Raw genomic sequence first — 72,089 nt, 5'->3', positions numbered from 1 at the left:
GTGTTATTTTGATCATATATGCCATGCCTTGTATAACCATAAGGCATTCTAACTTGTTGGCTTGGGGTGTTCAAGTCACTAGTATGCATTACTAGGACTATTATCATGATTTGGCATCATTTTAAATGTTATTTCGGTCCATATAGTATGCTCATATACTTGCACTTATCACTCCTTTAATACTTTAAAGAGTTGATGTTTTATGCCTCATGAATGGGTGATTGTGTATGCCATCATGTTTAGGTCTTTAGGATGCCATCTAAGTGGGTTTTTGGTCTTGTCTTACCATGCCATAACTCTGTTTTTCATTGCTTAAGTCATGCCATGTTTGGTTTTGATAGGTGTAGTGTAACACCCCTTTTATAGCCTTACATGCCTCATGCTTTTGGCCATCTATTCTAGCTTATTTTGGCTTTGGTCCTTGCATGTTTTAGGCTCATTTTGGCATGATCTAGGACTGTTTTGGATTATACTTGCCATTTGCTTCATGTTTTGCATAGCCTTGGTTTGAGTCCCTTGGCTAGTTTCAAGCTTTAAGCTTTTTTGCATGACTTGCTTGCTTTGTTTGGTTGGTTTGGCACTTTTCCTAACATGATTTCAGAGCTTGTAGTATTGTCATACTTGCATGCTTTCCCCCCTTTTAAGTGTTCTTGAAAGTTGCTCTCCTATGCTTAGGTGATAGGCCAATTGGCATGCATGTTTGTATGTACCTTTGTCTTCATTTCCATGGCATTTTGGCCACTGATTTGGGCATGATTAAGAGTTGTCCACTTTAGTTTAAGTCCATCTTTGCATGTTGTTGCATGCTTGTCTTGCATGTTGTTGCATGCTTGCTTCATTTTGCATGTTTGTTGCATACCATGCATGTTCACATGTTTAGGTTGTATGGTTATTGCATCTTAGTTGCATTGCATGATATTATTGCATGTTGTCACATGCTTGTTTAGGTTGCATTGCATTTGGCATGCTTGTCACCTTAGCCTTGCTCGCTTGCTTAGGTTGCATTGCATTGTGTCTGCATCCCTTGCCTCTTGATCAAACATGATAGAGGTTGGGGCCCCTTGTGTGTTTTTGTACATTTCATTCCATATTGAATTGCGCACTTGGCCTCTTTGGCCATCATGCATTGAAATGCGTGATTGGTGGCCCGAGGGCCGAGGACTATACTTCCTCGAGCTCATGACATGATAGGGAGGGTGGTGGTGCAAACATTGTCTTACAAATGTATTGTCATGCTCTGTCTGTTCTCTGTTGCAGCAAAAACAACATTCAGCAGGAAGAGATAGCCGATCGACCACATTCAGTGCCGATCGACAAAAAACATTTGGCCGAGAGCCTTATATTTGGTCGATGACCTTCCTATCTTGGTCGATGGCATCATTTTTTGGCCGATGGCCTCTCAGCATGCCCACAAGGTGGTTCAGAAGTGTCACAGAAGTTGGCACAGTTTTCAGAGGTACAGAGCAGTGAAAACAGAGACAACATGAAGCATGGCGATGGATTTCTGAGCGAAGTCGTCCGAGCATGCATTCATCCCTCGTCTCGAGGCCATTTCAGTATTTTAATAACTTAGAATAGTTATTTATTTCAATTTGGTTGTGTAATTAATTAATTAGCTTGTTAGTTAGTTAATTAGATGATTTGTATTATTCTTTCGGACCCTCTGTCGAGAGGGCACAATTGTGTAATAAGCGTGCGTGTGTGTGATGCATGTCTTCCAACCCCCATTTCTTTCCCCCTTTTACTTAACCGCTTACGATGGTTAGTTCTAGGGCATGTTTCGATTAGCATACCTTATGCTTGCATGTTTGCATCCATTCATCTGTATTGCATGCACCGGGCTCGGTGCATCATACAAACTGCATTGTACTTCAATTCCAACTTGAATACATGTGTCGAATTGTCGCATTTCATATGCCATCTTAGATTAGTCGAGCCTATTCTAATTACATCTTGCATGTGTTGCATTAGCTGTTGTTGACATAAACTAGGAGCATGCATTGATTACTAACTAGTTTCTTGTTTTGGCTCGGAGTACACTGTAAGTGTTTATGCTTTAGCATCTTGCATGTATGTGAATGTTAACATGACAGCATGCTTGCCATGAGGCTAATTGCTTATGTGACATAACTACCTGAATGCCTGTGGGTGAAGGTTGGATTGCTTGAATTGGAACAATTCATTGAAATCGACATTTTAGCCTACTTGTGAGTGGCAAACTTCAAACCGTTTTCAAACAAACAAATATGCGATGCTTTGTTCCAAATTAGGCGATCTAGTCTATACTTGTTTGCTGTACGCATCACGTAGTAAGATTAGATTAATAAATCGGAATAAGAACGCATGTGTTTTCAAAAACAAGATATCATGTTTAGTACAGGCCGATCTTTGATCGGCCAAGCGGGGGTGCTCATAGATGACCTTCCCCAATCGTACCCAAGTTTCTGAGCCGAGGTAACTTTGGTGATAGCGGACACGTGGCCTTAGGCACGAGTCAGGGTTTCCTAAATTTCTCCAAAAAATAAAATATTTAGGCGGCAACTCTGTATCTGGCAAAGCAGTCCATGTTTGGCACTTCTTTCTTAAAAATCAGTTTTCCAAAACGATTTGCCGAATTTGGACTCTTTGGTGATTTATCGGTCTCGCATTGCACTTTGCGGGACTAGATTCAGAACCATGACATTTGAGTCCGAACTGTAGTAGCAAAGCCTAAGGGCGCGTCTACAACTAGGTATTGGGTACTTTCGTAATTCCCATGTGCTTCCGTATAATCCTAATTCTATACTTATAAATAGATGAGGGGGGCCTCTCTTAGATTAAGATAAAGTTGGATTTTTCTTATCATAGTGAAAACTGCAACAACCATGGACGTAGCCCTATTCTGGAGTGAACCGTGTAAATCCTTGTGTTCTTGTTTGTGTGATTTGTTTAATTCGTTAATTTCTTTCTTGTTTGTTATTTCGTGTCTCACCGATCTTGTTTAGGAAGGGTTAATTCCTAAAAATTGGTATCAGAGTATGGGTTCGAGTGGGAGCGATGGCTACAGATGAAAATGTTAGAATCGATATATTCAATGGCACATATTTTGGTTTTTGGAAGATGTAGATTGAAGACTATCTGTACCAGAAAAAACTGTATGAGCCCCTTTCAGGAACGGAACCAGAAAAGATGAGGATGATGAGTGGACTCTTCTTGATCGCCAAGCGCTAGGTGTTATTCGGCTAACGTTGTCTCGTAACGTTACGTTTAACATAGTGAAGGAGAAAACTACAGCGGGTCGCATGGTGGCACTCTTAAACATGTACGAAAAACTCTCTACATCAAATAAAGTTTACTTGATGCGTAGATTGTTTAATCTGAGGATAATATAAGGTGCTTCGGTGGCTGAGCATCTGAATGAATTCAATATTATGGTAACATAATTGAGTTCTGTATCTATTGAATTTGATGGTGAGATTAGGGCTTTGATTCTTCTATCTAGTTTGCCAGAAAGTTGGAATGATACTGTAACGACAGTAAGTAATTCTTCAGGAAAAGAAAATTTGAATTACAATGATATTCGAGATTTAATTCTGAGTGAAGAAATTCGCAGGAGGGAATTAGGGGAAACATCAGGTTCTGCCCTGAATACAGAAGCCAAAGGAAGATCAGTAAGAAAAAACCAGAATCGTAACAGATCAAAATCCAAACACAGAAGCATGTCAAGAACTAGAGAGGGACAGAGTTACTGGAACTGTGCAAAGAAGGGGCATCTAAAAGGAGATTGCCCGACATTGAATAAGAACAAAGGTGATCAAAATCAGAAGACTGCTAATGCTACAACAGAGAAGATTTATGATGCTTTGATCTTGAGTATTGACAGCCCTCTTGAATCTTGGATTTTAGATTCTGGGGCATCATTCCATTCTATTTCACAGAGGGAAATCATGGACAATTACATTGATGGTGATTTCAAGAAGGTTTATTTGGCAAATGATGAACCTTTGAAGATTGTAAGTAAAGGGGATGTAACAATCAGGTTGCTAAACGGATCTATTTGGAAGATACAAAATGTCAGACATGTGCCTGGTTTGAAAAGAAACTTGATTTCTGTTGGACAGCTTGATGATGAAGGTCATGTTGTAACCTTCATGGATGGTTTGTGGAAAATCACCAAAGGAGCCGTGGTTGTTGCTCGTGGTAAAAAAGAAGGCACACTTTACATGACTATGAACAATAAGGATGCAGTAGCAGTTACTGGTGAGAATGAAGACTCAAATCTGTGGCACCAAAGACTTAGGCGTATGAGTCAAAAAGAAATGAAGGTACTTGTATCTAAGGGTAAACTGTCAGATTTGAAATCGGTGGACATTGACTTTTGTGAGGATTGCATCTTTGGCAAACAAAAGAGGGTCAGTTTTTCAAAGGATGGCAAGAAACCGAAGTCAAAAAGTTGGAGTTGGTTCATACAGATGTGTGGGGACCTGCACCAGTTTCATCTCTTGGAGGATCATCATACTATGTTACCTTTATCGACGACTCAACGAGAAAGGTATGGGTTTATTTTCTGAAACATAAATCTGAAATTTATACTACTTTTAAGAAGTGGAAAACCTTGGTGGAGACTGAAACAGATCTGAAAATTAAGTGCTTGAGATCAGATAATTAAGGGGAATATAAGGGCAATGAGTTCAAGAAATATTGTGCAAAAAGTGAAATTAGAATAGAAAAGGCTGTTCAAAAGACACCTTAACAAAATGGCATTGTAGAACGTATTAATAGAACTCTGAATGAGCGTGCTAAAAGTATGAGGATACAGGCCGGATTACCAAAGATGTTTTGGGCAGATACAATTAACACTACAACATATCTGATTAACTGTGGTTCATCTGTTCCATTGGATGGAGAGTTACCAGAAAAAGCTTGGAGTGGTAAAGAGGTAGATCTTTCTTTTTTGAAGGTATTTAGCTGTGTTTCATATGTGCATATAGATTCAGCTGATAAAAGTAAACTTGATCTGAAATCTGTTAAATATACTTTTATTGGGTATGGGATTGATCAATTTGGTTATCGGTTTTTGGGATGATAAAATCAGAAAATAATCAGAAGTAGATATGTCATTTTAATGAGAAAGTAATGTATAAGGATAGGGATAAGTCTACATCTGAATCTGAATCCGTTACTTGTCATGAGTATGTTGAGTTAGAGGAGATTAGCGAGAGTGATTTGAATAATAGGATTCAAAATAATCCTGAAAAACTTATTCTACAAACTGAGCCACATACTCCTACTCCTAAGTTGAGATAGTCAAAAAGAGAGTCTAAACCTACACAGCGTTGGTCTCCATCTTTACATTATTTGTTGTTGTTTGATGGGGGTGAACCTGCAAGTTATGATGAGGCTTTGCAGGTTGATGATTCAATTAAGTGGGAGTCAGCTATGTAAGATGAAATGGATTCACTCATGGCAAACCAAACATGGGAGTTGACTGAATTACCAGTGGGTAAGAAAGCTTTAAACAACGATTAGGTTTACAGGGTCAAACAGGAACATGATGGGATTAAACGCTACAAGGCCAGATAGGTTGCGAAGGGATTTCAGCAAAAAGAAGGGGTTGACTACACTGAAATTTTCTCTCCAGTTGTGAAGTTAACCACTATCAGATTGGTGCTGGGAACTGTGGCTACAAAAGATTTGCATCTTGAGCAGATGGATGTAAAGACGGCTTTTCTCCATGATGATTTGGAGAAGGAAATTTTCATGAAGCAACTACAAGGTTTCTTGGCATGTGGCAAAGAGGAGTTTATATGCAAACTTCGAAAAAACTTGTATGGTTTGAAACATGCCCCAAGGTAATGGTACAAGAAGTTTGATGGGTTTATGTGTAGCAGCGGTTTTACAAGATGTCAAGCAGATCATTGTTATTATTTCAAGAGGTTTGACAAAAGTTATATTATTTTGCTCTTATATGCTGATGATATACTTATCGCAAGATCTAGCATTGAAGAGATAAAAAGATTGAAGAAACTTTTGTCCAACCAATTTGAGATGAAAGATCTTGGAGTTGTAAACAAAATCCTTGGTATGAGGATTCACAAGGACAAGGCAAATGGTACTTTGAAGTTGTCACATGCTAAGTATGTCAAGAAAGTTCTCAAGAGGTTTAGCATGGATGGTGCAAAACCAATAAGCACTACATTGGCTAGCCACTTTAGACTTACCAAAGAGCAGTCTCCGAAGACTGAAGAAGAGCAGCCTTATATGGAACATGCTTCGTATGCTTTAGCTATCGATAGCATAATATATTCTATGATTTGTACTAGACCAGACATTGCACATACAGTAGGAGTGGTTAGTAGGTACATGAGTAATCCAGGCAAACAACATTGGGAGGCAGTGAAGTGGATCCTTAGATACTTGAGTGACACTACAGACATAGCACTTTGTTTTAGACGAACCGGCATCGGGTTACATGGTTATCTTGATGCAGACTTGGCTGGTGATATGGATAACAGAAAGAGTACTACTAGTTATGTTTACACATTGGGTGGTACAACAGTGAGTTGGATTTCACAATTACAGAAGATTATGGCCCTTTCTACAACGGAGGCTGAAGCTGGGAAGGAGATGACTTGATTACAGAATTTCCTAGTAGAGTTGGGTAAGACGCAAGAGATGAGGATTTTGCATAGTGACAGTCAAAGTCTATTCACCTTGCAAAGAATCTGGTTTTCATTCTAAAACAAAAACACATTCAGCTGCGATATCATTTCATTCATTCACTTGTAGATGATGGAGTCTTGTCTCTTGAGAAGATCCAAGGCAGTAAGAATCTAGCAGATATGTTGACCAAGATAGTCACCATTGACAAACTAAAGTTGTGGCCTTCAAGATTGATGAAAGAAGATCTAGTTGTTCCAGTGTTCCTCTATGTGATGAAGATGATAGAGAGCTTGTGTTATCATGTTCCAAGTGGGAGATTGTTGGGTCGGTGGACCCTGATAAGTACTGTTCACTCAAACACTAGGTTTTGGGTATTTTCGTAATTCCTATGTGCTTCCGTGTAACCCTAATTCTATAATTATAAATAGATGAGGGGGCGTCTCTTTTAGATTAAGATAGAGTTGTATTTTTCTGATCATAGTGAAAACTGCAATAGCCGTGGACGTAGCCCTATTCTGGGGTGAACCACGTAAATCCTTGTGCTCTTGTGTGTGTGATTTGTTTGATTCGTTAATTTCTTTCTTGTTTGTTATTTCGTGTCTCACCGATCTTGGTTAGGAAGGGTCAATTCCTAACAATTTGAACTTGAAGTCAATTTAGATGCTTATTTGGATGTTATGAGTTGTGTATAGATCTTCAATTTCATCTTCTATTCCATGGTGCTCTTTTTGTCTATAACAAGTTTTGCTCTAATCTTTAGGATATCAGTACATCATACTAGATTGTGTATAAAATAGTATTTTCATGTGTGTGGGTTGACACTAAATTCTAAATGCTACTAATAACTCTACTATATAAAGTAGTTTATCATTTGGAACCTTGTAAATTAACTTACAACAAGCATGTATAATTTGGTGGGTATGATATGGCGGAAGGAGCAGTTCCTTTAAGTACAGATACAGATGAAGGATATGTATATTGTCACGGCCCAAACCCGCCCCTATAGGTTTAGCATTGTAACCGACCAGTAATCCTTGGATTACCGAAGGCCTCTGAACAGATTAACAAGATTTTGGGGCTAGCAGAAGCAAATACATAAATATAGTTGTCCAATGAGCTGTGCTGACTTATATGAAACGGAATATTTAAAAACTTTATATACAAGTATGCAATAGTCATTCATACATTATACCCACACATATTATAGTATCTTAAGTCCAGCCAACAGAATTAAAACAAGTCATACATATACATAAAACCAACAGAACTTGAACACAGGACACTTCGGGAACCTCCATGTGAAGCACAATGATTGGCTGACAACAGAACACAGATCCAGACAAAAGCCTTCAGGCTCAGGCTCCAGAATGCTCTCCTATACAAATATATACACACAGTGAGCTAAAGCCCAATGAATAACATTAAGATAAAGAGGTTAGTGAACGAAATCCGAATATATCATAAACGGAAAACAGATTATAGCATAATCATCCTCATATCAGAACATAATAATGGTACATCCCATAGAACACATCACAGAACGTCTTCCGACTAGAGTAATCGGTTCCGGATACCGATTAAACACATATCACCACAATGAAGTGGCTAACGAGATCTCGTAAACACATGAATGTCATGGACCCGCATTTTCATGTCGTCCCCCATGACTTGGGACTATCTATGGATGCCATAATAGATTTCAAATATGGAATATTCGTTCACAAAAACAGATATCATTTCAGAAAACATAGCTTATCACATTTCATTTAGAACATAATTCATATAAACGTATCTTTACGATAACGCTACTCACAGTGGTTCCAGCAATGGTCAATCAATCCTCGAGTCTTAACCTATAACCACAAAATACATAACACAAGCACGTCTTATCATTACACATTCATGTGGCCAACACGGCTTAGCTTACATTACATTGGTTCTTATTTTTTCTTATCACATTGCCTAAAACACACACACTTGCAGTCTCGAAACTTAGTACATTCTTTTCTTAGTGTGTTTCTAATCCATAACCTCATTACTATGGCTTCATTAAGGCTTAGGAATGCCTAAGATGCAATAAGGATGCCAAAACATGCCTTGGAACACTTAGGCCAAATTTTCTGAAAATGAGGTCTATGCTCGAGCGTGGGTTTCCCCGCTCGAGTGGACATGTAGACAATGAATCTCCACTCGAGCGTGACCTTACTCACTCGAGCGGACTGTAAACTCTAAAAAGTACTGGATGCAAGGTTTTCACGCTCGACGGACGCTCGACCCACGCTCGAGGGTGAAAGTCCCCGCTCGAGCATGGGTCAAATTTCTGGAAATCCTAGATTGACCTCCCAAGCTCAAAACTCGAATTCAACTCATCAAAACACATCTCTTGGGCCCCAAAACTTGAGATAACATAGTAAACTTGTAAAACATGAAGAATTTAGGATCATTTCATAAAATCATGGCCCAAGGGTTTGTCAAAAACTCACAATTTCAACTTAAAACATGATGAATGTTCATGAACACAACATGCATGAATTTTTCTTGTATCAAACTTCTCAAAACATGATCAAACACCACAAAACAACTTGAAACTTGATGATTTTCCCAAATGAAGATGAATTTCAAACATACAAGAGAAGATTCATGAAATCATGCTCAATTGTAAGAAAATGTACATGCATGCATGAATTGTAACTCAAATCTCTATTCTAAGCTCAATACACACCCTTAAACACATAATCTTGAAGAAATTTCATGTTAAATGACTTAGTTACACAATCTAGAGGTTGTAATCTTACCTAGAGTCTTCAATTAGCTAAGTACTTGCACAATCTTGGTGAATTCAACACAAAACCTTCAATCTTTTCCTTCCTCTCTCTAGAATTGTGCTCCCTCTCTCTCTAAAATGTCTCACCAGATTTTTCCACTCAAGGGAGATGAAACAAATGAGTTGAAATGAGCTTATTAGGCTTATATAAGCTTATGGTGCTAAAACACAATAATTAGAATATTAGGCTAACCAAACACGACTTAACGAATCAGACTAAATCAATTTTTAATAAAACTAGCCATATGGTTCTAAAAATTCCAAATAACATATCGGTGTAGTCGATTTCGGTTTCGGGTGCCGATAAAGCTTTCAATTTACATATTAAAGTGGAATTCTAAACAGATATTTCTATAAGTAACAGATAGAAAGTCAAAATCATACAAAGTGCAGAGTAAACGCATAATTTATTTTAATCCACTCATTAACATCATTAAATACGGATTAGTGGCTAATTACGGATAGGGGTTGTTACAGTATACCACATAAGAACTTCTAAAACATTAGGATGCAGATATGTTAAGAACACCAGAAGACATATATATAGTATATGCATGTGTGTATATAACTAAAGAATAACATACTATAGATGTCACGACCCAAACCCGCCTCTATAGGTTTAGCGACGTAACCGGCCAGCAATCCTGGGATTACCAAAGGCCTTTTAACAGAATTACAAAATTCAAGGGGCTGCAGAAGCAATTATACAAAATACAAGATCCATAGAGCTGTGAAGACATAAATAAAACAGATAATGTTTTAAACTTACATGATGTCAAACTTCCATACACATAGTATCATAAGGGACTTCGCCCAATGTACAGGTAGACAAACCAAACAAAAACAAAAGAACATCTTCATCAGGACCACAGAAACTAGACTTCTCAAAAGGAACCTCCTCGAGAGGCATAGTGACTGGCTGACCCAAAAACACTCTAAGCAACAACTTAGGCCTGGTCACGCATTTGCTCACCTACATACATAAATATAAATAGTGAGCGGAAGCTCAGTGAATAATAACAGGGTAAAGGGGTTTAAATGAATGATGTCCATAACATATTCAGTAATTAGAGTTCATATTAGAAACAGATTTATATTCATATTCTTGTTCAAACTACATACAGAGATTAGAGTTCATGTTTCATCAGACATGGTATATCCATTAGCGTTATCATGCTTGTCAGTTCCATAAGGAACCTCCGGTACCAAGAACTTGTAACATACTTGAGCCACAGTATTATTACCCCCAGGAAAGGGCCTTCAGCCCACGGTATTATTACCCCCAGGCAAAGGCCATGAGACCACAGTATTATTACCCCCGGGCAAGGGCCTTGTACTAAGGATGCCACGAATACTTGTCAGAAAATGGGACAATCATTTATCGTATAGAACATAACATTTCATAAACAGATCTTATTCCTTCATACAAAAAACAATTAAAGTTGAACATAGTTTTACTAAGTTATTACTCATAGATGGCTCCACTTAAAGAACAGATTAGGCAGATAAATTAGACCGTCTATGGCGCGTGACCTACACAAACATTGAATGGATACGTATTGAATTACACACCTGAAATCATTAACTCAATCCTTTCTTATCTTGGTGTGTTTCTACTTCTTATCTTCATTATTATGTCTTAATCTTGGCCTAAGAATGCCTAGGATGCAATGAGAATGCTAAAGTGCACTTGGAAACACTTAACAAAATTTGCTGAAAATAGCGGTCCTGCTCAAACGTAACTTCCTTCGCTCGAGCGGACATACAAAATGTGAGTGGTCGCTCGAGCACAACTTTTGTCGCTCGAGCAGCTTGTAAACTCTGCAAAAGTACTAGTTATGTGAATTCTCCGCTCGACGGACGCTCGATGGTCGCTCAAGCGTGAGACTGAGGTCCTTGCTCGAGCGCAACTCTTATCACTCGAGCGGTCTGCAAAAACATGAAACTTCTAGGAGCTTGCATTTCACGCTCGAGCGAATTTGTAGTCGCTTGAACGGAAGTGCAAGATCACAGAGTGGTCACTCAAGCGCAGGATCTGACGCTCAACCGAAGGAGTCAAATTTTGGAATTTCCAGATTCACCTCCAAGCTACAAAACTCGAATTCAATGCATCAAAACTCATCTTTTTGGGCCAAAAACTTAAAGATACATGTATGAACTTGGAAAACATCTTGAATTCAAAACCATTTCGTAAAATCAAGGTCCAATAGCATGCCCATTGTTCAAAAGTCAATTTGAAACTTATGAATATGTCATGAACATGACTTGCATGAATTAATATGAACTTAGACTTTCCAAAACATGATCTATTAAGGTCAAATGGTAAGAAATGTGATGAATTCTCAAAACCAAGTCATGATAGACACATGCATGTGAAATTTGTTTGAATTTCAAACTTAAAAATGTAATGGAAATGCATGCATGCATGGTATGGCTCAATTTCTACACTTTTAGTTCAATTCTTAATTGACACAACTTAATTCTCTTTAATTCTTCAAGAAAATGAGTTCAAGGTTACATAAATGAGTTGAGTTCTTACCTATGACTCAAATTCTTCAAGAAAATGAGTTCAATCCCTTTGATTTCTCTTTAATCTTCTCCCAACTCAAGCTTGAGCACAACCTCTTCTCACTCTCCCTCTCTCTCACGTTTGGTGTGTGTATAAGCTCAAAGATGTGTTGAAATGAGGAAAATGAGTGAGTGGGGGCACATACGGGCCTTATATAGGCTTCATTCGTAGTGGCTAATTATAGCTAAGCAAAAGAACATTAATTAATCTAATTTAATCGCTCCGAATCGAATTTTAATTAAACCTACCATAAAATTCTAAAAATTCCAAACAACACATAACCGAAGTCAATTTTGTAATCAGATGCCAATAAGGCCTTCAATTCGCAGAACAAAACATAAGCATGAATAGATCTTTCTACAATAGACAGATAGAAATACAAACAATGCAATGCACATGTAATTAACTCAGGATTTCATCTTAATTTCTTATTAGACATACTTAATCATAGTGTATACGTTCATCTTGGGTCAGGGTTGTTACAATAGACTTATGCAACAAAAGCTTTCTTTATGAATCTTTCAAACATTCTAAAATTTCTAACTTGTAATACAAAATTCACAAAAGCAAATTGAGAGTAATGTTTTGTGGACACGATCTAGGGACCAAAGATGTGTTTTAATCTCATTATCCCAATGTTTCTTCACTAAGAAGTTGTCGAAGTTTAAAAACTCTTGTTATGTTTTCTAAGAAGACTATATGCTATACTAGAAATGTCACACATCTCATAATTTGCTTTTGCAATATCAGACAACTAATTTTCACAATATGTCATCGGCAATAAAGTACGATTGTGGGCATAATGCTATCAAACTATTCATATTCATTCTAGTTTTTATTTGAGCAACTTTTTGACCTTAATGTAAGTGAAAGCAACCTCAAGTTTAAGATTTAGGTCCTTCTGATTTCAATTTAGTCATGAAAGTAAAGGTAGCACTTTGGATGAAATCTCATTCCATTGGTGGCTCCTACTCAGTTTATATTTGCTCTTGTTTTGGAACCTTGAAATTGGATTTGATCAATATTCCATTATGACATAATTTGAGCTAGATTTGGTTGGACAATGTGCGATTGATTTACGAACATGTAGGGATATTGCTTGTAATTAGTTAATATATGCCAAGTTTTAATTGGTGAATCACGTGTTACTTTTTGATTTTGGTATATTGAAATCTTGTAATTCACCATAGGAAAATTTGCTCCTAATTTGTTAATCTATAATGTGAAACCAATGTTTTCAGACTAAAAACTTTATTATTAACATTTTAACATTGAAATTTTTTTTTCATATGTTTGACAGATTGACAATGGATGGAACATAGTTCGAGGAGCATCAAGGGATTACATTTTGAATTTTTGGATATATTTTGTCATAGGTTTTTGTTATGAATTTAAAAGTTTAGAAGTTTTTTTAGAATTACATGCTTGAAGTTTGGGATTGTAAGGGATTTATACTTATATTAGATGTTTTGGATTTGATATTTTGTTTATATTTAAATATGCTACTACTTTTGAATGATTTGCACAAGTGCGTTAATTTGAATTATATTTTGCTTATGAATTATGTACTGAATAGGGAAATTGAATTTTTTTTTTATAAATAATGAATTTTTTGTGATAGGCTTTTCAGTTGTAAATTTACTTTTGGTGACACTTTATTTCCGTTGCTAAAAGTCTGTGTAAATTAGTTTTTTAGCGACCTAAAACTTGATTGGTCACCAAAAGTCTTAACATTCAACAACCAATTCATTTAGTCACTGAAAGACATTTTTAGCGACACATTTATATGTCGCTAAAACCTAACATGTCATCCACTTAATGCTATTTTTAGTGACTAAATGTTAATTTTTGGTGACGAAATTTTAGTCTTTTGGCGACTGAAATATTTGGTCGTTGATTTATTTATAAGGCGACCAAAATTTATTTGGTCGCCGAACCATTTAGTGACAGGGCTTCAGCAACCGATTTTGTTGATGTTGCGGATACTTTCAACAACCAAAATTACACTTTTGATGACTAAAAAAAAGGTCGCTAAAAGAGTTTTTTTTTTTTTTTTTTTTTGTAATGAATGAACAAAGCATAATAAACCCAATTGCACAGTTTCCACAACGACCCATCATCATCACCATCATCTGAAATAACACTTAAATTCATTAATCTTCATAGTTATATATATACATATTTAATCAGATCAAGATCTATTTATATCAATATTAAATTCATCAATATTATTGTTTTAATATATGGATCTGGGCTTCGTGGAGGGCCAACCCAAGCAAGGCTCTAGCGGCATACCTGTATGTCGGCAACAACATTGATGATATCGTGGCTCAAAATTTGAGAGGGGATGGAGAAGTTATTGGTTGTTCCAAGAGTAGCGTCACGTGACTCTCCACATGCATTGTGATTGGTGGAGGAGATGGAGTCCACGATTTTATGTTGGATGATTGGAGAATATAAAGGAACATAAACGTTTGTGATTGGCTTGAGACATGGGCACGTGGTACCCAGGACCAACCAATAATTTTTCGAGGAGATGAGATGAAAGAAGACTAAAGCATTGGATTGAGAGAAAATTAGTGAAATGTGTACGAATTAGGGTTTTGATTTGAAGGTGGGTAGAAATTCTATTTAAGTGGTGTGTGTACAAGATTTAAGTTAGGGTTATAATTGGAAAATGTGGTATGTGGAATGAGAATAATAATATACTAGCATATTACCCGTACTATGCGTAGTATAAATAAATAATCAAAAATTAAATTTTACATTTAAATAATAATGTAAAATTTATCTAAAATATGTAGTAAAAATAATTTATGATCAATTAAATTTTATTTACTTTTATCAAAGTTACACATAAGAGAGAGTTTTTATTTTGATGTCAATAATTGTATATTTTAAGTTCTTAATAAAAAATACATATCATCAAAGGTTAGACTAGGCAAGCTCATGGACTCAATTTTAGCTTAAAAAATGCAATGGACCATAAAATTTTATTCCGAAAGTGAGTATGATATGAATTTGAAGTTAGTGAGATGTGGCCTTCACTTACAATAGATGTAGACCATTGTTTTTAATTTTTGATTTTTGATTTTTTTTTTTGGTAGTTAAGTGAAGTTTTATGTCAAATTTATTAATTTGAAGTTAATACTTAAAAGTTTTAAACTTTTCAATATAATATTTTTTTCAATAAGATTATGACATGTGTACTTGACATTTGTTAATAGCTAAAAAATAATTTAAATATTTTAAAATTATATATGATTCAAATTCTCTTTGGATTTTATTTTTGAATTTAAAATTAAATATAGTTTAGAAATAGCTTAAAAAATTACTATCTATCCAAAGGAATATAGCCAAAATTATTTTTTGACATTTTGTGTACATTTGTTTTTATTAAATTTGAAATTGAAAATTAGATATAGTTAGATAAGTCAATAGTTTTAAATTATATTTATTTTTTAGTTTCAAATATTAAAAATTGAATAATATTTTGAATTAAATATTTTTATAATCTAAAAATTATATAATACTAAATTTAAATTTAGAATTTCCTTTTAAGGATTTTCAAATATCAAATTAGATGTGGCTTAGTTATGATTAAATTTATTTATATGACTTTCTATATATATATAAATATTTTTTCAAAATTTAAAATTATAGATACGGTTAAATTCGCCAATAATTGTATGTTACTTGTATTTCTTAACTTTAAAAAATTTATATTAATGTCTTGAAATTCCTAGAATCTTTTAGTTCAAAAGTTTCTTTTGCTCGGTAATACTATATATATAAATATAGATACTCTACATTTCAGAAACACACTAATTGATAAATTAAATATTCACGGAATATAATTGAAACTAAAAATTATCAAAATATAATTATTGACTTTTAAGGACTACATATATAAAATCAATAAAAGATACAATTTTTATTTTATTTTATTTTATTTATAATCTATATGATAGAGCTATAATCAATCACAAACTCTAATTTTTTTTTAGTATATAATATTGACAATTTAAAAGATTATATATGGCACATTGATTCATTACATGACTTCGAAATAACAAATATGTAAAAAAATCTCACACATAATTTTAACACCTAGGCCAACAACTATTTGTAGTTATCTTACAATTTGAAGGAGGCATCCACGGTCATCTTCACATATGGGTCTAGTTTATTGTTGTTCTGTTTCTAACTGAGGATGGACAGACGTGGAGATTAAGCTTGAATGAAAGCAAAAAATAAAAAAGAGAAAAAATAATTTAAACACCAATGAAATCTTAACAATCAACATTTTGAAAGAGAGAGAGGTGTAAAGAATATTTATTCTAGTAGATATGAAAATATTTCTTGTGTAAGCTTCTTCTTCTTTTTTATTTTTTATTTTATTTTTTATAGTAAACTCTTATTAATTAGCTAGGTAAAATATATAGTATATTTTTATTATGGAAAATAATTCCTTAAATCATGTGTAATTTGAAATTTAAATCCCTAAACAATAGGTGGATTCAATAAAATTCTTTGTCAGAAGTGCTATAGACTCCCACGACCCCCACGCAAGAGAGTGAGAGAGAGAGGGCACCTATGAGATAGAGAGAGGGGAAAAATACATAATGAGTGGTCACCAATCAATTAAAGTTGGGGTCACCCATTTTGGAAGTTTCAAGCATTAATCATTCTTTGTTGACTATAATTTTAAATTTTAATTTTTTGTAGCCAATGATATTTTTTCTTTTTGAAAAATAACCAAAAATCAATATAATTGCATTGGAGTTTTGAAGCTCTTAAAGTTTCAAACCACATTTTCCTTAATATATAGTATATAGATAACCAAATTAATAAGTGTGTGAACTAAGATATGATGTGCACAAAGATAAAATGGTGTATGAAAATAAAATTTTCCTATCAACTACCATCAACATCAGTTGATGTCACCTGCAAGCCCTTTCATCATCCGTCACCTTCTGCCCAGCTTGGTTGCTGCGCCATTATCCTCTTTCCTAATCCATCATTGTCCTACCAACCTAGGATTATCACCATTGCAGCGACCACCCTGATGACCCACTACCTTACAACCACCACCATCACAACTCTCAACCTTGGACACCTACCATAATGGGAATAAACACCATCACAAAAATCAAATCACTTACACTATATAGTGATCCTAGCACTAAACAAAAACCCTAATTAAAAATACTAATTTATAACTCCATATCTCTAGCATACCCAATGAAGTGTACAGAAATTCCAATATTAATATGAACTCGTACTTTCCGAGCCCTCATAAAAACAAAAAATCCCAGTTAATTTCCCTTATAATAAATCTAACTAAATTCTTTTGTGTCTTTGTTATTAACCAAGGTCATTTTGGGGAAGGAAATTAAAAGTCCATGCGACGTCGTCTTAGGTGGCTTTGCAAACTCCTTTCCCCCGTCACTGTAACTGTAAGCAAGATCCGGGGTTCATCTCTCTCCTCCCCTGCTACGATCTCCCGTCGGAAAAGCAAATCAGGTTCCGATATCTCTCTCTCTCTCTCTCTCTCTCTCTCCTTCATTGTTTCTACGCAAACACTCACACACACACACACACATATGTATATATATATTCTTATAGGGTCCATAGGGTTTGGATTCCATCTGCCTTGGGCAATGTTGGATTTCAATTCAGTCAAACCCTGGAGATATTCTCTTGAATTCATGTTCTTGGAGGTGAATATCACTGTTGCCTTGAAATTGGAGAATCAATGCTCAAATGGTTTTCATGGACATTGCAATTGATATCATTGGGACTCTTTTTTTCAAACTTTGCCCAATTCTTAAAAAAAATGATCTCTTAACTTCTGAGTTCTGATAGGTTCCTGACAGAACTGATGAAATTAGAAATGAAATCTCGATTAGTCTCACCTCCCAAATTTACATGAACCAAAATATACTAAATCTTCCAAAATTTCTTATTTTTTTGGATATAATATACAAATATATGTGCAATCTATATATGTATGTATTATTTTACTTCATTTTAGTATTTGTTCATTGGCTTGATAGTAATATGAGCCTTGGTTGATTTCTTGTTGCCTTGTGATTTTCATCTTGTAGATTTTTTACTTTTGTTTCCCTCTTTTGTTGCAGTTGGAACGCATCAGTTTTCAAAGACTAATATGGCTGGTACCGCTTGTTTTATGATTGTTAGCAGGAATGACATTCCTATATATGAAGCTGAAGTCGGCTCTGCACTCAAAGTATGATTCCTTCAGTGGTTCTACTTACTTACTTTCTTTCTTTCTTTCTTTCTTTCCTCTCTTTCTATTTTCTTTTTTCTGATTAGTAAAAATTTATTAACCCTCTGTTTGGTTGGGGGATTTGAGAAGAGTTTTGGAAAGAAAAAAGGAAAAGATGTGTGAAACTATATGAAATATAGGTATATTTTATTCACATTTCACATATCTTTTCTCTTTTTCTTTTCAAATCGCTTCCCAAATCTCCCAACTAAACACAGTGTAAAGAACACATTTAAGGAGACACCACTAGTGTACACGGTAGAAATAATTGGTTCTACTTTCTATGAGTCTATATGGTTGTGTGATTTTATTTTTTGGATTTTAATTTATTGGAAATGCAAAACTTGAAGTAAAAGGGTTTATTCAGCCTTTTGTTTGTTCAACTTAAATGATGTACAGGACTGGTGTTGCACAAAAGTGCTTTTCTAAACTAATATTGTAATTATCTGCGATGTGACTTCCCTTTGTGACATGCATGCTTCATCCTATATATATATGTATATTTCTTGTTTTATCTTTTCATAAGTATGTATTGCCTCGCCAACAGTCAATTTGATGCTCTTGATCATGCTGATTAGAACTTTTTGCAAAGGATATGTGAGACATGGGAAGATGATGAAGATTTACTTATGGGGAAAAAGAGATTGCTAATCACACTCGGGGTTGGTATCCTGACATTCATTTGCAAAGCACTTTGCTATTGTGCTTAGGCCTCTTCAAGCTTGCAGAGAGTGGTTTATGGCCCTCAGGCTGCTTACTTTTAGCTTGGGACATAGGCATGGCCTTATAGCAAAATGGTTTTACTTAGTTTAAGAAACATATATTTATAGTAGCAAGAATAACATTTTGGAAATTCTGAGATACCATTGTACCAAGTCTGTTTTTATGTTGTTAGTGACTTCTTTGAATAAAAACATTTTTGATTATCTAGTAGTTGTTGTAGATATTAGCTATGTTAGGTAGTCGCTTGTGAACCTTTGGAATGTTCGAAGATTGCCGCTTACCATAATAAGCACCTCCCCCCATATGATTAGTTGAGGAAAGGGGGAGGGGGTATGAAGTACAGACACGGACACGGACACAGATATGGATACGGATACGGACACGGGACACGGCAATTTTCAAAAAATAGGGACACGGACACGGTGGGGGACACGGCGAATTTTATTTTATTTATTTTTATACATTTTTATGTGTTATGTAAATTCATATTACATTCATCCTAAATCAAAATTAACAAACATTAACATAGTAACATTAATTCAATAAATATAATCACTACATTTAAACAAATTAATGGATCATACATTCACAAAAAAGTCATAATAAACGATAACAAGAACTAAGACGAGAATGGGAAAACATTAAACGTCCAATAATACTCTTCACAAAAGCACTAAATAAGAAAGGTAAAAGAAAAAAAAATTAGCCCTGCTAGGTCCCATGCCGTATGCCCATATGGACAGGCGTGTCTCTACCGTTTCCCCTACAAAAAAATCATTAAATTAAAAGGACATGCCATTTGGCGTGTCCCGGACGTGTCCCCGCTATGTCCCTGTGTCGGATACCGCCATGGCACTGATTTTGGAGTGTCCATGCTTCATAGGGGGGTATGATAAGGGAGTTATTATTGCAAGTCTAGCATTAGGGGAGAGAGGAAAAGATATAGAGAGCTGGGAAGGAGGCTTGGGATTGGGCAGGAAAAGAAAGAGGTGGTGGAGGAGAAGACCAACGCAACCTTAGAAGAAGAGAGGGTGGCAATGAGAGATCTCAATCACCTGAGCTATGGGAGACAATAGCCAAATTGTGATTGTTGTAGTTATGTTGTTTTGCATGCATGGATACTACCGTTTATAAGCTCTAAGGCCTTTAGAGGCCAGCACACCAAGGACAAGTGGCAAGCTCTCCTTGGTTCAATAGAGCAAAGGTATCAGTCAGGCTTATCGCCGATGGTTGTATCATGGAAGTTGCAAAGACAAACAATCATGATACTTCAGAAGGTGTATCATGGCATGAAATAGGTGATATGTACAATGGCCATGTTTGGTTTGTGTTTGTGAAACAATTTTGAAAAATAATTTTTTTGGAAAGTTTATAAAATTTGAAAATTTGTTTGATTGTATGTTTTGAAAATAATTTTGGAATTTGGGACGATTTAATTTTTATTTTTATTTTTATTTTTATTTTTTTTGTGGTTGAATAGATAAATGTAACAGAAAAAGTGATTGATTGATGTGTAGGATATGAGAGAATGAGAGGAGAGAGAAGTAATTGATTGATGTGTAGTAGAGAGAAGTGATTTTGGATTTTTTTTTTTTTTTCAAAAATTTTCAACCAAACAAGCTTTTGAATTTTTTTTTTCAAAAATTGTCTCTCAAGAGCCAAACCAAACAAGGCCAATACCTCTCTTGAGGTATCTGGTTTTGGGTTAACATCCTTCTCTCTAAGACTAGTCAATGTGGAGTTGTCTTCCCTTGGGTACTAAGTAATGAACCCGTGATCTTAGCCTCCAATCCACAATTCTCCAATGATCCTGAGTAGTGGATGCTTAGGGCTCGTTAAAACTATATACCTTTCTTTTACCCTTTTATTTGACGTAGGACAAGGGGCATAATGGTCTTTCAACCATTAAGCCCATCACTAGATTTCTAATCCCATGTATTTTCCTTCCATGCTAGTCCAACCAATGAGGGGGATTGCTAGTCCCCTTGGGTCATGTTTGATTCAAAAGACTAATAGTGAAGTATTAATAATCCTATTAAATTAGTGTAGGATTCACTATCCAATTAGATTAATATCCATTGGATTAATAATCCCACCCCTACCCCATTACTAATAATCCTACAAATTTGTTGGATTAATTATCCGTTGAATTAATAATCCTAAACCAAAATGTTAAAACAAACATGAGATAATTGGGCCCACGGATTAATAATCCTAATCCACCCAATCAGACATGCCCTTGGAGTGTTAATCCCACTACAATCTTCCACAACCAAACACCCTCTATGTAGTCCTCCCTCACTACAAAAGGTGAATCATGGCATGAAGTAGGTGATAGGAGCAATACCTCTCTCGAGGTATCTAGTTTTGGGTTAACATCCTTCTCTCTAAGACTAGTTAATGAGGAGTTGTCTTCCCTTGTGTACTAAGTAATGAACCCGTGATCTTTGTGACGACCCCAACTCGCCCTTAGAGGTTAAGGACATGACCGGCCAGTAATCATAGATTACCTATGGCCTCAAAGACAAAATTTCAAAATATTTAAATAATATCGGCACCTGAAGCAGAAGCAAAACAACAATAATGTCCATTGAGCTGGGCATACATGATAAACTGAAATATTTAAAACATTTAACACACTTTTAATATATATATATACAAATTCATATCTTATACATCTCACACACACATACAAGACTTTTAACAAAATACGAAGCTTAGCGAGCTAGACAAAAGCAAAATCTAATGCCTCACCACGGAGGCACATCTTGGGTGGCTTAACAAAAAAGGCAGACTCCGAGGCGAACTCTAATGCTGATCTTCTAGTTGCTCACCTACATATATATAAGGGAGAGGGGATAAGTTAGAGCCCAGTAAGTAATACCAAAATAAAGAGGTTAATGAATGAAGTCCATTATAATATAAAACATGTCTTTCAATTTCAAAACGACTCTTATATCATTTTCAAACCAAAGCATTTGCCATATTTTGCATTTCCAAATATCATATAACAAATTGAAATCGAACATTTGTCATATCGAAATCCATACATTTTCAAATGAATCACATATCGAATTCAAACAGAGCATTTTTCATACTAAAATTCAATATCAAAGCATCATATGTGGTTACATCCAGTAGAGTAAAGAAGGGGCCAAAAGGCCGAAATCAAAGGGACCATAAAGGTCTAACAAAGGGACCACTTGAGTCTAACGAAGGGACCACTCGGGTCTAACGAAGGGACCACTTGGGTCTAACATTAGAGATGTCTGTAATTCCATTAATCAAAGGGCCATGGTATTGTTTTCCCCAGGCAAGGGCCCCACTAAAGAATGTCACAAATACATTTCAAAAAGGGACATTCATTCATTCATATAAAATTCAATTTCATAAACATGATTTTCAAAGCATTTTCAAAATACTTTACGAACATATCTTTATAGAGATATTACTCAGAATGGACTTGAACGAATATTACTCCTCAGATGTCCAATCTACACAAAGCACATAACAAATACATATCGAAACATTATATTATTCTCTTGATCGAATCTTACTTCTCTTATCATTTCTTCTCAAATAAACTGAATTCTTACTTTGCTTCTCTAACCAATTAACTTATGTTTAGCTTATTAGCCCTCAATGAGTCTTAACCCATACCTTGGAATGCTTGAAAAGATATGAGAACGAAAATATGAACAAAGTGCAATTGTCCCAAACATGCTGAAAAGGCCTAACTGCTCGAGCCACCACTTGGTCGCTCGAGCGGACTGCACATTCTGCAAAAATATTGGATGGGTCTAATGTTCGCTTGAGCCACCAATTGGTAGCTCAAGCGGTCTGTAAAGACTGCAAAAGTTCTGAAAGCTCGTAATGTTCGCTCGAGCCACCTTTTGGTTGCTCGAGTGGTCTATAAAAATTCTGGGTTTCAAAACTGAAAGTTTGAGCTTCCAAATTCCATTTCAAAACTTGGGGTCATGCATGGCTTGCTCAAAAACATGGATTTACTTTGGAGAATACAAATACAAGACATTTTTAAAAACCATGTACTCAAAACCTCATCAATTTGCCAAAACTTGAATTAAAATCTCATGCATGCAAAGATTTTCCAACCTCTTTTTCTTTAATGAACAAAATATGGAATGGAAGACATAAACCCATGAAATTTCTGAAAACATGCAAGATATAACCCTCATGCATGTAAGAGCTTGAAGACCAAAATCAAAAATCAAGAAACTATAAATTATTTTCCATGAATATGCATGTGACCCATTTCTTGCTCAAAACCTATTTTCTTACAAAAACTTGCTTAAATCTTCAAATTTCATGAACATGATTCCAAAACTCTCTGAATTCATGATGCATGGAGGATTTTCTACAAATTTAAGACTTAGAATCCTCACCTAAAGCTTTAATCTTCAAAAATTAGAGATGATTTCCCCTTGGTTTCTTCAAGTCTTCTTCAATTTCACACAAGTGTTGAGCTCTTTCTATCTCTAGAGTTGAGCTCTCTCTCTCTCTACAATGAACTCTCTAGCACAATGCAAAATGAATCCCCCTCTCTTGATTTCATAAAGCCATCAGCATAATACACGCACACACACACCCCTCATGACTCATCGCAATACACACGTGTGCACACACCCTAAGGCTTCCAGCACAACACACACACAACAACAATGTTCCAACACAACACATAGGGGTATAATCCTCTACACACCAGCTCACAATTAGTCATACAAGTGGGATTGTCTAAACTCTTGATTACACAATTAGCTTAATTAAACCACACTTATCCATACTTAGTCTTAATTTATCAATCCCCACATACTTCAATTAGTCTAACTAATTCTAATTAGGACTCAATTAATCAAATCTTAATTTTAATAAACTGAATCGAATTTAATTAAACTCCCATATGGTTCAATACATGAAATTAAATTGATTTGACTTATCAATTTTATCTTCTTAAGCCATTAAGACCTTCAATTTCTGATCCTGAGATAAATCTTTAACAAAATCATATGCGAATCAGACTCAATAATCCTCATCAATTCCTCAATTAAATCAGCATAATAGGCAATTCAAATTCAAATCTCCATAATTAATTAAATATAGAATTCTATGCACAATGGGGTTGTCACACGTAGCCTCCAATCCACAATCCTCCAATGATCCTAAGCAATGGAGCTTAGGTCTTACTTTCAACTTAGGATGCCAATTGATGGCCATAATAGTAGTAAGTAGTGAGTGATCCCAACCAAGGGAGTGAGTGCATAGGGGAGACATAGGCAAGCCAAGGGCTAGGCTATGTTGCTGCTGAATGGGAGTGATTGAGTGGAAGCATGCTTGGGCTAACTATGCTTGTGTTTGCTCCTTGGTATACCTTATAGAAATGAGGTATGAAGGATCATGGTTGAACGGAGGCTTGTCCTTACGGGCTGAGGGGTACCAAACCATGGCACTACCAAGTGGGTATGGTTGAGCAGCTGAGCTTGGCTTTGCCACATAGTGCTGCGAGCCATGCCTCAGGCTCTTCATACTTTGACTCATTCACTTGGAACTTTGGCCTACCAGAGCGGCAGCTACACTAAAGTGGTGGCCACTCTAGTGAGCTAAGCAGTTATACTTGGTGGTGCAGATGACCCTACTTAGGCCAAGCATATAACTCCAATATTTTCGCTCAGGGATGTTGTGGTGCCTTGTGGGTTTGACACATGGAGATGATGGTGGCGATGACATGATGACCTTAGGGCTTGCCGCCTTAGTGTTTAATGTTATTTTAAATGAGGGCATTATTGTTAAATTATCATATTCTGTTGTTTCTAATAAAAATATGCTCTAAGGTGGAGGGTTTAATGTATGGCTGAAACCTATTCATCGTATTCTCTTCTTTCTCTATCCTTCTCTTCTAACCCAAACTCCAATTTTTGTCACTTTACACTTCAACTATCATAATTACCCTTTGAAATTTCATTTTCAAGACTTCTTCCCCACAACAATTTTTGTCATAACTTGTAGTCATTCTTACATCCATCCAACTCAGTACATAGAAGCACTTATGAATGAACCCAAGCTATAAAATGCTGGCGGAGTTAACTGTTTGGTGTTTGATTCTTCTCTTTGGAACCATTTTGCATGCATGTATGCCAACATTTGCACATTTTATTTCATGGTCAATTATTTACTGATTATAGAATGCCTCCAATATCTTCAAGAAAGCTGTTTATCCAGATGAACTTTTCACAAAGCTTTGCATTGTTTACTAACACGCTGAACTCCTAAACACATGCTAGAAAGAAGACGCAGCACAACAGCACCAGTTCATATTACATGCAGCATTGGATATTGTCCAGGACCTTGCATGGACAACAAGTGCTATGTGAGATTTCATAGGCACTGACTGTGTGTGTGTGTGTGTGATTTTCTCTCTCATTTAAAATTGAATTTACATTGAACACAGAGCAAGTGTGTCCAAATAGGTTTTTTGCCGGAGTGGATTTTTCTGTTGTCATTTTTTGTTTCACTATCTTAATACCTTTTAAATTTTCCTGCCACATTCTTTATCCAGGTTCTTGAAAGCAATTGACAGATTCAACGATTTGGTGGTTTCGGTCTATGTTACTGCTGGTCATATCCTAAATTTATTTCTTGTTGATTCATTGTTGATCCTATCAGTTTACATTTCTCACTGCAGGTCAAAGTTTTATGTTACCATATGGTTTAAGAGCTTGATTTATTAGAGTTATGTGGCTCATTAATTAATCTTGATTTTATTATTTTTTTCTTTTCCTTATTGATGTTTATTTTCAGAAATTTCACATGTATTAAAACGCTCCATACTTTGCAACCTCTTTTCCTCCTGTGCGAGAACTTGCTTCCATTCTTACTGCTACTGTGAATATATGCGCATAAATAACCAAGTTTTCTATGATTATCTATAAATTTTATTGTAATTGTTTGATTCAGCCAAAATCAAAGAGCCTTCAACGTTTGTTTTCATCTGTGTTTTCAAGTATTTTTAACGCTCGTTAGTTTATTCTGTCAACTTTAAATCTTCAGATTTTTTTTGCATGTTACATGTCATGTAATATCACTTAATTAATGATATATAAACAAAATTTATATATAGATATAAAAATATGGTGTGGGTTATTTTGATACATCCACTTGGAAATAAAAGATAATGCCACTGCCGCATCTATATGGGGTTTCTTAAAAAAATTGTTTGCTTATTATTTTTCTATATCTTAATTTCAAATTAACATTGCATTTAACATACTGCTGCTTTGTTTTTAGGACATTACCCATTTGGTGCCCTGTTAATCAAGGGTGGAAAGAGGGTAAAGACTATGTACAAATCTAACCTTTGCATAACTTTTGCAAAGTGCTTGGTTTCAAATCCTAAAAATATAAGTTTTGCATAATTTGTGCAAAGAGGCTGGTCTAGCCTAAAGCCTTCATGCTTGCATTAAGCAATGCCCCTTGGTTTTGTTTTTAATAATTTGATTAATATGGCAACATGTGATCTTAAAATTATGTGCAAGCTTTATTCCTTTATTTTCTTTAACGATTCATGTCATACATACACGACTTATGCTACTTCATGACTCCCGTAATGATGATGGAATCAAAAGCTTCTTTCAAGAGGTCCATGAGCTATATATAAAGGTAAGCTTGAGTTTCTACATTTTTTTATAGCAATTTTTCCGCCACAATTTTTTATTTTTTATATTTTTTGTAAATTCAAAACATTTGGAAAAAAATCATTTTACGTTTTTGCCTAGAAATATTTTATTTTTTGATATTTGCAGCTTAGTTTAATATGTTGAGTTGGTCTAGTATATCCTTCTGGTTTGGCAATTGTTTTTTTTAGTATTTTCCTTTTTAACTTTTTCAAATAAAAAAGTTGTTTTTATTATTGGGAACTATGTAGCACGGACACGGACACGGGACACGACACGGACACGCAGACACGCAATTTTTCAAAAAATGGGGGACACGACACGCTGGGGACACGTTTAATATATATATTTTTATTTATTTATTATATGTCTAAAATAAAAAAAAAAATCATTAATTCTTATACAATTATAATAATAATAAAATTAATAAACATATATTTTTTAATTTTTTTTAATAAAAATGAGTTTTTTTAAATAAAAATAATTTATTTTATGAATTTTATGTTTAACAAAAAAAATAAGGATAAAAAAAAAAAGAAGAAAAAAAAAGAGAGGGAGAGAGAAACCGGATCAATATAAAGGGAAAAAAAAATAAAAAAGAGAAACAATAGAGGAGAGAGAGAGAGAGAGAGTCAGAAAAGCAAAGACGAAAGGGAGGAGAAGAAAAGCAGAGACGAAAGGGAGGAGAAGAGGAAGAAAATGAAGAGAAAAAGGAAGAGGAAGACGAAGAGAAGGAGAAGGAGAAGATGAAGAATATCACCTCAGGTTCTTTGATTGACAGGTTCAGCTTCTTCGATTGACAGGTTAGGTTTCTTCCTCCCTCAATCTCTTTCTCTCTCACTGTCTCCTTCGATCTCTTTCTCTCTTTCTCTGTCTCCTCTGCAACAGTTAGGGTTTCTCTCTTTCTCTGTCTCCATCGATCTCCTTCTCTCTTTCTCTGTCTCCTCTGCAACAGTTAGGGCTTCTTCGATCCACTCACGCGTGTCTGGAGAGTGTCCCGGCGTGTCCATGGCGTGTCCGACTGGGAAATTTCAAAAAAAAAAAGGGATACGTTAGAGAGAGTGTCGGACACGTGTCTACTGCGTGTCCGACGCGTGTCCGACACTCGTACGTGAGGCCTAGGGACGTGTCGGTGCTTCATAGATTGGGAAGTTCAGGTGGGGTTTGGATTATTATTATTATTATTTTTGTAAGAAACTTGTTAGATCCTTTTGGACGAGAAAGAATTGAAATGTAAAAATGTAAATAATTTTTTTTTAAAAGTTCACTAAAAAAATTGGGGAAAAAATCTAGTTTTTTTAGCACTTGCCAAACAAGGTGGATCTTGTTTAAAAAAGTGACTTTTTTCTCGTGCCACCTAATTCTTAAACTGAGTTGGTCTAGTATGTCATTCTGGTTTGGCAATTGCTTTTTTAGTATTTTTCTTTTTTTTTTTTTACTTTTTCAGAATAATAAATAAGTTGTTTATGTTATTGGGAAAGTTCAAGTGGGGTTTGGATTATTTTATTTTTTTTGTTTTTGGTGAAATTTTTATTATTAATTTTTTTTCCAGAAACTTTTTAGATCCTTCTGAACGAGAAAGAATTGAAAAGTAAAAACTTAAATAAATTTTTTTTTTTAAATTCCCTAAAAAAAAATTGGGGAAAAAATCTAGTTTTTTTAGCACTTACCAAACAAGGTGGATCTTGTTTTAAAAAGTGACTCTTTTCTCGTGCCACCTAAATCAGCACTTACCAAACAGGCAAATATATGTTGCATATATTTGTTGCTTATATAGTGAAAAAGTAGTTTTTTTCAAAATAGTAATCAAACAGAGCCTGAAAAGGAAAAAAGGTCCCTGTTTAGGCCCCAATTAGATGGGAGTCTGGGAAGAGTAGATTGGGTATATATAGACCTATGTTACTTGAAACATGGATCATTCTAGTACCTCGAACGAGAACGGGAAAGCGGTATGTCACATGCTCTAAATTGTAGTTCAATATGGTAGACTTGTATAATTTACACTTCAAGAATGCAAGGTGCTTCTAGTCTAGAGTTTTTTTATTATTTATTTATTTATTTTAATACAATAAGACATCCATTGAAATGTGGGCTTTTTTTCAAATTAATGATGTAGCAAAACATTTCTAAGAGTATTATGACCCATTTTTGATGTTTTGTCATGTCAAAACTTCATTCACCTTAGATTTTAGTTGATTAAATTTGATCTTTTTACTCCTAGGAAACTTTAAAGAAATACATTGGAAAAAAAAATTGGAATCGCTTTGGATCACTAAATTTATCATTTTGAAATGAAAGTGTACAAGTTTCAAAATGTGTGTTCCAAAACTGTGTTTTCTGGTAACACTGGTATAGACCTAATTTTTGGCATAATTTGCACCAAATCTATACTTAAACCCCCTTCTTCTAATGGGGACTAAAGTGGGTGTACTTTTTTTAATTTTTAATGTAGTACATAAACAGATGGTATCTTTGGATTTCAGAAGAATCTCACTCTACATGGATTTTACTCTTACTTTGTAGATCCATCCTAAGTAGTTACAATTCCAAATTTTGTTTAGTGGCTCTCTGGATTTCAGAAGATATGGGGAAAGGAAAATAAAGGAAAATGCTGGGGTATGCTAAAAAATAGATTCCCCTTGGAAGCAATCTTAGGCACTTTGAAGCTTTTATCTTGTGCTGACTTGCTACACTACTAGTACCCCAGATTCTACTTTTCCAATATATAACCTTATCAATTCTCTTCCTCCATCACCAATATGGTACTTTTAGCTCTTCACGAACACATTTGTACAAAGATGTCAGCTAGCATACCTTGCAAACTCTGTTGGCTGTACAGGGTAGTTCAAGCTTCCCTACATGTGCTTCAACATCTTCCTCATCTCCGTGCCCACCTTGAAAAAGAAAATTCAAATATACTTATTTTAAGTCCTAACACGCCTGTCTTTTTCCATCATTTTCAAACTTATATTCAATTTCCAGTACCATATGAACATGTCATTTCTTAGTTGCTAAATGCTCCATATACTGTGCATTTTAGAACAATTTTTTCCTTTGGTCTGTTGAAAGCCCATTGGCATTGTGATGGACATGCAGACAAGTAATTAAATACTAAACACAGAACAGAGTGAAGTTAGAACGTCCTTCAAGTTGATTTTGTCTTAATGGACCAAATGTGGTTGTTTTTGTTTAAATTATTATGAAAATTAATTTAAATTTCTTTATTAAACAAATAGAGAAAGTTTAATATACTTTAAATAGCTGTTAATGCATACTTCCAGAATTTCATAATCTGGTTTGGCGTGGGCATATTTTGGTTAATTGGTGTTGTCTGTGTTGTGGTGATGGGAAATCGGTGGACCATTTGCTGATTCATTGTTCAGTAGCTCACCGTTTGTGATCGCTTGTTTTTTCCACTTTTGGAGTTGTGTGGGTGCAACAGAAACTGGTGATGGAGATGCTTTGGAGTTGGAGTGGGGGCCAAGTTGGGAAGCGGCGTCGTAAGGCTTGGGCTTTGGCCCCTCTGTTGCTATGGTTGGAGCAGGATTGGCATGTTTTTCAGGAATTGCTCATTCTGCTTCTTGGTTAGAAGATAGATTTTTGCGAGACTTGTGTGGTTAGGTGTCAGGACGTGTGATTGTTTACCTTTTTAGATCCCTTGATGATGTAATTGGCTAGTTTGTGTTTTCTGGAGGACTCTTTTGTATTCTTTAGCATCTTCTAGATGCTATTTTTCAATAATATTTCAATTATCAAAAAAAAAAAAAAAAAATGCATACTTCCAAAATTCATGGCAATGAGCATGCTACATAAGTTTCTTTGTGAATAATTGAACTCCTGTTTGTCTGATATAGTTTTTTTTACTAAAATGTTCATTTATCATACCGTTGGAAATTTGCAGATTCTTCTGAATCCACTTTACCTACCTGGCTCTCGGATTACGTCATCTCATTTTGATACGAAAGTTCGAGCCCTTGCAAGAAAATATCTCTGAGGCCATTTTGCTATCTACCAGAGGCAAGAGCTTGGTAATATGGAATGAGGTTTGCAGTACTCCAAATTAACAATTAAATCTCTGTGACTTGATCTTGCATTTGTTTGAAGTACGTCCGATGAGTATCAAGGCATTTTGCCTCTGATGATTTCCGTTTGATGACCATATGGTAAGATTGCAGTTTTAAATCTCTAGTTTATTCTATGAAAGAGCTTTGTAGTCATATCATAGTCTTTATTCTATATGATAATGATTTGGCCTATATATTCAATTTTTCATTATTTTCATTTAGCATTAGGTCTGTTTGACATCATTTTCAGGTCTGTTTGATATCATTGTTATTTGCTTTGTCTTCATTATCAATTTTTTGTTTTATTTATTTTTTTTTATTTTTTTTTTATTTATTTTTTTTAATGAAAATGGTGGAAAATTGAAAATACTTTTTTTCTTAAATAATTTTATGAAAATGAATTATTTGTAGTAAAAAAAAAGTCCAAAAAATGCATGATCGACACCTTAAACGTTTGGGCTCCATATGGAACACGCACAGGCAACCGTAATTGATGAATTATTGGTCAATATCTTATCTTGATCAGTATAAAATTGTTAGCCAGGACCGTGTCTTAGTATAGAGGCACGATTAAATGCTCCTGGGTCAATGTCTCACAGCACACGTGTGAGCATTGAGACATTAGCCCGAGAACATAACATAAAAATCATTCAATGTATTTCATGTGCGGAGATTAAGAGTTGTATTTCATGTGCCAAGATTAAGAGTTGTTTTGATAGATAAGTTGCTCTTTTTTTTGTCAAATATGATGTTTGGTTCCGAGTGTTCTTACACTTATGATCCATGTTCTGGGCCAGGATTGATGTAGGGTTTGTGTAGAGCAGGCATAGTAGACGGTGACTGATCTAGGGTGCATCATTCTTTTGGTATACCTGACTTGCATTTTAAAAAGTTTATTATCAGTTATCTCTTTCAAGGTCAATAATTGTGGGGGGTTGCTTTTAATTTATTTGTAAGATTGTTAGTGGTCACATTTTCCATGGCCATATGGGGTCCTATCCTTAGCTATACATTCAATCTATTGATGTGATTGGAACATGTATTTAGGTTATTTCTAACGGTTCATTAAATTTTACATCAGATTTGAAATTTAGTAAAAAAGTTATTTTTTTGAGTTTCAATGGTTTCAACAAATTGGTATCAAATTGAGAAAACATCAAAGGTTTCACCAAATTGATGACGTCTTGCTCCTTTCACCAATTTACTGTGCATTACGGGTGCAATTCGGGCGGGTTCGGTCGGGTTGAGAGGTTATCCAAACCCAGCCCAAGTTGTGCTGAGACCTGCCCAAGCCCGAATTGTAACCCGAGGTTGTCTGTCCAAGTCCGATCCGAATTAAACTTGAATTGCCTAAATTGTAAATGAATTTCAGTTTTTTTTTTTTTTTTTGCAACTATGTTATTAAATTATTAAAATTTGACTCTATTTACAATTTTTTTTAATAGAAAATCATAAATACCATCAAAACAAATAATTTATATAATGTAAGAGAGATGTCACTATAGTAGTCTTTACAATTTATGAATGAAAATAAAAATAAAAATAAAAAGTAAGATTTTATGTTATTTGTATATATAATATATATTCAATATAATTTAATAATATAAATAACTTTAATATCATGTAATGACTAATAATTTATATGTATATTTAATATTTTTATATATCTATATATGTATAATTCGGGTTTCGGGTTACTCGGGCTGTGTGACGTCTTTGCCCAAGTCCGCCCAAATTTAATTCGGGCTTCTGAATTTTTGCTCAAGTCCGTACCAAATTTGAAAATATTTTGTCCAAATCCTAAAAAAATTCAGGTTGGGCTCGGGTTGAGCCCGCCCAAGTTGCACCCCTACTGTGCATAGTCGTTAAAGCAGAAATTTGTAAAATTTTTACACTAAGTGGTCGATCACCTGGTCGACCACCAGGTTGACCAGCCGGTCGATCGGCTCATTCAAAAATTGGCTTGCGAACTGGTTTAAATAATTCAAACTACTAGTTCAAACGGTTCAAAAAAAATTTATAAAAAAAAAATTGGCCTTACCAATCGACTGGCCGGTCAACCAACTAGTCGACTACTTCTCTTTTAATGCACGGTTGGAGCAAGCCATATCAGATTGAGAAAATTAACTTTTTTTTACTCAAATTTAACGAAAATTTTAATTCACCGTTGGAGATGCTCTTATACTCATTTTTTTTGGTTACTTTCTCGATGTTATGAACCCTTTTTCTCTGAAATTTCGTTTGTCATTCTATACTGATCCCCACTTTATACTCAACGCTCAATGAGTACGTTTATATCACATTTAATCTATCATCAATCTAATGTAATGGTAGTTTGATATGTCACATCACATAACAAAATAAATGTGTTATATCTAACATTATTGTTTATTTTCTAGCTTCATTTGTGACAATAAAAATAATAACAATAAACAAAAATGCTACTTTTCTAGTATTATATAGAAAAGCAAATGTTAATAATTTGTTAGTGTAATTAACTATGTACTTTAATCATTAATGTTTCAAAAATTATTTTTGAAAAATAGTTTTTATATTTTCTTGTGTTTGATATGATGAAAAATAAAAGTTTACAAAAAATATTTTAAAAGATTAATAGAAAACAAGTTTACTTATGCCAAAAATGATAATCATTTTTAAAATATTTTTTACCATATGATATCATCACTGTCACAACTATTATTACCACCATTGATATTTTTTGTTTTACTCCTTAGCCTATGGGATTGGATTGAATTACCAATCCACGGTCTAACAAAAATCATATTTAGTTGGGAAAAATTTCACGAGATTAAGGCCTCGTTTGGGAACAGGTTAATTTAGTAACTTTTTAGTTATTTGGCTAAAATATGAACTAAAAAAAATTGATATGTTTGTGATGACTTTTTGACTTTTTACGAAAAGATGTGCAAAAAGTAGAAAGAAAAGAGAAAAAAGGTTCATGGCTCAAAAACTAGTATGTTTGGAACCTGACTAAAAGTTATTTTTAACTTTTAACTTATTTTGAGTCACATCATATTTTTATTTTTTTATTCATTTTTAAAAAATAAATAAATAAAATATATATATATATATATCAAAAAGTCAACATTTAACCTACTGTTCAAAACAACTCTTCCATAAACAAAAAAACACATTTAAAGTCTTAAAATTTTATCATTATCAATATAGGAGGCAAATTAAAAAGGAAAAAAAAAAAAAAAACACTTGTCAGTCAATAATCTATTCATAGAATCTATTGGTAATTATTCCTTTCTCGATTTAGGAGGTTTGTATAATGTAGCATTTGTTTGTAAACAAACACCCCCTTAATATATTAACCATTTTAAGGCCCATTTACAATGTGCATGAGAGCAAAAACCCAAAAAAAAAAGAGACAAAATGGGTGACATAAGCGCTTAACTAATTTCTTGGCTCCACACACTGCAAAGCACACAAGTTCTTATATGCCCAAATTGGCACCATATTAGTCAGATCACACGTGTTTTTCAACAAGACAAAGTAGTATAGAATATCTCATTAAACATGATTTTTTCTTCTTATTTTTACCAAATTTACACGTAAGAATTGCGTGGTCTTTCTATTTCAAATCAAATTACTTTATCATTCATTTTAGATGATTTTTTTTTTAATTTTAAAATTAGGATAAATTACGCTTATAATAACCCCTACACTTTTATTAAAGTTTTACTTAACTCTTTTGCTACTTTCAATTGTAACAGTTAAGTTGTAGTTTCACCCTTTCATTTGTTTATCATTAACAAAATTGACAAAATTTATCATTTGAAGCCAATGTGATATTTTTGTTGCTTCATTACTACCATTTCACTTTTATTAAAATTTCACTTTAATACTCGCGTTTTTATTGAATCTCACTTTAATCTCCCAATTTCAATTTCTATTAGCTTTATTAACCGTTAATGGATAGAAGGGTGAGATTGAAATATAATTTAAAGTATAGAGCGTTAATTATCACAATTAAAAGTGAAGAAATCAAAATAACATTTTGATAAAAATACACAAATACTAGGTGTAATTCACCCTAAAAATGGGTGTGTTTGGTTTAGTTTTGAAAGATAAATTTTAAAAAAAAAAAAAATTTGAAGAGAGTTTAGAAATTTTTTTAGTTTGTTTAGTTGTATATTTTGGAAATAGTTTTGGAATATGAGAGTTTGAGATGATTTGATATTTTATTGTAGTTGAATAGATGTGTGTAAGAGAAAAAGTAATTGAGAAAAATAGAAAAGAGAGAAAAAGTGATTGATTAATATGTAAGAGAGAGAAAGTGATTTTGAAATTTTTTTTCCAAAACCACTAAACCAAACAAAATTTTAAAAAAATTTCTCCAACATTACTTTTTTAAAAACAAATCAAACAAGGCCTACGAATCTGTGCTACTTTACAATTCATATATGGGTCATACAATCTTTTTAACAAGAAGTTTTGCTAAAGAAAATTGAAAAGTTTTAAATAGGGAAGATTTTGATACACACCTTTTAAAAGAGGATATCATATGTATCTTATTAAAAAAATAGTATAATTTTATATTTTTTAAATTATAATTAAAAAAATCATAACTAAATAATACATAAGATATAGTAACAAAATATCTCATAAGTCATTATCAAAATGAAGTCCTAATTAATTAAAAAACTAATTGATAGGTGATTAGGGTAGGAGGTGGATAGTAGAATTTCCCCTTTTAAATTTAGGATGTGGCTTGTGTCCGTTTATAATTAGATTAGACCGTATTATTAGGTCTTGTGAGCTCATCACAGAATTCGTATTGATAATCTGAATCATTTAATGTGTAAAATTCATTGAGTACTTCATTCTTACAAAAAATCATATTAATTGGATATCAATAGTTATTTGATCATACCACATTTTTGTCAACATTCAGTATGATTTAAAAAAAATATATTATTAACAGAAATATAATCTGATCAAGTAACTATAAATATTCTCTTATCTAAAAAAAATTATAAATATCCAATAAATATAATTTTTTATAAAAATAAAATACCCCACAAACTTTATATATTGAATCATTTGAGTTATTGAAGTGAATTTAATGGGCTCACAAAGACCCACTAAGACGATCTAATCCGAAGCTGGACGGAAGACCAGCTCCTATGCACTCATTACCGTTGTCAGATCGCAAACTGTTTTTGAAAACGTTTCTTTTTAGATAAGCTTTCCACATATACTCTCATGTTTTTTAATAAACACTTTTTAATTATTTTCTAAAATTAAAAAAAAAAATTGCATATTAATAAAATGTTAAATTACACCCTCGTGAAATTAAAAAAAAATAAATACAAAAATTCTCATAATTTAAAAAAATTATATTATTCTCTCTTATAATTTTAATTAATATAATATTTAAAATTTTAAAAATGACGTTATCACTTCACACTGAAATATATATTAAATTTATAAGATTTATTATTATATTTTTTTTCTTAATCTCAGAAATGGCAACATAGTTCAACCAAAATAAAATACAATACGAAAGCCCTGTTTTTAAAGTTTTTATTATTTTTATATTTACTTTTTTTTTAAAATACAAAATATATAAACGATGTCATGCAAGTATTTTCCACAACTCCCTCGTGATTTTGTCTGATGAATCCCGTCAAGTCGCGGTTGGTAAAAAATTGATGATCTAACAACATTTATAAATATAATTTATTTTAGTTTCGGCCTCTTTAATTTTATTAAAAAATATATTTATATAATTATATCTAAATTAAAATTATAAAATTTGTTATATTTTTCTAAAATTTTAGAAGAAATTAATATAATTTACCTTAAAAAAATTATATTCTACAAATTTTTATATAGAATTTATACGATGTGACAAAGTCATTTGTATAATTAAAGTAAAGTGATTGACTTCAAATCTAATTAAAATCATAATGTATATAATTTTTTTTAATATCATTATTATTCTGATAATTATTCAAAGAAAAACAAAAATCAAAACATAAATAGAACTTATCTCAAACTCACCAAACCCAATTATAATAAAAAAGCTAACAATCACCAAAAGTTATCAAACTCCCACAATGTGACACCATCAAATGGTGCTACACAATTTCAATTCTTCAAATTTTAAGCTTAGTTAATGAATGGGTTTCCTCCTTATCTCCAATTGAACGATACGAATTAAAATTAAAAAATTAAACAATTAAATAAATGTAATTAATTTTAAAAATAAAAATAAAATTAACTTCCTAATCATGAAACAATATCCAATTTCAATTAGATAATTATGAGGAAGACCATAAAGAGAGAGTTTCATAAATTGGATCTTACTTTTTTGTACAACAAAATCCTCCTCAAAAGCTCAACCAAACCAACAAAATATATATATATATATATATCCACATATAATTAATAAAATTACATCCACCAACCAAACCACAAAACCTAAATTGAAACTAAAAACATGAAGCATGAAAACAACAAAAACAATTTCCCTAACAATTATTTTATTGAGATTTGACTTTAAAATGTAACCAAACCTATAGAACAACAAACAACACTACAAGGACCAATCATCATCATCCACGTATCACCGGAGACTATGTTCTATGCTTACCGGACTTAGGTCGGCGACGAGTCTCGCCGTTTTTCCCAAAAGCACTGCAAAATCCACACGCAGAGAGCCTCGGAGACGGCGGCTCAATAGCCGGCGAAACCTTGCCGGTGCGGAAGCCTCGTCCGCCGCCGTTGGATCGGCTGCGTTCGATTGATCCAACGGCTACCGAAAGTTTCGCGTCTTTGATCTGCTGATCTTGATGATGTTCTTCTTGTTCGTCTTGTTGTTGATGGTCTTGAGATTTGATTTCGTCTTCTCTTTGTGCTCGATTCAATTCTCCTAGAAATTTATCGTCCCATACCAGTCCTGATGAGCCTTGCCTCCTGAACGAGATTTCAGATCTCTGCAACCCAGCCATCTCTCTCTCTCTCTCTCTCTCTCTCTAGAAATTTATTCGGTGAGGATCAGTGTGAACTCCAAACTCCGTTAATTGTTGTTTATGACTTCTCATATATAGGGTGTTTAGAAATTGGTTTTTTTTAATAATTTTTAATTTTTTTTATAATTTAATAATTTATAATAATTTTTTAATTAAAATTTTAAATTTTAAAATGAATCATAATATAAATTATTTATTCTATTATATGAAGTGTACAATTCTGTGAATAGCGTCAATTTTTTTTTTTTTTTTTTTTTTTCAGCGGTACCCTTTTTCAGCGGTACCCTACATGTTTAATAACCACTAAAACTATTATATAAATTGATAAAATTATCTAACAATTATTACATGTAAAAATTATTAAATGAATTAGGACATTTGTGAAAAACAAACAGTATAGGCTTTGTTTAGGAAGTGGGTTGGCTTTTTGATTTTTTAGTTTTTTAGACTATTTGAGCCTGGATTAAAAAGTTTGGTTTGGGAAGGACTTTTTGACTTTTTGGCTTTTTTGACTTTTTTTTTGTGAGAAAAGAGTGTAATGATTATGAGTTGGATGTGATGTTTTATTTGTTGTGGTTAAAATAACCTATTTTGTCTTTTGTGGCTAAAATAGCCAAAAAAAACCTCAAATCTTGCTTCCTAAACGATGCCTACTAGAGACACCGGGTACTATTTTGACAATTAGGTTAGATTTGTTTTTTTATTTTTAGTTTTTTTTGTGTCATTATATTTTTATTTTTTACACGTTTTTTAAAAAAATTAAAAAATTAATTTTTAATCTACTCCTCAAAATAGACACAGTGTTTGATAATTTTTTTGATAGATTATCTAGTGTTTAGCATTTTTTGTAACACCAAATCGGATGTACCCTTTATATATGATATTAATATAATGGCTTATTTTGATAAGTAGATTAAAAATTGACTTTTTAATTTTTTTTTTTTAAAAAACATATAAAAAAGTAAAGAGGTAATATGACCCAAAATAGGGGGTAATTCTATTTCCACACACCAAAACATCTCATTCAACATCCTTTCTCAATACACATACCAACTATTTTTGAATTTTGTGATTGGTAAGAAGAGTTTGGGGCTTTTTTGGCTATTTTAGCCACAAAAAACAAAACGTCACATCCAACCCATAATCATTACACTCTTCTCTCACAAAAAAAGTCAAAAAAGCCAAAAAGTCAAAAAGCCCTTCTCAAACCAAGCTTTTTAGCCCAGGCTAAAATAGCCAAAAAAGCTAAAAAGCCAAAAAGCCAACCCACTTCCCAAACGGAGGCTCAATACACAATCATTTTTGCCAAAAATATCCATTTCTTTGACATTAAAACCCTAAACTAACATCCATTTGTAAGTGTTGTTTCTTCTCCCATGCTTTGGTCTTGAAAAGAATTTTCATTATGTATAACATTGCAAAAACTCTGTTATAACTCTATTATACAAGGCCAAGAAGTTCATTGCAGAAACTAGGGTTTGAATCGGACACTTAGGATTTGATTGCGACGAAGCCAGTGGCCGAAGAAGAGGTTGATCTTGTGGAAAGAGTAAGAGTGTGAGAGGTTGTGATTGGTGATTAGTGTTGGAAGTTTGAGTTTGGAAATCCGGAAATTGAAGCTCTGATTCCCGAAGATTGGAGGTGAAGATTTGGAAATTTGACAATGATGTTGATTGAAGAATGTAAGGAGTGATTGCTCAGGTGTGGAACAAAGTAGTAATATAGTATAAATGATAAGAACAATAGAAGACATAATATATATGATGAAGAGCGAGAGATGTATGAGTTAGGAGATGGAGATCAGTGTGGCTGCCATGGATCCTGAGCTTCGAACGATGAGAGGAGATTAAAAAATTAGGGTTTTGGTGGAGAAGATAAGAATACTTTAATAATTTTATTTTAGGATAAAATTGTAATAAAAAAATAAATCATTAAGTGTGTGTACAGAGGTAGATAGGTGTTTGGAAATCGAATTTCCCCAAAATAGGTTTAAAACTAAAAAGTGACTTTTAGCCAAGTTCTCAAAATAGGCTAATATATATAGGTAAAAAGTATATATGTATGTATATGTATATATATATATAGGGGTATTTCGGCAACACACAAAAAAAGTCAAAAGTTAGCTTTGAATCCATTTTGGATCACATCACATCACACATAAAACAATAAAAAAAAGTTAAAAAAATTAATTTTTAACTATCTTTTCAGAACATGAGAGAGAGAGAGAGAGAAAAAAAGGTAACTATAGGCTAGTTAGGAATTGGTCATAAGATGGCAACTTAGTCAAATCTCTTTATTTTAAATCATTTTGTTTAGTGTTAAACAAATAGTGATTGAGGGAGTCATTTGCTTAATCACGCCAAGAAAATATTTTAATGTTTTTCATATGCACAAAAAGACATAAATTTAGTTTGATACAGATCTGATTAACATTTTTTTTTTCTTGTGTGTTAGAAAAATAGTATACAAACAAATATGATTTTTATAGGGAATGATATGTCAGTGGAATCTTTAATTTATAACTTAAAATTAAAATGTTTTAATTTGAAATGAATTTACTACACGGTATTACATTGTGTATGAAAGTTTGTAAAAAAAATACTATTTGTATATCATTTATTATTTTTACTAATATTTTATAGGGACACTTTTTTATAAATCTCTTTTAATCTACTTATGTTTCATTTAGTTTACATTATTATCTTATGTTCCAATAAATCTTGTGGGTGACATAGTTACCAAAATATCCCTAATAATATTCACATTTACAGCGTAAATGTTTACACCATCAATGTGAATGTTAATATGTCAACGTGAACATTTACACGTCAATATAAATATTCACATTGTAAAATATGAATGTTCACATCACCAAGTTGCTAACCGTTCAAAAAATATTTGTAAGGGTAGAAATATTCATAAAATACCTTAAATATAAGAATTAGGATTTGGTAGATCAAATGTCAAAATAATAGGACTTTTTAAAATATAAGAATATCTTATGGACTAATTAAGATACAACCACTTAAAAAATAATTTTTTAATAAATTTTCCTATTTTATATATAATTAATTGTATTTGTCCCAAAGCCGCCTTGATTTAACCAATAAATCAATGATTATTGGTTTTTTTTTGGGAGGGGATTTTTTTTAAGGTCCCTAATAATAACAATTTAGAGGATAAAGGACACCCAAAAAGATAGTGATGCATCAGGTCCCTGAAACAACTTGGCGCGCATTTTTAATTATTTTGTGGACCAAAATACCCTTGCCAAAATCAACACAGAAACAAACTCCTTCCGACGTCTGAGTTACATTCCAAACATCCAGCATCTTCACGAACAGGAGAACAGCAGAATTAGGGTTTCAACATTATCTGCACCATCGACATTAGAGCTTCGTTATCTTCTCCAAAAATTATTCTCATTCCTTCCTCACAAATTTCTCTGACCTAGGTTAAAGCTTCGTTTTCACTGCTCATCATCATCTCAGTCCATATTCGTCACGTCGCATCTTCATCTCGGGCCATATCAGCTCGTCATTCAAGTTTCATCCTAACTCTGGTCAGTTTTTCTACAATACAACTAGATTTTCTCTAGAAACACAGTTAATAGCATTTTATAATAACCTTCCATAAATTAGGGTTTCAATTTCGTAATAAAAAGCTACCTGAATTTGGAAAAAGTTATTTCTGTGTATTTTGAATTTATTCTTCAACATGTTTGTGTGATTTTATCTGTAAATTTCTCTGGCATTTGAATTTCTCTGATTTTTTATTAATGTACGTTTCTTCTTTCAATTTTCTCTAGCATGTTTATTTTCACAAAAATAATTTTCTGTGTTTTTATCTTATTCTTAAACATGTTTCTGTAATTTTGTCTATAAATTTTCCTACTCCGTAAATTTCTCTGTAATATGTATTTTTAATTGGAATGTCTATCTTAATCTGGAATGTCTATTGCTTTCTTGCCTCTGTCTTAAGTTTCTCTGGTATTTATAATTTTCTCTGACCACATCACATCACTTTCCTCCCTTGTGTGTCTTTGTCATTTTTAATTTTCTCTGAAATTTTAATATTATGGACTGGAATGAATGTTTCTTCTTTGAATTTTCTCTGCCATGTGTACTTTGAGAAAAAGTTATTTCTCTGAATTTTGATCTTATTCTTGAACATGTTTCTGTGATTTTGTCTATGAATTTCTCTGCTTTGTAAATTTCTCTGGAATATGTATTTTTCTCTGCAATGTCTATTACACTCTTGCCCCTGTCTAAGTTTCTCTGGTATTTATAATTTTCTCTGACCACAGAAATATGGTTAATTTTCTCTGGTTGTGTATGTAAATTTCAATTCATAAATTACACTTTCCTCCCTTGAGTGTCTCTATCATGGTTAATTTTCTCTGGTTCTGTATGTAAATTTCTTTTGCATTTTAATATTATGAATTGAAATTTTCTCTAGAATGAAAATTTCCTCAAGAATGTGTAATTTTCTCCAAAATGTGCATTTTTCTCTGGTATGTTTATTTTGTTCAATTCTTGATTTCAATATGGTGTAATTCTCAGTGGCATGTTTACATTACTTTGTTTATTTTATCTTTGCTAATTGTGGAATGGAAATTTTCTTTCGCTTACCATATTTACTTTTTTCTATCATTCATTTTCTCTAGTATGTTTACTTCTATATGTAATTTAAACAATTATTGAAAATTTCTCTCCCATGTTTATGATGCTGTGTTGATTTTCTCTGACATTTAATTTTTAATGTCCAATTTTCTCTGGCATGTCAAATTTTCTCTGGCATGTCCAATTTTCTGTAATTTTTCCTTATCTGTAATTTTCTCTGGCATCTCCAATTTTCTCTTTTCTGTAATTTTCTCCCTTATCTGTAATTTTCTCTGACATGTCCATTTTTCTCTGGGATTTAATGTTGACATCTCTATGTTTTAATCATTGTTTAGAAATGGCAAAATGTAAAAGCAGCGAAACACCGGAAACACCAAGCAAAAAACAGAAACTCTCTCAGTCTTCTTATGGACTAGGATAAAAAACCAGCAGCAAAATACTAGAAACACCAAGCAAGAAAGAACAACTCTCTCAGTCTTCTTATCATCTAAGATCAAAAACCAGCACCAAAACACCACAAACTTCTCCCCAAAACACACAAGTCCAAGCTGATGAAGCAACTAGCACCCAGATGAGTACCCCAACTTCAAAAGACTTAAGCTCAAGGGGGAAAAAACCTGTTAAACTCCATAGAAAGAGAGCTCACTACAGCATTCAATTCCGATCCAACCTCTCATCTGTCGTCTCCTTCTTTCAAACACTTAAATTCAATTCAAAACATCTTCTAGAGCTTCAAAAGACCCCATTCTGGTATTTGATCCAAGCTCTAACCACTGGAATGATGGATCTAAAGAAATCTAGGAAATCCGATGATGATGTAGTTGCCATAATCCAATGTTACAATGAAAAAACAAAAGCATTCACAGTTGGAAAGAAGAACCTGACCTTTACAACAAATGACATGACCTTGATTTTTGGTTTGGAAGGAGGTAAAGGAGCCATGTCATTAAGATACTCTAAAAAGTCAAAATCTGCATTCCTCAGGAGAAGATTCCAAAAGGACACAAAGCTCACTGGTTCTGTTCTTAAAAATGCCTTGGTCAAAGCAATGAAAGGCAAGCAACCAACTGACTTCAAAGATGTAGCAATCATTGTTACATTGTACTTGTGTCTCACCCTATTTTTTGCAACAAGTGGGAATTCAATAGGTTGGGTTTTTATAAAGTATGTGGAACCTCTTGAATCAATGAAACAGTATGATTGGCCGGAAGCAATCACATCAACATTGATTGATTCTATCATGGCATTGCACAAAACTCCAGAAAAAGTTACGGGGTGTGTCATTGCATTGCTGGTAAGTATAATATCCATTCAAATTTGCAGTTATCATACTTACAAATTTGTGCGTTTACAAAATTTTATTTACTTTCATTTTCATCACAGTATTGGCTATGTGAACATGCAACTATCATTGACTCAGAAGACAGTAACACAACTGACTTCCCAAGATGTGCCAAGTGGAACCTGCAAACCTTGACGAAACAGCTGCAGAAGACACCAGTTCACTCTCTTGCACCTCGACAGGTTAGATTCCTATAGCTACTGAAATCTCAGTGAAATTCCAAAATTTCTCTGACCATTGCTTTGTTTCCCTCCTTGTGCATTGATTGATTAAGATCAATTTTCTCTGAACTATCAATTTATGTTTTCTTCTTTGGTTACCACTGGTCTATTTCTGCCATTGTAATCAATTTTCTCTGCCATCCAAATTTCTCTGACCGCAATTGTAACACATTAACTTATATGCCCTGATTGATTTTCTCTAATATCAGAATTATGTTGGTTGTTTCATAATTTTCTCTGACCCATCAAATTTTATCTCCTTGTGTGTAATTTTCTCTGCCCATAACTTATATGCCTTGCATCTTTGATAAACACTGTTTATTTCTACCCTTCTAATGAATTTTCACTGGAATTCAAATTTCTCTTACACAATTATAATAAAACGTTAACTTATATGCCTTGATTGATTTTCTCTGATATCTAAATTATGTTGCTTGTTTCATAATTTTCTCTGCCTCATAAAATTAACTCCATGTCTCTAATTTTGTCTGGCCCATACAATTTTCTCTGAAGTTTGTTTCCCATTAGTATCATTTAGATGAATTTTATTTTCCTTATTTGAATTTTTTCTCTCAGTGAGTTTTGTAACATTTCTCTAATAAAAGAGTCTCCTGTTACAGATTGATAACAAGCAGCTAGTCAAAAACCCATCAGAGGAGTTCTGTCTTGGCAAAAAGACGAAGAAAGAATTAAAAAAGGCAATTGTCAAATTCAATGAGACATTACAAGATCCATCTGAAGATGGAGGGAATGAACAAGCAGAAGGCAACACAGAAGAATACGAAGCCAGCAATGGACAAGAACATCAAGCAAGCAGCACAGAAGAAGAAACCAGCGAAGAAAGTGAAGAAATAGAACCAGAAGACAAAGAACAAAATGAACAGAAAGAAGAAGACAGTGAACAAGAAGATGAAGAAGAAGATGAACAGCAAGAAGAAAACAAGGATGAAAGTGATGAAGAAGAAAATAATGAGCCGATGGACCAACAACATGATGGCATTTGTGGCTCAACAATGCATCAGCCTGAAGAATTTGAGGAATCAAAGGATGCCCAAATTGCTGATCTACGTCAAAGACTGAAGACACTTTCTCAATCTAAAAAAGAAGAAGACAGAAATTGGATTGAATTACTTGCTGAAAAGGATATTTCAATAAGAATCCTGACATCACATAACTCAGAACTTCAAGAAAAAGAAAGCACAATCCGAATGAAACTAAGGATGTTGGAGGTTGAAAAAGCAGACGATACAAAAACAATTCAACAGTTGAGGTGTTCAAATTCGGAGCTTGAAACTGAAAATGCTAAATTGCATGAACAAGTTCAAGAACTATCCGTCCAACTAGCAACACAACCATACCGAACACCAACACAACTTCAACCACAAGGTCAGTGAAAATCTTGAGCCACAAAAAGTTATGTCCTTGTGTCAACATAACTCAGAGAAATTTCTATTTATTATAATTTTCTCTGTCATTGGTAATTTTCTCTGGAAGTTATATCTCTCTGAACACATTAGTTATATTTCTACTGCTCATTTCATTTCTTTGTATATTTTCTTATTTCATTTTTGGGGCTTGTTTGATTTTCACTGTGTATAATTGGAATGCAAGTGGAACAACAACCAACAACCCAACAAGAACAAATGCCACACAAACAACAACCGAAAAAAAAAAAAACTCTATGGTAACTGCAAAATATTGAATTAAATAAATTTACATATTGAAATATCATCTGTTGCTTCAGAGAAATTTCACTTTTCCTAATGTTTTCACTGTCTACAGTCAAAAAAGATCCGACGTCAATGATAAAAAATTTAAAGGCAAAAGAAAGGAAGGAAAAGTAGCATGATCCAGAATTCCAATATCCCAAAGTTGCGAAAGTGACTAGAGCTTCAAAACAAGCTGCAAAGCAAGTTGAGCAAAGCACGAAGGACAAAGAAGTGCTTGATGCTGATGCGTACGTCTTGCCTCAACCTATAAACATCAGAAAATCTTGGGTCTTTCCACAAACTCTTCCAATTTCAAGATTGATAAAAGATCATATAAAAGACATCTTGCAGCACATATCAAATGTGTCTGGGCTTGAGTAAGTACAACAAACAAAATAGAACATAACAAACAACAAATTACAAACTTATGTTGCATTAACAACAATTCAATCCCTTCTTTGTCATCTTGTAGAGCTTTAATTTGGACAAGTGAGTTGAATCTCATTACCTTTGAAGACATTGGAAACCTAATAAAGCAAAAAAGAAATTGCCAACAATGTAAGTCTTTCCCTTTCATCAAAATTTCTCTGCAATATTCCATCAGCCTTTATAAAATAATATTATAATTATAAATCATATTTTTCAGGTCATTGATGGCTATGGAGAGATCCTTTTGGCTGACCAAATGAGAGAGAGACAACAACCAACCTCATTTTTTTTCACATCCATGTGCTTAGTATGTTACTACTATTTTATTTGATTTTCTCTGGAATTTACTTACTACTTTCTCTTCTTAATATACTTCTTGAAGCCAGTTGTGTCACTAGTCATAACAAAACCATTTTTTGATTTTCTCTGAACACAGAATTTCATCAAGATGACAGAAAATCAAACTTTTCAAGTGTCCTTATTTGACAAGCATATTGAAACAGCATGGAGGAACTACAGGTTCCTCCATTTCCCAATAAATACTGGAGGTAATGAGAAGTCCACACATGGAAATCACTGGACCTTACTTGTCCTGGACAAACAAGACAATTTATGGAGGTTCTACAACTCACTGAGGCCAAGGAGGGATGATGCAGAAGACAAATATGTCAAAGATGCAAAACAATTGGTAACGAGTGCAAATTTCTCTGAACCATCATCATCTTTATGTGATGATAATTTTCCTAGAATCCCATTGACTTGTCCGTAAATTTCTCTGTTATTTAAAAATTATTTTTTTGCAGCAAGATTACGTGGAGAATTTTTTGAAAGCTTGCCTTGAAAGAGACGCTCAATCACAACCCTCTTTCAAATTAATAAACGCACAAAACACAAGTTACGACTTTGAGTATGTCAACAATACTCCACAACAAGAAAGCGATTCGTAAGTTTTATACATCTATAAATAAGATAATCTGATTTGCATGTTTCTTAAAACTAACCATACCTATAATTTGTATGCAGTCTAGATTGTGGCCTTTTTGTCTGCTATATAATGAAACAATATAGCAAGCATGAACCTATCAGCTCCAAATTGTCCACACAAGAGATAGGGTTGATGAGGGCAGAACTCATAGAGAGATTTGTGACCGAAGTTGGCCGGTCATGGACTGAACCAATTGAAATACCTCCAGAAGAACCATAAATGTAATAGTGAAACTAGTGAAAGGAAGACAATGTACATATCCACATAGAGAAAATTGTCTCACATATATATATATATCCTTTCTTGTTGATACATTGAAGGAATGATGATCCTTGACATATATGTATATATTCTTTCTTGACTAATCTAAATTTCATTTTTTTTTTTATTTCGACTAATGTAAATTTCATACCTATCGATGGTTAAATATATATATATATATATTTTTATTGTCATTCACAGAGAAAATTGTCTGCCAGAGAAAATTGTCTGCAGAAATTTCTCTGGTATGAACTACCAGAAATTCACAGAGAAATTTAACTTGTATCGTCCCAAGGGGATGCCTATATGATCATGTAATCTGTAATACTTTGTGTTGGTACAAAACAATCATCAAACTCAACAAAACACAAAGCACACAGTAATTTTATCTGCCACTGGAAAATTTCATTGCATGAATTTTAATTTCAGAACACAATGGCCAGATAGTTTTCTCTGATGGTGGAAAATTTCTCTGGATGAATTTAACAGAAAATGGAATTTCTGAGTTATGAATTTCTGTGGGTTGAGTGATTTGGAGAGAAGGAATTTCTCCGAGTTGGTGAGGAAAATTTCTCTGGCTTTGACACAAATTTCTGAGTTGAAGTGAGTCCAGAGAAATTCTTCCCTGGTCCAGAGAAATTCTCAACTCAGAGAAATTCCAAAAGAGCTTAATTTTGTTTCTTAGTTGTACAATAATTTTTTGTATGCTCTGTCTGGTGTGCACATTTCTTGAAATGGCTGATATGAAGCTATCAGAAATTTATAGATAAATTTAACTCATATCTCGCCAAAGAATGTGCCTATATGATCATTCAATCTCTAATGCACTGTGTTAGTACAAAATAATTATCAAATTCAAAAAATACAATCCACACAGTACTTTAGTCTGCCATTGTCAAATTTATGTAGATAAATATGAAGCTTCAAAACACAACACACAGAATTTTCTCTGCCATAGGAAAATTTCTCTGAATGAATTTGACAGGTACTACAAACCCACTGACTATAGTATATATCAACAAACACACTTTAACTGATATTGGAAAATTTCTCTGGATGAATTTGATTGATATTATTATATACACTATCTAAAAAATACATTTCACAAAACAAAATACACAAAGTAATTATCAAATGTATTATTCAATCAATAAAATGTATAATCCTCAACTATTTAACAAAGGTTCCTTGCATGTCTTCTTATTATGGTGACCAATACTCTTACAACGACTACACTTAATCACCCTTTTAAACTCTCCAGTAGAAGCAATTCTGTTCTTCTTCGGCCTCCCAGCAGGTCTCTTGCTCAATGGAGGTAAAATCATAGCATCTTCAATGCTACACACAGGTTTTTCAACAGTTGGAACTGGGCCAATCGAAAACGAGTATGCTTGACGATACATATCAGTATGAAAAAATGGTTCAACAAATGAATTCAAATTCTTTCCACTCCTAAAAATTGCAGCAATAGCATGTTGACATGGATACCCATTTATTTCCCATTTTCGACATGAACAAGTTCTCAACCCAAGATCAACCATAACCGAAGGAAAACAATGCACTTCAAAGACATTATCAGATGATAAACTCACATTCCATGTCCTCCCGTCCAAAAAAGACTTCTCCAACACACTATCCATACGAAGACACAGAATTTTATTCCATTTACTAGAGAGCAGCCTCCTATCAGACCTCATATTCATGATTTGCAACCGTATCATGTCCACCAAATTTGTTATTGGCAGGTGCCGAGCTTCTCGTATCCATGAATTGAATGACTCAGCAACATTTGAATACATCTCACCATAACGTTTCCCTGCAAAATATGCATCACTCCAATTTTCATATGATAAACTTCTCAAGAAAACACTCACAATGTCTCCTCCCTCACTTTTTAATTCATTTAACTTGAAATGAAATGATGCCTTTGTTGGAGCATATGCACATTCTGAAAACTTGGACACAATCGTCTCCCTAACCAAATTTGTGTTTCCACATGACAACTTATCCCTCAAATTTCTCTTTAGATGTTCCAGACAAAATCCATGAAAGCAGTTAGGGAAAAACCTAGCAATTCCCTCCACAATTCCACAATGTCGATCTGATATGAAACTTATCACCCTTTCTGATCCTAATACGCCACATAAATGTTCAAGAAACCAACACCAATTGTCTTTATTCTCAGCATCAACAACAGCAAAAGCTACAGGAAAAAAACCTACAAAACAAATAGGAACAAGCATATTAGATATACACATGCAGAGAAAAATAGAACAATAAACAACCAGAGAAGTTTGACACTGCCAACATCCAGAGAAAATTCACTTAGTGCCCAACTCCAGAGAAAATTCACACATTGGCAACATCTAGAGAAAATTGACTTAGTGACCAGCTACAGAGAAAATTCACACAATCATAATATACAGAGAAAATTCACTTAGTGACCACCTACAGATACAATTCACACAATTACAACATCCAGAGAAAATTCATACACTGACCAAAATCCAGTGAAAATTCTCACAGTGGCCACAACAATAGAAAATCCACATAGTGGCCAAAACCAGAGAAAATTCACATTCACTCAATTCCAACATGTATAGAAAATTCACATACTTAGATAAAATTAGATATATTTACAATTACTTTCATTCCCATCTTTCCCCGTTGCAGCAAGCATAACTCCTTTGTATCGTCCTTTCAAAAATGTTCCATCAAGAAAAAGCAATGACCGACAATATTTGAAACCAGCAATGCATGCATGAAAAGCTACAAACACTCTTTTGAAACGCTTGTTATCTTCAAAATCTAACTCAAAATAACTCCCTGGATTGTTCTTCAATGCCTCATCAAAATACCACCGTAATTGATCAAATGACAAACAAGAATCCCCATATGTACTACATTTTGCTTTTTCAACACCCAACCAACCACAGTTATAACTGATTGAGACCCCATACTTGTCTTTCATTTCTTTCACAACATCCACTGGACGAGTTAAAGGTTTTGCACTTACCTCTTCAAGTATCAGCCCAGAAACTAAGCTGGAAGTCATCCTCGAATGTTTACTCGTACAAACCGCCACACCACACGTATGTTCATTGTTCAAAGTCCTTATGTAGAAGAACCCATTTGTTTTTTCAACAGAAGCATGTACACGCCACATACATCCCCTTGATTCCTTATATGCACATTCTGCTGTAACTCTCAGCTTGTCATTTTTAACATACGTAAACTGAAAACCAACCTCAATAGCATACTTGCATAAAAACGTACGGAACTCAACCACACCACCCTTAAACTTTTGTCCAACACTCGTAATATTATTCCGCCAACTAGCCGACGATAACACCTTTTCTTGGTGAGAACAAAACTTAGAGAGTGAATTCCTTTCAACATCCACCAGCCTATCACACTCACCATCCACTAGACCCCACTTCATCCTCTTCATCAGAAGTACTACATCTACTAACTGAAACATCAACTATATCAACACCGAGTGCACAAACAACCCTCAACATATTCAGAAAATCAATATTATTTCGAACCATACAATTCGGATGGCCCAAAATAGAATATGAAATACACATAGTCTCAGGTTTCAAATTCTCTCATGTTTTACACAAAATGCCAATCAATTCCTCAAAATTCAATTCGCATGAAACATTAATGACAATAATATCATTCCCATATTTGCACAGCAACAACACTGCACTGTCCATTGAAACTGAAACAAAAAACAACAAAAATAAATTGTTTAACATAGAAACACTTCACAAGAACAACATAAAAGTCCAGAGAAATTTCTAAAAATTATAATTTTCTCTGAACTTAAAATAAAAGTCCAAAGACATCTACAAACTGATATTCACCTTCAAGATGATAAAAAACAAAATCATAGAAACTTAATGAATTACAGAGAAATTTACTGCTAACTATTAATGTAATAACCCTCACGCTATCCTAACCATACTCATATGCATTCGTGTGATTCTGTCATGTAAACTTGCACTTCGACTCTTGTCCTTGTTCGTTTAAGTGTTACAGTAAGTTTTGTACCTTGCTTGGTTTGGGTTTAGCCGAAGTCATTTTAGCCTAGAATTATCTTGGAACCACTTTGTTTGGCCTCCACCTTCGCCCTGACATATTGGTCGAGATGTCATTATCTGGGCCGAGGTGTTCATCACCAAGGCCGAGGTGTGAATCATCTAGGCCGAGATGTTACCTTTGCACCCAAGTGATCTTGTCCCGGAGAGGTATGACCTAGACCGAGGTGTGGCACATCTAGGCCAAGGTGTGGCACAGCTTAGTCTAGAGTTGTCCTTCATAGCCGAGGTCATTGTTCCCTACTTGCCGATGTCTTGTTCTTAGCCGAGATCATTACTCGCCAGAGTGTCCATGCCGTCTTGCTTGTTGAACACACTTTGTCATAGTTTTTTCTTGTCACTCAGCCACCTTTCTGTGTAGCACCAACCAGCCGTTGCCACGTGCCTCTGTAGAGGGTTAAGTCAGCCAGCAGACTTAGAAATGTATCATTTTGCTATATGTCTTTGTTTGTAAGGAGAGAGAAGCTCTAGAAGAAGAAGAAGAAGTTTAGAGTGAGAGAGTGGGTTTTCGAGCTTGATTCCTAGAGATCAAACCATTAGATTCGCGTATTGAGGTTAGATTCTTGATTTAGTCTTGTCATTCTTATTGATCATCTAGCTGCATTGCATGATCGAACCTGTTTTGCATGTCATGCATCGATTTAAAGTTGGTTTTAGAAAGAGAAAATGGTGTTCATGTGTTCTTGAAAGAAAGGTCTTGTTTGATCTGAAAGTTTGCATTAAGTTTCATGTTTTTGTGTTTGTTCTCACTAGATCCTTAAATATGGGTATCCAGGTCCATGTTTTTGAACTCATAGCATGAAATCTCAGATTTTGTAATAGCAAACCACAATCTTTGCGTTCATCTTCCTCATGTGCATGTTCTTCATGTTCATCATGTTCTTCAAGAAAGGGAAACCCAGATTTTTCCCGACTTCATTCCTTTGAATGTGGCCATCGAGGCCACACCTCGGCAAGGGGGTGTGGAACCTCGGCCTAGACCTGGTAGTTGCCCAGCATGTTTCCCCGAGATAAAGAATTGTATTTGTTTTGATTCGACTTAGTCTTGAGGAATGCCGAGATCATCTGCATGCATGTGAAACTTGTTTGAAAGTGCATTCAACAGACTTTGCCATGTGTTTGTAGGGTTTGGACTTGCCTTGACCCCGACGTTTGAAGAACTAAGTGAGTGGTATTTTTAATAAAGCTATATTATAATGCTTTGATAAAAGTCTTGTTTTGCTTTGTTTTGGAAAGTATTTGTAAGCATGAATGGTTATCCCTAATCGAAAAATATATATATATATATATATCTTGTTTTGATGACATTCTTGGAAGTCCGTACGTGCTAAGGGACTATAAGCATTTGTAGCACGAAGTTTGAAAGTCCGTACGTGCTAAGGGACTATAAGCATTGGTAGCACAAAGTTTGAAAGTCCGTACGTGCTAAGGGACTATAAGCATTGGTAGCACAAAGTTTGAAAGTCCGTACATGCTAAGGGACTATAAGCATTGGTAGCACAAAGTTTGGAAGTCCGTACGTGCTAGGGGACTCTAAGCATTAGTAGCACAAGTCCTTAGTGTCCGGGGACTATAATGCAACGACACCATCAAATTGAGATATCTCCCTTGTCTTGCCTTGTCTTGTCTTGTTTGCCACTGACGGTTTACCGCGTGGGTTTTGTTTGCCGAGATGTCATCACTTGTATTATAATGATGTTAGTAAGCATCCTTTGAAACTTGACAGATTTGCTAGATGGACTTGGTTCATCCTTTGACTTGCACTAATTATGTTATGTATTGTTTGATAAAGATCTTGAATACCAGTCATGCAAACCCCTTTATTTCTTATACCATTCACTGAGTATCCAAGCTCACCCTCTCTATATATATATGTAGGTGATGAGCAAGAAGGCGGTGACGCCTAAGTGTGACTCGCAAGCTTGTCTTGGGTTTTTGTCATGTCGGCTTAACTTGTATACATGTCGGCAGTCTTGAAAACTATGCTTCTCGGCTTATAATGTCTGCAATTTACACATGTCGGCTGTAGAAGCCTTTTGATCAAGATGAAAAATGTATTTTGTGTTTCATTGTATTTGTATTCAAGTTGTAATACTATGTAAAGTTGTATGCCATTCCATGTAACTTACGCACTGCTCTTATGGACCACTTGTATTTTTAAATTAATGTTTCCGCACTTGCGAGCCCCATATATATATTTATACTCTGATTGTGTGTGGATTTTTGGAGGTTGGCCTTCGGTAATCCTGGATTACTGGCCATCACGGCACCAAACTAGTAGGGGCAGTTTGGGGTCGTGACAATTAAACACAATTATAGAAAAAAAATCACATAGAATACAAGTCCAGAGAAATACTTTTCTCTGAACTACAAACTGAAAGTGAGTAACAAACTTACAATTTTCTCTGAACTACAAATACAAGTCCAGAGAAATTTATGAACTTACATTCACTTTCTCATATTCTATCTGCATTACAAACTTCTAATAATATGTCCATATGCACTTATAATTTCCTCTGGATTACACAAACAAAAGTGCAGAAAATGAAATTTCTCTGGTTTGAAAAAACATAGAACAAAACTTATCATTGATCATCATGTTGATAAAAAACAGAGCACCAAAAATGAACTCTAAACATCAAAATCACCTACACTGTCAACACTATTTGAAATTGATCAAAAAACAAAGAATGAAAAATTAATTCCAAAAATAAAAATCAACTCTATCAAGCTGGCCTCTCTTTAAACAAAAATTTAAAACAAAAATCAAAATCCATGTGGAATCTAAATCGAAAACAAACCTAATTCAACTCCACTCAAAAACCTACGCAATCAACACACTGTCAATACTCTTTGAAATTGATTAAAAAACAAATAATAAAAAATTAATTCCAAAAATAAAAATCAACTCTATCAAGCTGGCCTCTCTCTAAACAAAAATTCAAAACAAAAATCAAAATGCATGTGGTATCTCCATCGAAAACAAACCTGATTCAACTCCACTGAAAATCTACGCGATCAACACACTGTAACACCACTGAAATCTCCAACGAAATCTACACGATCGTAGCAATCTTTCTCGTCAACTCCACTGAAATCTCCGACGAAATCTCCACTATGAAATCTCCACTAAAATCTCCGACGAAAACTCCGACAAAATCTCCACTTCAAATTCGGTTTCCAAAATCTATCAGTTAAGTCAACAATATAATATTCAAACAAATTTATGTTATAAAGGAAGGGTAATTTAGGTACTTTATAACCTAAAATAAATTTGAGGGACCTTAGCCATCAAAACATATTATAAAGGACCTCTCCTCCTATCAAAAGTAGAGGAGGGACCTTAGGCCAATTTTCTCTTCTTTTTTTTTGGTGATTTTGTGGTTTAAAAAAAAAAATTGAGCATACATTGCAATTTATGTTTCTTAATTAGTCAAAAGTAAATTAACTTTGAAATTGTTTCATTTATCTATTATTTGGAAGGATAATTTAATTTACACACCACCGATTTTTTCACTATATACCATTACTTAATATACATATATAATAATTTTTAAATTATAAAAATATCTCAGTTCACACCATAATTTTCCTTTTTTAACCCTAAGCTAATAGATTGGTGCACCCCACAATCAATCTGTTCAATTTTTTATATATAAATATTTAATATTTGATCGACCTTAATGATTTGAACAAAATAATTTTGTTCAAATGTAAATAATTAAACATTTTATAAATGTTCAACTCTAGTTATCCAAATACGTGACAAACGAATTTATCTTCTATACAAATGAGACAAACAAAAAGGTAAACTAACCTTTTCATTGTTGTATTGCTTCAAATCAATAATCTAAGTGCCCTCCATAGTGTGCAAATCTTCAAAATTAATTGATTTCAATGTTTTTAAAACCTAAATTTTTAAAGGCAATAATATTGTGAGTTTGGAAAATAATGGTGAAGATTATAATGATAAAGATAATGACTGCAGTGTGTTAGATTATAATGGCAAAGATGAACAGTGTTGGGAGAGAGATTTGTTCCAAAAGATATAGTGTATAGGTGATGATGTATAAAAAGATATTTGTGTTTTTATATGTAGATTACTTGAATGAGTACATATGCATTCATATTATCCTTAATAATCGTTTTACTTGAAGGTATTATTAAATAGTATGTACTAAAAAGATTCATGATGTGTAAATAGAATTTCCCTATTTGAAAACATTCCAGTATATTGCAATGATTTTTTCAAGTTGAAAAATATATTATATAAGACAAGGATTATGTGGTTGCTTTATTTGCATCCTAAAAATTAGGTTGACTATCCTAACTTAATGAAATTTTTTTATTACAATTATAAAATGATTAAAAATTACTTGATGTTGAAAAATTATAAATTAAAGTATTTTGAGCAATCTATTCATAATCAATCTGCATCTTTTCTTCTATTTTTATCTTCTTACTCCTTTCACTTTGTATCTTCGTACACAATCTTATATTTTATTTGAATTTACGATTCTTACATTCTATTTCATTCTTAAGTCAGTAATGGATAATGAAAAAAGGCATTTCTAAATAGTTTTTTAATAGAGAAGATAGGTTTTTTTTATTCATTTCATTATTTTGGACTGTTGGGTTTATGAAATTTGTTCGAAAATTAAGTGCCGAACAATTATATTTGTGCAGAACTTGTTCTAAGTTAAAATCAATTTTTTATTGTTCGGAACTAAGTACCCAGATATATTTTATTTGTTCGACATTGAGACTTTGTTTGGTAAGTGACTTTTTTAGTCAAAAAGTCAAAAAATTATCAAAAAAACTAAAAAGTCAACAATCTATACCAAAAAGTCAAAGATTATAGGCTTGTTTGGTTTGTTTTTAGGAGAGTTGTTTTTGAAAAAAATTTGGGAGAGTTTTTTTAGAAATTTTTTTGGTTTATTTGGTTGTATATTTTGAAAATAGTTTTGGAATTTGAGAGTTTGGGATGATTTGATATTTTGTTGTAATTGAATAGATGTGTGTGAGAGAAAAAGTGATTGAAAAGAAGAGAAGAGAGAGAAACAGTGATTGATTCATGTGTAAGAGAGAGAAAGTGATTTTAGAAATTTTTTGAGAAAAATCTCAAACCAAACAAATTTTTAAATTTTTTTTTCTAAAACTCAAACCAAACATACCCTCTATTTTCTCTCTACTTTTTGCACATCCTTTCGTAAAAACCAAAAAGTCATCCCAAACATAATAGTTTTTTTTACATCATATTTTAGCCAATTAACCAAAAAGGTACTTAAAAAAACTTGTTCCCAAATGAGGCCAGAGTATTTAGATAAAAAAAATTAAAATTAATTTTTTATTGTTCAGAATTAAGTATCCAAAGCAATTTAATATTTTTTGAATTAAGTATCAAGACATATATATTTATTTTTTGATAATGAGCATCCGAATGGTGATGACGGGAGTTCGGAGACGACGGGTTGGCTTTGTCGTGAAGGATGAGTTTATGCCTCTGACGTTACTATTAGACTAATGAGGCATACAGAGTAGGTTTCTAATATATTCTAAGAGCATCTTCAAGGGGATAGTTAAACAAGACTTGTTAGGCATTTTAGTCAATGTAAAGTCTAATTTTGAGCTCCAATGGGTTAGCTACTTTAACATCCTATTTTTTTGGTGGTTACAATTAAAGAGTCCCAGAGGTTCTCCAAACAATTATGTATGTATATATTTTATATTTTTGTATATTTATGTCTTGGATTTGAGATTTTATATATGTGTGTGTGTGTATAACAATTTTATATGTTCTTTCAATTCTGTTTGATAAATTACGGAATAACTTATTTTGTATTTTGTATTTTTTCTTCTTCTCATTCTATAGGTTTTGTATGTTTGTATGGGCAAATTTATTATTATTGCAAGTTTATATTAGTAAAATATCAACAATTAATATTTTTTTATTTTAAAAATTAATTAAGTTAGTTTAAATGATTAGCTAAAATAAAGAGCGTGGTTGGAGAACACAATAGCTAAAGTAATTAGGTAAAATAAAGAGTGTATTTTTTTTGTACTTTAGCTAGTGAAAAGTAGAGAGTGTGGTTGGAGTTGCTCTAAGGCTTTTAGATCTATAATAGGTATTCTTTTTGAGGTGTTCAAAAAAATAAATAAAAGATGGGAAATGTTAGGTGTCATGAAGAATTTTTATGAAAATTGTCATGAAAACCATTTGCACCGTTAGATCAGGTATGCGTCTCATGATTCAACGGTGCAGATAGTTTTCATGACAGTTTTCATGAAACGTAACAGGACCCATAAAAGATTTCGTTTGAAAAGTGGATTGGCTTTTTATTATAGTCTGGGGGATTGGCTTTTTATTATAGTCTGGGGATAAAAAATTTGTTTTGGTTAGGTTTTTTTATTTTTATGAGAGAAAAAAAGAAATAAAAATTGTTTGGATGTGACATTTTATTTTATTGACTTTTTAGTCTATTTTATTTTTGGGTGTATTACACTAATAGTCCCCTATAGTTTGGGACTCGTGTCGCTTTGATCTCTGACTTTTCAATTGTGACACATATAACCTTGAATTTTGAATATTGTTCCAAATAAAGACAATTGAAGATAATATTGCTTAATTTCAATAGCAAAATCATCAATTTGATAAAATATAAACTAATTTGATAAAAATAAATGCCAAAAAATATTTTAAAATTTTAAAAAATTATTTCTATCCACCAAAGATAAAATTATGTAAAATTAAAAAATATTTTAGACATTTTTTTACCAAATTAATTTTTATTATGTATTTGGATGATGATCATATAATGCGTGGTTGTTAGGATTTTACTATGTAATCGATATATTTAATATACGAAATATTTTTAGTTTTGGATTTTGTGATTTAATGGATTAGTTTAATAATGATATCAAAATTGTCGCTATATTTGACTTTTGAAAAAATAGAAACTAATTTAAGAAAAATAAAAACAACAACCCATTACATGATCACCATCCAAGCACACAATAAAAATTAATTTCGTAAAAAAATAAATAAATCAATGTCTAAAAGATTTATCAATTTTACATAATTTTATCTTTAATTAGTAGAAATAATTTTTAAAAATTCAAAAATATTTTTTGACATTTATTTTTGTAAAATTAATTTATATTTTATCAAATTGATGACTTTGCTCTTAAAATTAAGCAGTGATATCTTCAATTGTCCTTATTTAGAACAAGATTCGAAATTAAAGGTCAAATATATCATAATTGAAAAGTCAATGATCAAAGTGATATAAGTTTCAAACTATAAGGACTGTTAATGTAATTCACCCTTTATCTTTTTTGTGGCTAAATTAGCACTAAATCTCAAAAAAAATTCATGCCAAGCAAGGGTTTAAATTTTATGGGTGTTTAGGAAGTTGTTATTTTAATATACTATTTTAGTTTTTAATTATTTTAGGCTCCGTTTAGCAAGAGCTAAATAGGGCTTTTTTGGCTATTTTAGCCACAAAAGACAAAATAAGCTATTTTAGTCACAAAAAACAAAATATAACAACCAACCTATAATCATTACATTCTTCTCTCACAAAAAAAGTCAAAAAAGCCAAAGAGTCAAAAAGTCCTTCCCAAACCAAACTTTTAGCCCAGGCTAAAATAGTCAAAAAAACTAAAAAGTCAACCCACTTTCCAAACGGAGGCTAATAAATTTTTTATATTTGAAAAGATGATTAGATTTTTTTATAGTTGGATTTAATATTTATGAGAAAAAAAGTGAAATGATTATGAGTTTGATGTGATATTTTGTCTTATTGACTATTATAACCTATTTTATCTTTTAGTACTATTTTAATCCAAAAAAAAAAAAAAATACTAAAAAGCGTTATTCCCAAACACTCCTACTAGGATGTCAAATCTAATTTTTGAGATGCATTTAGAGCCACCCAAATCCAAGTAAATCAAGCATCGTCCAACTTACATTTTTGCCCTTTAGTTTTGTTTAGATTACAATTGACATCGTACTTACGGATGAAAATGAGACGAGTTTGTAGTGCTCCACTCCTCCCTCATATCATATTAGGGAGGGCCAAATCAAGGGAGGTGGGGGACGGGTTGGCATGGAAGCTGGGATGGGTTAATTTTGGAACTTAAAAAATGAAGACAATAATAAAATTAGAGATAGTATAGTTTATTATGAATAATGATTTAGGGTTCGTTTGAAATATGAGTTGATTTTTTGACTTTTTAACTTTTTTAAAAGTCTCGTTTGGGATGAATTTTATGACTCTTTTAATTTTTATGTGAGAAAAAATAAAATGATTATAATTTGGATGTGACATTTTATCTTATTAATTTTTTAATCTATTTTATCTTTTTGTGACTATTTTAGTCTCAAACCACCCCAAACCATTATGTCAAACGAGTGCTAATAAATAATGAGAGTTAAAATATGTAAAACGATAATTAAATGAGTAAAAATGAATGTCAAGTGTAATATTTTAATGTTTTAATCTGACTATATTAAAAAAATAAATATATAAATATAAATATTTTTTTTAGAGGCGAAAGTTGGTGATTAATCATGATAGGGCAGAGTGGGGATGTCACGACCCCAAACCGCCCCTAGTAGTTTGGTGCCGTGATGGCCAGTAATCCGTAATTACCGAAGGCCAACTTCTAAAATTCACACACAATCAGAGTATATACATAGGGGGCTCACAAATGCGGAAGCAATAATTCAACATACAAGTGGTCCATAAGAGCAGTGCATAAGTCAAATGAAATGACATACATCTTTACATAGCTTTACAACTTGAATACAAAAGTACATATTACATCTTGGCAAAAGGCTTCCGAAGCCGACATGAATATAACACATGAAATACAAATCAAGAATACAAAATCTTCAGATTTTCCGACATCCTTACAGCCGACCAAACATGCATACAAAACACACATCTCGGCAAAGCCGACTTCTTACTTGTTACCTACATATATACATAGGGAGGGTGAGCTTGGATACTCAGTGAATGGTACAAGTAATAAAGGGGTTAAATGAATGATCCCCGAGGTCTTTTCAAAACAATGCATAATATATCTTGTCAAAACCATACTTATCATAGCTTGTACAAAACATGAGATAAATCTTGATCATCAAACTTGGTCTTGCAAAACTTACATACTAACATACGTCAAAATCTTATAACTTAACCTCGGCATAAACTTGGTCCTTCAAAACTTACTTGTGTCACTTAGGCCCGTAGCCCGCTTTGAGAAATTAGTCTTGTGTCACTTAGGCCCGTAGCCCGCTTTGACAATATGGAGCTCATGTTACTTAGGCCCGTAGCCCGATTTAACATTATGGAGCTCGTGTTACTTAGGCCCGTAGCCCGATTTAACACCATAGTCTTGTGTCACTTAGGCCCGTAGCCCGCTTTGACAATATGGAGCTCATGTTACTTAGGCCCGTAGCCCGATTTAACATTATGGAGCTCGTGTTACTTAGGCCCGTAGCCCGATTTAACACCATGGACATTCCAAGAAAGGACCGTATCCTCTTATACTTAGTGCTTCAAACAAAGCTTATACTTGATAACTTGCCATTCAAAACAAAGCTTATACTTGATACATAAAATATGGATATCATTCATGCTTAACAAATACTTTTATCAAAACAAGGCAAAGCTTTATCAAAACCTTAAGAACATAATTTTATTAAAAATACCACTCATACTAGTTCTTGGGACGTCAGGGTCAAGGCAAAGGTCCAAATCCTACAAACACATGGCAAAGCATACTGAACATACATCTCAAAACAAGTCTCACATGCATGCAAATGATCTCGGGAAGACGTGCTAGAAGTCAAAACACTGTTTTACATGTCAGGAAGACATGCTGGGTACCAACCAGGTCTAAGCCGAGGTCCTACACCTCCTTGCCGAGGTGTGGTCCCGACGGCCTCATTCAAAAGCAAGGTCGGGAAAACCTGGGTTTCCCTTTGAAGAACATGAAGAACATGATGAACGTGATCATGAGAAAGATGAATGCAAGATCGTAACTTGTTACAAAAATCTAGGATTTCATGCCATGAGTTCGAAAACATGGACCTGGGTACCCATACTTGAAAATCATGCAAGAACAAACACAAAAACATGGATTTAGGCATGAGCCTTCGGATCAAAACATGACTTTTTCTTGAAGAACACATGAATGCTATTTTCTCTTTCTAAAACCGAACTTCAAAGCAATGCATGGCTTACAAATCATTTTCAATCATGCAATGCAATAACATAAACATAAAGAACAACATGAGGGGATCAAGAACCTAACCTTAGAACACGGATCTAACGGTTCGATCTCTAGGAATCAAGCTTGGAATCCACTCTCTCTCAAGAACTCTTCTTCCTCTCCTCTAGAGCTTCTCTCTCTTCTTCAAAACAAGTATACAACAAAATGATGGGTTCTCTCTCTCTATCGGCTGACTTAACTCTCAGCTCGGACACGTGGCAACGGCTGGTTGGTTCTCTTAAAAAAGGTGATAGATTGACAAGACAAGACTCTGACAAAGCGTATCTAGCAAGCTACACGGTAGGGCACTCCGACAAGCGATGACATCGGCTAAGGACAAGGCCTCGGCAACTAAGGTAACAATGACCTCGGCTAGGAAGAACAACTCTTGACTAAGCTGTGCCACACCTTGGCCTAGATGTGCCACACCTCGGTCTAGGTCATACCACTCCAGGATAAGATCACTCTGGTGCAAAGGTAACATCTCAGCCTAAATAATACACATCTCGGCCTTGGTGATTCACACCTCGACCCAGATAATGACATCTCGGCCAATATGTCAAAGCAAGGGTGGAGGTCAAACGAAGGGGTTCAAAGATACTTCTAGACTGAGGGTGACCTCGGCTTGGAATGATCTAGGCTTAACATAACCTAGGCTTGGCATAACATCGGCTAAACATAACTTAGGCTTGGCGTGACCTAGGCTTCACATCGAGGAAGGAGCAAAGCAAGCACACAACACTTAGGAAAAACAAGTCAAAGTCTGCAAATGCAAGCTTAACAAAACAAAATCATGCAAATGTACATGAACATGACTAAGACATGAATGTGGGTTATTACAGGGGGAGCAAAACTTGTCCCTGCAACATTTTTTCATTGAAGCGGGGAAGAAAAAATTTGCCATCCCTAATTGTATTTGATTTTTATGAATGAATGTACTTAAAATTGTACAAGAAATACTGGTACTGCTATTTGCACAAAACTAAAAGAAAATTATTTTTAATTTGTAAAATCACAATGAAATTATCATTTTTTCTTAAATTGTTTAAAAGGTTTAAGGCGTGCTATCTTCTTAGCGGGTGTGATGTTTGTTTGGATTCGAGAGTGTTTTTGTATAAAATGACAATGAATAGCAACACCCACAAGCAGAGAATAAAGACTAAAATAAAATTTTCTTTTTAAATTTTTTTTATAAAATGGGATTGAGAATAGAAGCACCATAAACATTTTGGACGATTATTACTTTTAAATTGGGCAAAGAATCAAATTAGTCATCCAATTTTTTTTAATTATATATATATATATATAAACCTAACAGGCAATGCAAAAACGAGCACCATAATGAAAAATATATATGAGAATGACTTGTATCTGTGGTTGTTGATTTCTAACCACACTGCCAAACAGGTATTCAGCTGGAAAACACCGACAGAATAGATTGCTCCCGAACGACCTGTCGCAGAAAGATAAAACTCCGAAGGTGGTTCTTCCACCCGGGGACACTCTAACGATCAAGTCAGTACTCAATTATCTCTCAAAGATAGCAAATAGTGCTTTAACTCACTAGTCAAAATACAAAAAGTGTACCTTAGACCCACGATGGTGCCTTACTTTTATAATCAGCACTAACCTAATCCCTGTAGAAGCCTAGCTTCTCTTGGACTCTAGCCCAATGCTTATCCTGGACTCTTCAATAGATAGAGATAAACTCCCTAAGAACTTTATCCTTATCTAGGCTAAGGTCCTCCCTCATTCTAGGACTCTTATCCCTTATCCGTTCATCTCGAATTCCAGTATCTTCGCAGGTAACCTCGGCGTAGCCGAGATCACCTCGACGCCAAGACTAGGACACGTGGCACCTCGGCTGGCACTTCGGTACCACCTTGGCCACGTGTTGTCATTAAAAAAAAAAGCCCCCACAACTGCCCCAAAGGTTCTATTACCTCGGCATCCTGAGGTGATAGAGCCTATATCATTCGTTCATATAGTATACTGGCTAAGACTTGCTCTACCCTTCATTACCGAGGTCGTCACACGTCGGCTCCATATGACCAAGACTATAATGTGATTTCTTAAATGCCTTTAGAACCAAGAACCAAGTTTTTCAAGTTTTTAACCGAAATCGTCCCCTAAGCTGAGGTCTTTACTTCATTAAATCAAGAACTCCAAGAGTTCCATATGCGCATGAGCTATCACACATGGTTTCTCAACCGTTTTCGCCACACGTTTTTTCCTTATTGATCTGTACTTGACACGCGCCATCAGGTCGTGTCGCTTTTGCGTGCGCCACCTAACAGGCACGTTGTCTTAGGCACATTCAATGTAACTTTGCCGCCTTTTCGTGTTTTAACAAAAACACTTCCCTCTCTCTCCGTCTTTTCACTTTTGCATCTGTGATTTCGCTCAAGTTTTCAAGTTTTTCTCTCTCTAAAAATCCCCAACCTCCATTGTTGCCTTCGTCGAGCTTTTCCTGCAACCACTCCGTTCACCTCCTCCGGCGAAGCATCCATCTTTCTGCTACATCTACCATCATTGCTTGACTTCAGCGTCCTTATACCGGCATCATCTCCCTTGGTAAGCCACTATTTTTCCCTCTTTTAAGTTTTTGACTTACTTCGAACTCTATTACATTTGTACACTGCTTTTGTGAATGCATTTAGCCTTTACCTGTGTTTTTAAACTTTATCATTCGTATGTTTGAGCATGTTCTGTTTTGCAATCTCATGTTTGCCCACTCTGTTTCTGCATCTACACATGCACACACATACTGTTCATACACTTGATGTTCTTGTAAATTGCCATTGTCTTCGACTTGGGCACATTTACATTTTATTCAATGTTCTTGAATCCCTTCTTGTTTTCTTGAGTCTGAATTATTGTTCTTCTCTGTTTTTTGTGTCTTTTTTCCAGATTCTTGCCTTCAATTCTTATTTCCATAGTCTTAGGCTTGGGATTTGTTCTAGAAACTTGATCTTTAGGAAAACCGAACCAAAAACCCTTTAGATTTTCAGAAAAATTTACCTCAGTGCTCTCCAGGGTTTTAGCCGAGGTCCCTGAAACCCATACAAAACCACTATCTTCTGAATTCTCTCACCTTGCCCCTCTTAGCCAATATCATGGGCATGTTTAGGTGGAGGGTAGACACCCCAGACAAGCTTGAATACTTTAGGTAAGAGTTCTCCATCCCTTCCGGCGTTCATCTTAGGTTGGCTGGTGAGGAGGACTCCATCATGCCCAAAGACAATTCCATGCCCTTCCCAGTAGTAGCCTTCATTGAGTGCGGACTTAAGTTCACTCTTGACATCCTCTTCCGCCAAGTCCTTCACTACTATAAGCTTAACCCAATGCAATTAGCCATTAACTCTTATCGAGTCATAAACGGTATAATTGCCTTAGCTAGCAAAGAGAACGCTAGGATTACTCTAGCCGACATCCAATACTGTTACACCATGTGTGGCCTGAGGTCAGAAAAGGGCTACATCTATTACCTTAAGCCAAGATCCACATAATACAAACTTATCGCCGACCTCCCAGACTCCAATAAGAGTGCTGAAGACAATTATTTCATCGTCTCGGGCAACTGGGAGTTCCCACCAGATGACGACCTTCACCTCTACCTTTTAAGCCGAACAGTGTTCAAAGAGGAAATGGTAAGAGCCAAGTGTCACTTTACTTGCTTTCAACTCTTTATTATTTTGATACTTTTGTATGTTCTAATCTCTGTTTTTTACTTGTAGTCCTTCCTTAGCCACCCAAAGACTTTCGCAAGACATTCTTCCTTAGCAAAGACTTCAAGAGGCTGCTGGGCTTGCTTGTCAATCAGCGCAAGGCTCCTCTACTGCTGAACTACATCCCGACTTACAGATCCATCCTTCCCGACGTCTCTAAGAAGAGCAAGTCTCCACCTTCTGCGACAACTCCCCCAACTACTTCATCGCCAAGGCCTGATCAGGCCTCAACATCTGACCCAGCAGAGCAGCCATCGACATTTGCTCCGCAACTAATTCCTCCAGCTCAGTGTCAACGCCGACGTCGAGCTCCACTGCTTGGCCCCGCAGGCAGAACTCGTAGCCGAAAACGCTGAAGTGTTGAGGTGTCGGCTTACGATCCAGCCAACCCTCCGACTACACTTCCAGCGATCCATTTCGGCACAAGAGTCACTGTCGCCGCCGACGAGATGGAGCGCAAAAAGGCCGTTGCTAAAGACCTTCTAGCCGACATCCCCAATGTTGTCACAGTCCAATCTTCACCATCTCGGTCCCAGCCCAGACCGAAGCCAAAAAGGGTAAAGAGGGCCAAGGCAAAAGCCTCTTTCACCCAAGTTGAGTCTGAAGGCACCGTTCCAATCTCGAAACTGGCCGAGGTTGAGAAAACAAGCTCCGCCGCTGAGAAGAGGCCCGCCAAGGCTGACCCTTTTGAAAGTTCTCGGTTAAAGAAGTCGAGATCTGATTCAGCAACCACCTCGGGTCCACAAAGACCTGATGACCCCTGGGCTCCATCAATCACAATTGAGGACAAGCCAGTTAGAGTTAGTGATAACGCTACTGACATTGAAGTTGGCGTCGCCCTCTCTATTGCATTGTTCCTATCCAATGACCTCAACCGAATGGCCAAGGTCAGCGAATATGAAAATTTTGCTCTGATGGTGCAGCACTCTGTACTGGTAAATCCCTAACACTTGGTGCTCTCTATTCTCTGTTTTTATACTTAAAGAATTTACTAACTTTGTTCTTTGCATTTCTTCTAGGCGATCCAGCACGCCCACTCCTTCGTAATGCAGGCAGAAGAAATGAAGAAGGAGCTGGTCCACAAGACCAAGGAGGCTGCTAGCTTGCTTAAGTCCCTAAACAAGGCCGAAGCTAAGATAAAAGCCTTGATAGATCAGGCCAAAGCAGCTAAGCAAGCCCAAGATGAAGCCAAAGAAAAGGCCGGTGCTGCGGAGGCTGTTGCTGAGGTTCTCAAGGCGGAGAAAAAAAAGGCCGAAGTAAAAACTACCGAAGCCCAAGCTGAGCTCCACGCTGCTTTGGCCATAAAAGACATCGAGATCAAAGCGGCGGACGAAAAGGCCTACACCGAGGGGGCAGCCAACGACCGTGAGGAATACAAGAAACAAGTCAGACAGGCATACAACAAGGGTTACACCCTTGGTTGGATGGCTGCTCTGAAGGCGTTGGCTGTCCCCGAGGACTCTCCGCTCAAAGACGAAAACCGACTTGCGTTGTCATTCCCTCCTGCTTCAAGCCAATCTGAGGCTAAGGCTGGGGGGAAAGAAGAAGAAGATGATGATAGAGAGGAAGACGAAGAGGCCGAGGTGGCAGCTGATACTGAAGTTCCTGCTGGGGCCAAGTCCCTAACTCTGAATGAGCAAGTCCTAGACTTGACTCAGGATGAGGAGGATGAGGTCTCAAAAGGTGTCTCCCCCAAGAAGACAACATCCGAGGTGCCAATCGCCAAGAAGAGCCTCGATCAGACTCTACAAGAGATCAACGCCAAGCTCGAGGCTGAGAAGGCTGCCGAGAAGATTTCCCAGTTGTCTTCTGGGGCCGAGACACAGCCTGCCACCGATGCCGAGTAGTCTGACTATAAGCTTTTTCTTTGTACTTTATACTTTTTACATTCTAAACAATGTTTTTAGTTTTCATATTTGGCCGACATGCTGCTTTTGTAATCTGAACAAGTAATCCCTTTGTAGGTCAAAGTGCCCTTTTTCTTCTTTTGAATGCATGTACAACTTCTTATTTCAAGAGTTTGTATGTTTGTATGCTTTACTGCTTCCATACTTAGAATAATTTGCATGTCTTCAGTTTTACTCCTTTAGCTGTGCGGTCTCCTCGGAATAAAATACATCGGATATAACTTCCAACTTGTTTATCTCGGCCTTGTCTTAACACTTAAAAACATTGTAAAAATATTTTCACAAGTGCTATCTAAAACTTGTCCCTTTACTTATTGTCTTCTATCAAGACTTTAGTCTCCAACGCTTTCCAAGCTTGGCAACCTGGTAATCTCGGCAAGTATGTAGATACTTCTTTCAATATCACCTCGGTTTAACTTCAACTTGTAAATTTTTTTGAAAATTTCAACAAGTGTTTAAGCCAACTTTAGCTTGTAAATTCCAACTCCCAAGCATCATTCTCCAGCTCTCTGCCCCCTAATGTGAACTTAAGTTTCAGTTATGTTCACATTAAGCTCGGGCCTATGATCTTGTTGCCGAAGTTAGATTCAAACAAAAGACTAGCCGAGGTTATCAACCTTGGTTTCTCTGTTACACTTAATTTCAATCTGGGTTTGATTCTGCCAAGATAGCAAATATGGGTTAATCCAACTTAGTTCAACTCCATTATATGCAAGTATAATTGCAACTCTACTATATAATGAATCCAAGTGATTCGTCATGTTTTAATCAAAAACATCGCCAACTTAATTCAACTCTATTATATGCAATTATAATTCAACTATGTCATATAATAAGTCTAAGTTATTCGTCATGTTTCAATCATAAACATCGTCAACTTAGTTCAACTCTATTATATGCAAGTATAATTCAACTCTGCCACATAATAAACCTAAGTTATTCGTCATGTTTCAATCAAAAACATCGTCAACTTAGTTCAACTCTATTATATGCAAGTATAATTCAACTCTACCATATAACAAGTCTAAGCTATTCGTCATGTTTCACTCAGAAACATCGCCAAGTGACTAGTCAGTCATATTACACAAGTTTGAAATTAAAAATCGAGCTAAAATTTTATTATTACTTCGGCTAATAAAAAAAAATTAAAAACAAAAAATCTAATAATAGAAAAACTTCAGGTTGCAAGTGTTCCAGGGTCTTGGCAACTCTTTGCTTCATTGTCTTCATGCCGATATGCCCCATTGCCTAAGACCTAGATGATTCTATAAGGTCCTTCCCAATTTGGGCCAAGCTTGCCCTCTCTGGGATCCTTCTTGTTGCCAACGACCTTTCTCAGGACAAGGTCCCGAACTTAAAACTCTCATGGGTTGACCTTCTTATTGTAAGGCCTAGCAAGCTGCTGCTGGTATGCCCCCAGCCGAATGGCTGTTTTCTACCTTCTTTCTTCTAATAGGTCCAGATCTCGGGCCAAAAATGCCTCATTAGTTCCATTCTCTACTCCCTAGGTTCTGATCCCTGGGATGCCGATTTCCAATGGGATTACTGCCTTTGTGTCATAAGCCATGGCAAATAGGGATTCCCCAGTTGATCTTCTCGGCGTAGTCCGATATGCCCAAATTACATTGGGCAACTCTTCCACCCACTTCCCCTTTACTGCTTCTAGCCTCTTCTTAATCCCATCCAAGGTAGTTTTGTTGGATGCTTCTGCTTGTCCATTGCTTTGAGGGAAGCTTGGAGTGGAATAGTAGTTCTTGATTTTATACTTTGCACAGAAACTCTTGATTAGCTTACTGTCAAACTGCGTGCCATTGTCTGCTATTATCACCCTTGAGATCCCAAACCTAGTGATAATGTTCTTCCATATGAAGTTCTTTACATCAATGTCCCGAATCTTTGCGAGGGGTTCAGCTACTACCCACTTGGTGAAATAATTTGTTGCCACTAGCAGGAACTTCCTTTGTCCAGTTGCTTAAGGCAGTTGTCCAACAAGATCCATGCCCCATTGGGCAAATGGCCATTGGCTGGACACTGGGTTTAAATTCGCTGTTGGTTGGTGTATCAAATGTGCAAATCTCTGACACTTCTCACACTTTCTTACATAAGCTTCAGTATCTTTCTGCATATAGGGCCACCAGTATCCCTGAGTAATGGCCCTATGAGCAAGTGACCTGTCCCTAGCATGGCTTCCATATACTTCTTCGTGTATTTCATACAGGAAGTCTTCAACTTGTGAAGGATGCACACACCTTAAAAGGGGACTAGTAAAAGGTCTTCTGTAGATATGTCATTCTGCTGTTACAATGAATCTTGCCGACTTCAGTCTGATCTTGTGTGCTTCTTTATGATCATCTGGCAGTTTCCCATCTCTAAGAAATACTATTATCGCATCCATCCAACTTGGTCCCATATCCACACACATTGCCTCATACTCTGTGTTCAGTGGTTCTACACTCAGACCTGACAAATAGTCAACCATTATTGTCCTTGCCTCTCCTGGTTTCATTGCACTAGCCAGGTTAGCCAAGGCATCAGCATGGTTGTTGTCATCTCAGCTAACTTGTTGTAGTCGGCAATTCTGGAATAATGCTACCAGTCTGCCCACCTCTTTTACATAGGCCATCATCCTTTCATCTTGGGCTGCATATTCGCCTGTTGCTTGGTTGACGATAAGTTGGAAGTCACAGAAGACCATCACCTTGTCGGCTTTCATTGCTACTGCCAACTTCAATCCTGCGATCAGTGCTTCATATTCTGCTTCGTTGTTTAAGGCTTTAAACCCCCAAATGAATGGATTGTTCCAGCATCCGCCCATCTGGCGATACTAGCACTACTCCTGTCCCCACTCCTTGTCGGTTGAACTCCTATCAACAAACAAACGGAAGGAGTCGCCGATGTAAATACCGCAGGGCCTGAGTTCTCTTCTTTCTTTTGTTCTCCTATCTCCCACTGGGTTCCTTCTTGTTAATCTGGATATCCTAAACCGCAACTCAACGGAGCTTGATGTACAGTGGCACCTGGTGTGAACTCGGCCACGAAGTCGGCCAAAACCTAGCCTTTGATTGTTGTTCTGGGTCTGAGTTCCAGATCATATTGTCCCAACACCACTGCACATCTTGCTATTATGCCAGTCAGATCTCCTTGTTGTAACAGGGTCCTCAAAGGATGCTCAATTAATACCACAATCTTGTGGGCTTGAAAGTAATGATTCAGCTTCTTGGAAGCCATTACTAAAGCTAGTATCAGTTTCTCCAAGGATAAGTATTTGGTCTCTGCATCTACTAGGGTTTTACTCACGTAGTAAACTGCCCTTTGTTCTCCCTTTTCTTCTCTGATTACCACTGCACTCACTGCATGTTCTAAAACAGCCAAGTATAAGAATAGCTCCTCTCTAGGTACTGGATTTGAGAGAACTGGAGCTGTGGTCAAGTATACTTTCAAGTCAGCCAAGGCGACTTTGCACTCTTCTGTCCATAAAAAGTCTGTGGCTTTCTTTACTAAACTGAAGAAAGGTTTGCATTTGTCTGAACTTCTGCTTATGAACCTATTCAGGGTTGCAGCCCTTCCAATCAACATCTGCACTTGTTTTGCCGATGCTGGGCTCTTCAAGTCCAAGATGGCCTTGATCTGATCCGGGCTCGCCTCAATGCCCTTTTTGGTAACCAAGTATCCCAGGAACTTTCCTTACCCAACTCCAAACGTGCACTTCGACTCATTGAGTCGAAACCAAAATGCCCTCAGGATATCGAAGACTGCTTTCAGGTCGGCCAGATGATCCTTAGGTTCCTTGGTCTTCACGACCTTGTCATCAATGTATACCTCCACTGTTCTGCCTATTAGATGTCTGAACATTTTAGTCACCAATCTTTGGTAGGTTGCTTCTGCAATTTTCAACCCGAAAGGCATTACTCTGTAGCAATACAACCCTTTTAGGGTGATAAATGCAGTCTTCTCCTCATTGGGAGGGTACATGGCTATCTGATGGTACCCCCTGTAAGCGTCCAGAAAGCTCATCATTCCATGCCCTGAAGTGGCATCCACCAATTAGTCAATCTTGGGCAGCGGAAACTGTCTTTGGGACAAGCCTTGTTCAGGCTAGAGAAGTCCACGCAAACCCTCCACTTCCCATTCTTCTTCTTCACAACAACTGTGTTTGATAACCATGTTAGGTAGTTTACCTCTCGAATGGCTCTAGCCTCTAAAAGTTTATCCACTTCCTCTTCTATTGCCTCAACATGTATTAATGTAGGTCTCCTCGCTCGCTGGATGATAAGTTTGGCTGACCTGTCCACATTCAGTCTATAACAAGTGACCTCGAGGTCAATGCCAGACATCTCGTATGGTGTCCAAACAAAAACCTCAATGTTTGCTCTCAATAATGCCTTTAACTCTTTTTCCTCTTCCTCAGCCAAGCCTGAGCCGAGAAGGAAGAAGCGCTCTTCATCCCCTTGTTGGACTAGGATCTTCTCCAGGGCTTCCTCACTCTTCTCGGTTGGTTCTTTGCCGACGTCCTCCAAGACCTTCATGTCCTCGTCCTAAATTTCTGCTGATTCTGCTTCTCGCACACTGCAGGTGGACTTCATTGCTGTCATAGAGCAATTCTTTGCCTGCACCTGATTCCTTCTGACCTCCTTAATTCCATGCTCTGTTGGGAACCGCAATAGCTAGTGCAGTGTTGAGGGAACAGCCCCCATTGAA

At 34.9% G+C, this 72,089-nt stretch overlaps 2 protein-coding genes and 2 long non-coding RNA genes across 4 annotated transcripts; 2 read left to right on the top strand and 2 right to left on the bottom strand.

Annotated features, from left to right (window-relative positions):
• Positions 1-17,210: 17,210 nt before the first annotated feature.
• Positions 17,211-31,016, top strand: LOC114313688 (transport protein particle 20 kDa subunit). The gene is made up of 6 exons (XM_082907772.1): positions 17,211-17,561; positions 18,179-18,288; positions 25,347-25,432; positions 25,622-25,686; positions 26,639-26,721; positions 30,637-31,016. The coding sequence occupies exons 1-6, from the start codon at positions 17,441-17,443 to the stop codon at positions 30,727-30,729; spliced, it is 558 nt and encodes a 185-aa protein (XP_082763898.1). The 5' UTR covers positions 17,211-17,440; the 3' UTR covers positions 30,730-31,016.
• Positions 29,345-30,370, bottom strand: LOC145812717 (uncharacterized). The gene is made up of 2 exons (XR_014356209.1): positions 30,127-30,370; positions 29,345-29,629 (listed from the first exon to the last, which is right to left on the bottom strand). It is a non-coding gene; the product is annotated as an uncharacterized LOC145812717 (long non-coding RNA).
• Positions 31,017-37,407: 6,391 nt separating the features above from the next.
• Positions 37,408-37,782, bottom strand: LOC114313696 (uncharacterized protein At1g15400). The gene has a single exon (XM_028260107.2). It carries the CDS (start codon positions 37,780-37,782, stop codon positions 37,408-37,410), a length of 375 nt encoding a protein of 124 aa, XP_028115908.1.
• An 8,552-nt stretch (positions 37,783-46,334) lies between these two features.
• On the top strand, positions 46,335-47,041 carry LOC145813369 (uncharacterized). The gene is made up of 3 exons (XR_014356372.1): positions 46,335-46,433; positions 46,563-46,814; positions 46,930-47,041. It is a non-coding gene; the product is annotated as an uncharacterized LOC145813369 (long non-coding RNA).
• Positions 47,042-72,089: the final 25,048 nt, after the last annotated feature.

This window comes from Camellia sinensis, chromosome 15 (assembly GCF_055761805.1).
Source record: "Camellia sinensis isolate YWXY chromosome 15, ASM5576180v1, whole genome shotgun sequence".
In the NCBI taxonomy this organism is placed as follows: domain Eukaryota; kingdom Viridiplantae; phylum Streptophyta; class Magnoliopsida; order Ericales; family Theaceae; genus Camellia; species Camellia sinensis.
Note: the sequence above shows the minus strand (reverse complement) of the source record. Positions and strands in the feature narration are given on the sequence as shown.

Bases quoted from the DNA above. Each gene is read 5' to 3' on its own strand.
- LOC114313688 (XM_082907772.1), top strand. From the start codon at position 17,441: ATGCGACGTCGTCTTAGGTGGCTTTGCAAACTCCTTTCCCCCGTCACT. The intron at 17,562-18,178 runs GTTCCGATATCT...CTTTTGTTGCAG, and splicing joins CCGTCGGAAAAGCAAATCAG to TTGGAACGCATCAGTTTTCA. The intron at 25,433-25,621 runs GTGAGATTTCAT...TTCTTTATCCAG, and splicing joins GCATGGACAACAAGTGCTAT to GTTCTTGAAAGCAATTGACA.
- LOC114313696 (XM_028260107.2), bottom strand. From the start codon at position 37,782: ATGGCTGGGTTGCAGAGATCTGAAATCTCGTTCAGGAGGCAAGGCTCA.